This window comes from Nuphar pumila, chromosome 9 (assembly GCF_984573655.1).
Source record: "Nuphar pumila chromosome 9, dmNupPumi1.hap1.1, whole genome shotgun sequence".
Taxonomy (NCBI): Eukaryota; Viridiplantae; Streptophyta; class Magnoliopsida; order Nymphaeales; family Nymphaeaceae; genus Nuphar; species Nuphar pumila.
The window spans coordinates 10,258,801-10,330,889 of NC_143257.1; positions in this window are offsets into that span (position 1 = coordinate 10,258,801).

Genomic DNA, 72,089 nt, shown 5'->3' on the forward strand with positions numbered 1-72,089 from the left:
ACAACGTTTTTTTGTCGCCAAAACACTACAAAAAATGATAATTAGCGAGGGAATTTTTTTGTCCCTAATCCGTCGCTAATTAGCGACAGATTAGGGACGGAAAAATTCCCTCGCTAATTCCGTCGCTAATTTTCGATTTAAACCCGTCTCGCCTGAGGCGCGAAATTTTCCCTCCCCCCCCGTTCGAAAATTTTCTTCCCTTTGTTTTTCCCTCCTCCCGTTCGATTTAAACCATCCCCACCTTCCTCTGACGATGCGCAACGTCCTCTCACACAACAAAGGTTGACGTTCTCAGGCACCTCTCGCACCACGCGCAGCTTCTGCAGCTGCTCTGCAGCGATCCCTCCGTCCCCGTCTCATTATCCAGCCCGACGGCACCTCTCGCACCACGCGCAACTTCTGCAGCGATCCCTTTGTCCCCGACGGCACCTCCATCCTCCATTCTCAGGCACCTCTCGGTGGAGACTGCTCGGGCACCAATGGCACCTCCATCCTCCGCGTCGTCGTCCAGCCCGACGCCTCTTGCAATTTCTCCCCCGTGAACCCTGGCTCCGCCACCTGCCTTGACCGCTCCTCCCGGCGGTGCCCCGCGGCAGTCTCCACCGCCTGTTCCGCCTCTCCCTCGCCGGATCCCGTCTCCACTACGACCCTCGCCGGATCCCGTCTCCAGCAGTGACTGGCTCGCTGCGGAAGAGCATCCTGACGCCGGTTCTGTACAAAAAAAAATTGCTTCCTGCCGGAGAACGCGCTGGCAATGAGCAATTTTTTTTTTTTTTTTTTTTAAATTTAACGACGGATTAGCGATGGATATTATCCATCGCTAATTTAAAATAGCGAAGGACTAGCGATGGATCATATCCGTTGCTAATCCGTTGCAAATTAGCGACGGAATTAGCGGCGGATAAGTTGTGGCACTACTTAGTGTCGAAAAATTTGCGATAAAAGTTATCTGTCGCTAATCCGTCGCTAAACTGTTTAGCGATGGATTAGCGACGGATTTAGGTTGTCACTAATCCACAGGTTTCTTGTAGTGTTAAGTGATATTGCAAAGGAGTGCAGCTGAGAAGGAAGGTGTCATATACTAGATGGATGAAGTGACCGTGGCAGAAGTGGCCACTACTGTGCTGTGTACCAAGTTTAAGCATCCTGTGGAGTGTGGTAAGGGTTGAAGATTGTAACTAGAGATAGCAATGGATGCAGGTGATATAATGGTGCTGAGTGCTATGATGCAATTAACATGTGATATAAAGGTTGAAGATGAGGTGTGTCCAGTTAGTGAAGATATCACGTGTTGTAGCATGCTGAAAAGATAGAGTTAATGGTAATGTAAAAAAAAAAAAAAAGAAGATAGGAAACCATACCTGTAAATTGCCTTTCTACTGCCATAAACTGGCTTATAGTGGCCTTATTTTTGGCAATGCTTACCCATGAAGCCTGACATATTAACCAGATGATGTAATTCTTGACTAGCAAATCCCTCGCAATGTTAGTTTGTTTTTAATAAGAACCAGCTAGGCTGCCCCTAGTCGGCACATTGGTTTCCAACAACATAGCGAAAAATGGATTATCAAAGACAAATCCGTTCCTCAAACTGGTTGTACATCATATAGTGATTTGAGCATTCTGTTCTGATGAGATGCCAGCAACTCCGATCTTCTGGAACACTGAAGCATTGCCTCAGCTTGGGGGCTTTAACCATGACACTTTTACTTGACATTGTACATCGAAGGTCAGGAAATAATCGGACTGGAGGCAATTGCCAATGATATCAGCGCCTATGATCAGAGCTCAATGTAGCAGATTGAGCTCCGATGTTCAGTAACTCAGAGGGAACTCTCACTGACTGAAATTTTAGACATTTCGACAAACTGAAATCTACTGATCAGCCAACAGTAAGTTCGAAAGTCTGATCCTTAGATCAGCAGTTCATAAAACAGTTGACAGTACAACTTGTTTGCATTCAAATACCAACGAAAATAAGAAAAATGGTAAGGGTTAGATATAGACCTCTGACCACCGATTCGAGAACCAAATCATTGAAAAGAAAAAGACAAAAAGAAGAGAAAGAGCATGTCAATAATTTTAACATTCATATTAAATCTAAAGCTGCCACTTACCAGGTTCAAACAGAGCTTTCAACAGATTTTTCAATATCTCTATCATTCAAACAACGGCTAGGTTCTAAATAGTATTTCGATGACAACAGGTTTCGATAGAATTTTTGCTTAGCATAAACCATTACAGAATTCTGGCAAACCCTCTATGGGAAATTGTCACCAACCTGTAGTGAACCTCAAGCATTCAGTTCTAACACTGTCTCCAAGGGGCCAGGCGCTTCAGATTCTCACATTACAGGCATCCACAAGAGTTTCAGTCAACAGTAAAAAAAAAATGAGGATCGATCCAGATAGCCGATCAATTTTTGGATTCTGAATTAGGTCCAGCCGGAAAAATAGGTTTTCGCAACCATCGGATTTTTAACATTTCACTATTTATACGTTGTAATGCTAGAGAATAGTAATAAGAATAACCAGAAAGCATAATGAAATAAAATTTATGAACAAAGTTAGGCATTCGGGATATACAGAAACCACGAAGACTCAGGGATAAATTGCAAGCCCAAGAAAAAAAAAAGTGTAGGAATATAATTATTCCTGCTAATATTGCATTATGGTAGGCTGATCTACTATAAGTAGATCATCCTTACCACGATTGCTTCAATGGGACAAAAACAAGAGAATTTAGAAGGAAATCAGAGGAAAACAAAAAGGAGGTAAAATATATGCAAAAAAAAAATGAGAAGGGCCGATTACAACCATAGATACTCGAATATGTAAAGGAGTCAGATGAACTTTGATGTTGAAACAAGATGCAGAGGTAGATAAACAGGGAAGATGGTATTGATTACAGTACATAAAATGGTGTGAATGGAATAAGACGAATCACAGAAAGAGGAGAAAAGAAGAGAAAGAAAGAAAGAAAAAAAAAATTCGGAGTACAGAGTATTCCGTTGATGCCCCACAGATGTGGACCGATTTTGCCAAGAGCACATCAGTGTTACATAGATGTTTTAAAAATAAGAAAGGGAAAAGAAAATTAACCACGAAAACAAAAGGGGAGGAAGGCAAGGAAGGGTACTTACCTCTTATTCGATCGAGTGCTGGCGTTTTCCTTCTGAAATTTGAAAATGGGTCCAATTCTTTTATTACTGCCGCTGAAATTGAAACTCACCTTGATTCTTTACTACAGGATTAAGCGATCGTAGCCTTGTTGTAACAGTGGGAATTCCGAAGGAAGGATCTGCTGGATCTCGTAGATGGGGCTCTCTTCAGAAGGTTTGATCGATCGGGCGATGCTCCTTCCAGACTTGCTTGCTGAAGGGGCGGAAGTTTTCCTCAAACTGCCAAAGGAAGAAGAGAGGATGGGTTGAAGTGGTAAGAAGGGGAAGAAAGATGAGAAGCGTTGAGGAGGAACGTAAGTGGAGAGGTGAAGACGAGTCGTGAGAGAGAAGGATGGTGAGGTAGAAGACGATGGTCCTAGGGTTTCCTCATCGTGCCCCTTTTAAGGAGGGGGACGAAGGTTCGGGAAGAGGAGGTTAGAGATGAACAAAGGAGGAAAAAGGGAGGGCGATCGGTGGAAATGGAAGGTGGAGAAGGAGAAGGATCAAGCGTGATGGTGATCGGGCGGCTGGAGGTTTTTGAGAATGGAGGCCAAAAGGGAGAGGGGTTTGGCAGAAAGAGGAGGGCTTAGGGTTTCTGAGGGTGAGAGAGGGCTTTCTCTAAGCTTTTGTTTGTGATTTTTTTCCGTTTTTCCAAAAGAAGGCTTCCTTAACAAAAAATTTCATAAAAATGGTTTTAAAAATGATTTTTTTTTTAGCAAAATCGACTTTAAAAAGTTTAAACTCATTCATTTTTTTTTCGTAATTTTTCCAATTTTTTTTTTGGTTTTTTGAGTTAGCTTTCTGTTTTTTTGTATTTTAAAATAAAATCCTAAAGTTTTGCGAGAAATCAAAGGTTAAAACTATTTTTTTTGTGTTTTTGTAAAATATTTACAAAAGGGAGTTTTTCTGAGAATTAAAAGCTATTTTGAGAAAATTTCTTCAGAAAATACACGTGGATCCAGATTTTGAGGAAATACGGATTTAAAATGCTGGATTCGGATTTGGATTTAATTTTGAATACATCAGTATGGAATTTAATTCAGAAAATCTGAAGAATGATCAAAATTTAGCTTTGGTTTTCTCAAAAAATGAAACCAGAGGCAAAAAGGTCATTTTTATAAATTTTTGAAAAATTTGGGGTGTTCACAGCAAATTCAAGGAACAGTTCTGCAAGTTTCACCGAGCAGTGGGGCATGACACAGAGCACTGCTTCGTTCTAAAAAATATCATACAGGACTGCATCGATAAAAATCTTTTGATAGAGGATGAAGACGTAGAGCAGCCCGCTGTCCTGACCAAGCCCTTCCCGGACCACTCAAAGGACTGATAATGCCAAAATTTTCCTTGCTTTCCTCTTTTCCTTTACCAGTTATCTTGTAGGGGCAAGTCAGCCCCAGTCTTTTATGATCTTTTGCTTGTAAATACTCAAGTCTTGTTTTTCCAGTTTTTGCTTATCAATGAGAATGTTCATTTCCTTCTATATCTTTGTGCTCAATTCTTACTTCCTTCGCCATATTAGGGCACCTTTTATTTCATTTATACTTCAAAAATTTTCTTTTACCCTCAAATTCCTATTCTTTTTCAGGATGAGGGATAATCCCAACATCATCCATGAGAGAAATGATATTACCTATGAGGGTTTTTCAAAATCATAAAAATCTGAAAAAATTCTACTAAATCTTCGTCATGATCACCAAAAGTTCAAAAAAAAAAATTATCCAATCTTTTCCAAAATCAACCAGCGTATTGATCCTCCTTTTCAAAATTAGTTTCAAACCATTGTTTTCAAAGAATCAACCCTCATGTTGATCTCTCTTCAAAATCAACCCTCGTGTTGATTCTTCTTCAAAGATCAGTTCTCGTATGGATCAACGTCGTTGTTGATTCTCTTTCCAAAAATGATTTTTTCATGAACATTCTCATCCCACTTTAAAAATCTCACGTGCAGGCAGGATCAAACAAACTCTTTTCCTCAATTTTATCAATTTTCATTTGTCAATCTTTATCAGTCTTATCAATTTTATTCACCTTTATCAATTTTATTGATTTTTCATCAAATTTATTAATTTCTCTTGTCAATTCTTATGTCAATTACCCTTTCAGGTTAAGGGATAAATCTGATGCCTCTTTCTCATGAGGTATTCATTTTCTCTTTAAATTCCCGCTCAGGTTAAGGGATAAGCTTGAACCTCGTCCTGCGAGGTCCTTCTTCCTTCAGGATAAGGGATAATCCTGAAGTCTTTTCATCATTTTTTTAAGTGTTATCAATTTTCCGATAATTTTTACCAAATTTCATCAGATCTTTGTCAATTCTTTATCAAAATTTCATTCTTCATTAAATTTGTATCAATTTTATTAATTCTTTATTAAATTTTTATCAATTCTTTTGATTCCTCATCGACCTTTTATCAATTTTGTCAAGTTTGCCAATTTTATTCTTTTCTCTTTCAGGTTAAGGGATAAACCTGAATCATTTTCCATAATTTCCTCAATTCTTATCAATTCTATTCGATTTTTCTTTTTATCGTTTATTTTGGAGGTCTGAGTTTCAACTAAGATTTTTCCCTTTTTATCTTTCGTTTGAAGTTTTGAGTTTCGACTCAGACTTACTTTTTGGATCCAATGCTTGTGTTGGAACCAATCGTTGCTTCAAAAATTTGAGTTTTCAAACTTGGGTTTTTCTTTTATCTTTTATTTTGAAAATCCGAGTTCTGACTCGGGTTTTCCCCTTTTTATCTTTCGTTTGAAGTTCCGAGTCCCGACTCGGATTTCCTTTTGGATCCAATGCTCATGTTGGAACTAATCATTGCTTCAAAAAATTGAGTTTTCAAACTCGATCTTCTCTTTTATCATTTATTTTGAAGATTCGGGTTCCAATTCGAGTTTTCCCCTTTATAGGTTTCATCTTCCTTTTAAATATCCGAGTTCCGACTCACACTCTTCTCTCCTTTTAAAAACTCAACTCTCGGGTTGGTCCATCTTTTTAAATGTCCGAGCTCCGACTCGGACTCCTTTTTCAAAAATCCAAACTGCCAGGTTGGACCTTCTTCCAAAATCAAGACATCTAGTTGATCCCTTCCAAATTTCAAGCTTCAGGTTTATTCTCTTCAAAATTCTTTCTTTCCCCTTCAAATTAAGGGATAAACCTGAGTTTCCCATTCAGGATAAGGGGTTAATCTTGAAAATTGGACCACATACAGCTAATTATGATGGTCCATTCAGCCCACGAGTTGAACCCTCCCTTCTTAAATTGTGATCTTTAGGTTGAACCCCTATGAAATTAATAGTTTGTAGGTTGAACAATTGTCGAACCAATATGGCTCACTGGTTGAATCCCTTTGTGAACCAGAAGTCCTTCTCAACCTAGTGGCTCTTTAGGTTGAACTCCTACCGATCTGCAGTCCTTAGGTTGAACCCCTTTAGGACCCTTTCTTTCAGTCGATCTTTAAGTTGAACCCCTATTGATCCGCGATCTTTAGGTTGAACCCCTTTAGGACCATTCCTTCAGTCGATCTTTAGGTTGAACCCTTACTGATCCGCGATCTTTAGGTTGAACTCCTACTGATCCACAGTTCTTAGGTTGAACCCCTTTAAGATCCTTTCCTTTCATCGATCTTTAGGTTGAAGCCCTACTGATCAGTGATCTTTAGGTTGAACCCCTACAGATCCGCAGTCCTTAGGTTGAACCCCTTTAGGACCATTCCTTCAGTCGATCTTTAGGTTCAACCCCTACTGATCCGCGATCTTTAGGTTGAACTCCTACTAATCCGCAGTTCTTAGGTTGAACCCCTTTAGGACCCTTTTCTTCAGTCGATCTTTAGGTTGAACCCCTACTGATCAGCGATCTTTAGGTTGAACCCCTATGGATCCGCAGTCCTTTGGTTGAACTCCTTTAGGACTCTTTCCTTCAGTCGATCTTTAGGTTGAACTCCTACTGATTCGCAGTACTCATTTTAAACCCTTTTTAAGACAATTCCTTCCATCGATCTTTAGGTTGAACTCCTACTGATCCGCGATCTTTAGGTTGAACTCCTACTGATTCACAATACTCATTTTAAACCCCTTTTAGGACCATCCCAAATCGATCGTTAGGTTAAATTCCTATTGATCATCGCCCTTAGGTTGAACTCCTTTTGGACCAATTTTCCTTCAAAAAAAAATGATCTTTAAGTTGAATTTCTATTGATCAAATTCCTTAGGTTGAACTCTTTATGGACCAATTTTCCTTCAAAAAGTCTATCTTTAGGTTGAATTCCTACTAATCATGGCCCTTAGGTTGAACTCCTTTTGAACCAATTTTCTTTCGGTCAATCTTTAGGTTAAACTCTTTCTGTACCCATCTCATTTTTAAAAATTCCATCTGTAGGTTGAATTCCTACTGATCCATATTCTTTTGCAGTTCTTAGGTCAAATTCCTATTAAACCAAATTCATTATTCAAAAATTTTCGTCTGTAGGTTGAATTCCTACTGATCCATATTCTTTGACGATTTTTAGGTTGAATTCCTATTGAACCAAATCCATTTTTCAAAATCCAATCCGTAGGTTGAATTCCTACTAATCTACATTCTTTATGGTTCTTAGGTTGAATTCCTATCAAACCAAATTCATTTTTCAAAAAGTAAATCTGTAGGTTGAATTCCTACCAATCAAATATTCTTTTACGGTTCTCAGGTTGAATTCCTATTAAACCAAAATTCATTTTTTTCAAAATTTCAGTCTGTAGGTTGAATTCCTACCAATCAAATATTCTTTTGAGGTTTTTAGGTTGAATTCCTACTGAACTGAAATTCATTTTTCAAAATTCCAGTCTGTAGGTTGAATTCCTACCGATCCATATTCTTTGATGGTTCTTAGGTTGAATTCCTATTGAACCAAATCCATTTTTCAAAATCCAATCCGTAGGTTGAATTCCTACTAATCTACATTCTTTATGGTTCTTAGGTTGAATTCCTATCAAACCAAATTCATTTTTCAAAAAGTAAATCTGTAGGTTGAATTCCTACCAATCAAATATTCTTTTGCGGTTCCCAGGTTGACTTCCTATTGAACCAATTTCATTCTTCAAAAAAATCAAACTGTAGGTTGAATTCCTACTGATCTATATTCTTTTGAGGTTCTTAGGTTGAATTCCTATTAAACCAAAATTCATTTTTCAAAATTCCAGTCTGTAGGTTGAATTCCTACCAATCAAATATTCTTTTGCGGTTCTCAGGTTGAATTCCTATTTGAACCAACTTCATTTTTTCAAAAATTCTCTCTGTAGGTTGAATTCCTACCGATCCATCTGTCTTTTGCGGTTCTCAGGACGAATTCCTATTTGAATCAAATTCATTCTTCAAAAATCAATTTGTAGGTTGAATTTCTACTGACCTATATTCTTTTACAGTTTTTAGGTTGAATTCCTGTTGAACCAAATTCATTTTCAAAAATTCAGTCTGTAGGATAATTTCTTACTCGTCAAAAATTCTTTTGCAACTCTTAGGTTGAATTCCTATTAAACTGACTTCTTTTTTCAAAATTTCGGTCTGTAGGATGAATCCCTACGGATCCAATATTCTTTACGGCTCTTAGGTTGAGTTTCTGTTGAGCCAATGTTGTCTGATAAAACCAATGTTTTCATGTTATTTCTTCAAAAATTCAGCTAAAGGTCCTATCAAAATCTATATTGAGTGATTATTTTACAAAAGATTCTCAAAAATTTTGCCAATCTGCTAAAAATGTGTTAATTCCAAAATTTTACTGCACAAAAGAATCACCTTAGATTACCTCTAGTATTCTTTCCAAAAAGGGTGAAGCTTTTTGCGAAAAAGAGTAAAATTCAAATTTTCTCTCTGTTGATCAACCAAGAGCATGTAAGAAATGTCCTTGGTATGATTAGCGAAAGAAATATTCAATGATGTTGAAAAGCCGGGAGCTAATCGATATTGATAATAGCTATGACGCATGTTTAAAGATGACTTTCTGGCAATCAGGCCATGAAAATATCCAAAGCGATAAAAAGAATCCACTCAATCCATATCTCCTCATTCATTTCAGCTACAATCAAATATCTGCAAAGGGGATCTCTCAATTGTTGTCAAGTTGAAGGTGAATATGTGAGTTCGACCCTCGAGGCCAAAGAAGATTCAGATCATCTCCAAGATTAAGGAGTTTGTGACGGATCTTTCCAAGGAACGTTCAGATCACCGTCAAGATGAAGGCGACTGCGCTGAACCTCCCGAAAAAACCCTAAAAGATATTTGATTGTTGCTATCATCAAAAGATTTTTAAACCAATGAGCCCATATCACCAGCATAATTCCTAAGAAAAAGAAGAATCGGAGCATCTCCAAGATGAAGGAGTTTGTGACGTACACTTCCTCGAAGAAAAAGAAAAGAAAAGCCAGGACATCTCCAAAATAAAGGATGATGTAATAAACTTCTCCCAAACTCAAGAAAGCTCAATATCTCAAAAAGAGTGCCAGAAAGATCATTATGGGAAAAGCCTCAGGATATCAAATTGCCAAAATTGCCAGAAATCATCTTTTCTCATGCAAAATGATTTCATCAATATCTTTTCACTACTTGCTTTTATGAAATTGAGAGTATTTCTTCTCTATTCGTGTCAAGAAAATGGATAACTTCCTTGAAGAAACTCAACAGTTTTAAAATTTGAATCTGACTCTGGGATTCGGGGAGTTAACCTCGTTGGAGAAAATACTCTAGGTAAAAGAGAGAATATTTTTCGCACATGCGTGCACACTTTCAAGCATTTGAATCAATTACAATTTCATCTTATTGGCAAAATTTTCTGATTATCCAAAATGAAATAAATGCTCAATATCTATTTTGATGCAACCTAACATTGTTTATATTTTTCAAAGAGAGTTGCCTCATTCTGGTGAGGCTTTTTTCCCAGTCCCATCATGGTTTTTCCCCATCAAGGAATCCATGCTTTGTGTATCCACTCAGATAAGGCTTATACCTAAACCTTGCCTCACGAGGTATCTTTCAAAAATGTCCCATCGTGGTCTTTCAAAATATCTTCATCCCATCTAGGTTAAAGGGCTAAACCGGTGACTTTTCAAAAAAAAAAAATTCTTCGTCTCAACCTTGAGACTTCTTTTCTCTCCTTTTCTATTTCGGGATACTCATCCCAAAGTCCCATCTCGATTTCCTCATGTTCTTCTGTCCAAATTATTTTCATTCTCGAGGATTTCGTTTCTTCCCAAAAACCATTTAGGATTAAACCTGAGAATAATGTTTTCAAAACAATTCTTCCACACCCAGTTGAGACCTCCTGACTGGGGCATTTATAGAAGAAAATTTGGTGTGTTTTCTTTGTCGCTAAGCTCGACTTATAACCGGCTTAGCAGCAAAGAGGGGCATCTGTGAACACCCCAATTTTTTCAAAAAAATCTAAAAAGTTCCCTTTTTTCCCCGGACTTTCATTCTCTGAATAACCGGGTCAAATTTTAAACCAAAATTCCATACATTTTCTCGGATTTGCTGGAATTCAGACTTAATTTTCATTTCTGACCTAATTTCTGATCCAAATCAGACCCAGATCCATTCTGAAATCCCAATTTTCAAATTTAACCCGATATTATCCAAAAACCTCATTTTTCAGAAAATCTTACAATTTCAAAACAAAATTTTGTAAAATTGCTTCAAAAACCTCATTTAGGTCCCGCTTGTTAAAATCCTCACACTTCCCTTATATTTCCGGATCTTCCTTCCAAAAACTTAGAAAAAATAGTTCAACCACTTTATGAAATCCCCTTTTAGCTAAAACTTTTTTTTAAAATCCCCTTTTCTAAAAACCTTTTTCTGAAAATTCAGAAAAATGTGAGGGACTTCATTCAAAATGGGCCTAACGGCCTTCTGTTACGAAGAGAAGCCGCAGAGGCCTCTTTCCCTCTCTCTGCTTCATCTCCCACGATCGCCCATCGGCTATCAGTTGATCCCCCATCAGCATCAACCCTCGATCTCCAACTGCCCCATCTCTCTCGATCCTTCTCTCCCCCTTTATTTAAACAATTGCAAAGCTCCCTTTTCCTTCATCCGCTCTTCACCCCTGCACCCTTCTTCTCAATCGAGCCTCCTTTCCTTCAGTCCTTCTTTCTCCTCTCCTTCTTCTTCCTCTCATTTTCCTTTTACCAATTGAAGGAGCTTACATCTCAGAACACCAGCTACGTCTCTGCAACCTTATACAGAAGCATCGCATCTCTTCCCCAATCAAGACATCTGCCACTCTAAGGATCCATCTCTCATTCCCCTCCTTCCCTGTTTTATGAACTTCTAAGTTATTTTCATTAATTTACAAGCAAGCCTTCTTTGTAGTGTCGATCTACGCATGGTAGAATCGGCTTACAAATGGCAACATCAACCGGAATATCCTAATTCCAACATTCCCCTTTTGATTTTGTAATTTATTTATTTATTTATTTATTTTTAAGTGATCGTAACATTAGTTAGTTCAGTATATCCTTGTATTTAATGCCTATTCCATTTTCTTATTTAGATTATTGATTTCATGTTTTGATCCAATTTTCTATTTTATGATCATTTTCTGGTTTTGGGATGACATTCGATGGTCTTCTTATATCTCATTTTCCAATTACTCGGCATTCAACGTCTGTTTTCATTATCATTTCTTGTTTTATATTCCATTTCTAATATTCTATTACAGTCTTGTGTAATCTTCCTTTAAATGTTGATTCTGAGGTGCATTTGATACGATTCGACTTTGTCCATCATTATCTAAAGAATATGAAGGCGGCAGAAGTCCATCTTCTTCACAAGAAGAAACAATATTTGAGGATCTGAGGTCAGACGATAAAAATGGTTACGAGCTTTCTCTGATTCAGTCTTTGTTATTACAAGTGACTATCGTGTAAATCGCTCTGGCTTTGGCATATGCTATCTTGAAATTGTAGTGATTGTTGTTTATGACGATACATACCTACACAATGCCTATTCGTTATAATATTTGAAAGCAATCAAATGTGTGGGGCTGAGATGGGGACAAGGTGTTGGCCAAAAGCAATTTTCTGTGAAACCCAAAGTATCATGCAATTCATTTACTTAGTTCACTTGCCATTCACCCGATCTATTTGCCTGATTCACTTGCCTGGCTTATTGATGGTTGGTTTAGTCCATCGATCCATTTATTCAGTGATCTAATTTCTGTAACAGTTGAAATAGCAACAGGATGTCAGTTTGCGCGGTAAGACATCTATTGTAATTTGGGCTTACTGAAGTTAAGTTGTCGTCAGCTTATCTGTGTACTTCAAAAATTGATGAGTGTTTATATGCTAACCATTCACTATTCAATCTCCTGCATTATACCTCTTACTATGGTATAGATTTCCCAAACTCGATTTTACATTCGTTGAAGCCATTCATCTCATAGGGCCGAGCAAAAGCTTCCAGCAATAATATAAACTCTGTAGGTGACCTATCTTGCTTGAATTCTGGAGTGGGTATGCATTGACACTCTGTTTTAGTATGGAATAAAATGCCACAGGATTACAGACGATAATGCCCCATCATGGCTCCCATCATGAGATTCCTTCTTGGTGTTGTATTTACTGGCCTATCAGTAATAAAAGAAAATGATATTCGGCGATCTCTAGTGGCATGGACAGAGTTATCAAGTTCGAATCTACATCTACCTTGTATGACCCTCTTCATGCATTTGGGAAGGTTAGGGAAAGCTACAGTTTTATATTGGTTGAAAGTTCAGGTAAGCTTGATATTCCTGCTACAACTCAGCCCTGTTTGTTTGACAAAACCACTGTCTCGTGTTTGAGTAGCAGTTTAGTTCATGGTGCTGATATTTCTGAAGATGCTGCACCCAACTGTCTTCATGAAAAAACTGGCATCATTGTCTCAGTTTGAAGCGCTTCTCATCATCTGAAGAAATGGTTGATCTCTTGTTAGGAGTAATTGATTGTCAAGCTATTGAGCTATATCGAAATCTTCATTATCAATTGGTGAAGTAAACTTTCTTTCACTGCATAAATTATTGCTTGTACTCAACATGTATGTTATTCCTTTTATATATATATATATATATCCTTAGAACAAAGTCTTCTCCCCATCCCACTACTATCACCCATCTTCTACTTCATATTCTTCAGCACTTTCCTCCCTCTACCCTGTTATAACACCTTCACTGTCAACACCTGCACCTTTCATCATTTGCATATGCCACACTTTCAACACCACAGCATCCCCTTCATTGTTCTATCATCCCTTGTTATGCCTATTGATACACCTCATGCTAAACCCACTTCACTTTTATTGTTTTTGCAAAATGTGCCGCTCTTACCCTTCATATTTCCAGCTCTTGCATCCCTGTTATCACCTGTATATCCCACTGTAACATCCCAGTGCATCACGTTACCCTTTTAATATCGGTTGTATATGATGCTCATCCCCTGTGCATTCCATCATATATCTTTGATGAAATTCTTGTTTCCTTTACTTGCATAGTTGAATATTTTCTGCATAAAAATACATGTGCATTCGTTGCATAGATTCATTGATTCTCAGAATTTGCACTCCATTATTCACCTCAGTAGCACATTTATTTCCAGCATTCCATTACACAACTGCTACATCTTCCTCACTCAATATACATGACACCCACTTATGTTCCCATGACTTCCAGCTACCAACATAACATCCATTACTGGCCACTCTTATATCACCAACAGGCATATACCTGTTGCATTTCTGCAGCATACCCCTGCTGCCCACCCCTTCATATCCTACCACTGTGCATTATTGCCATAGGTGCAGCATGCTTGGCACAACTTACCTACCTAGTGACCATCACCTATAGTGGTACTTGGCTCTGCTGTAGCCTTTTATATGCTCACAGCAGTGCCAATGCGTTGTTGTGTTTCCTTCTCCTTTAAGCATCTGGAGCAATATCAAGCATTGTTGTAGGTTGTGGCATAGAAGCACACCTTATCCCATTCACTTCCACCATCCTACCACCTACATCATCCCCTCCCCTCACCTTCTTTACACAGTAGTACGCCCATTCCCTGCATATTCTCCCTACAGCAACCACCCATTCCTTTCATTCACATCTTGCCTTTACATATTATCCCATATGCATCTACATTAGGACATAGGCAGTTTTGAAATACAAGCATGTGTTCTGCGTCTATATATATATATATCCTTCATCTATATATACATATATTGCTTTTATGATTGCATGAAGGCTCTTGATGTTTCAGTTGTCCATTATATTTCGCATTTTATATTTTTCCATCGTGTGCTAACTTGGAATTTTGCATGAATTGTTGAACTCCCTTATAGATTTAGAATCTTATCAATGATGTAATAGCCAGATATCAAATTTTACAGTTCCAGCTTAGATTAGAATGTATGAGCATGCATATTTTCTAGAAATTCATGATTTCATATCATTTTTCTCTTTTATTGGCATAATTTCACAAATGAGAACACGAATGGCATGCGCACCATTTTGTAAAAGGTGATTAAATCCTAAGTTGATGATTTGCATCAATGGTCATAGTCAGGGTGCAAACAAAACTTATGATTTTCATCTTTTATGGAATAACACTGGATCCACACTTGGTCTTTTTCAAAATCATCATATTTTCAAATATTTTCTTCATTTATTAGAGTTTAATTCAAAATAACTCAAGATATATATATCAATGGCCATAGTCAGGATATATTGAGAGTTAATTTCATTTTAAACTCTATAAAAACGCAAAAATATGTTTTATTCTTCATCTGAATTCAAATATGATTATTATATAATACATTCAATGACCATAGTCAGGGATGTATTATATCTTCAATCTTATTTCAATTCATTTAAAGAATGAAATATGCTTTTCAAATCCAGTTTCAAATTCTTTAAATTCATTCATCATTTAGGATAAAATTGCATCATATTTTTAAAATTCTTTTTTTTTCAAAATCCAAGTGATCTTGATTATCTTTCTTCAAATTTCCATTTCAATTCATCAATTCTATCTCATTTCAAAAGTTCAGAATCCAATTTCAAAGTCCAATTTGATTTTGAAATTTCAAATTCACTTTATATTCAAAAACTCCCATTCAAATCAAATTTCAAAGTTCATATTGACTTTGAAATTCCAAATTCATCTTCAGAATTCAAATTCAAATTCAATTCAACATTTCAGATCAAAATTCAAAGTTAATTTAAACTTTGAAATTTTCAGATTCATCTCCTGATTTCAAAATTCAAGTTTGAAAATCAAAGTTTCAATCTCTATCCTCCTTCCCAAATTTTGGAAATTGATCTAGGATTTCTCAAGTTCAATTTCAAGTTCTATCTGGTTTCTCAAAACCAATCCTACCTTCAATATCCATGGGGATTTCTCAAATCCACTTCAGATTCAATATGGATTCTCAAAATTCAATTCCGGATTTCTCAAAATCTGATTTTCCACTTTTTTTTAACTTGGACATTTTAAAGATCCAAACCCAAACCCAATTTAGATCTTGAAATCCAAATACATGTTCGAAATCCATAATTCGGATCCAACTCCATTTAGGATTCCCGATTTAGGATTCAACTCCATCTTGGATTCTAGACTTCGGATCAAATCCCCTTTAGGATTCTAGATTCTAGATTCAACTCCATCTTGGATTCCAGACTTTAGATCCAACTCCATCTAGGACTCTAGATTTTTGATCCAATTCTACTTTTCAAATCCCATCTTGGATTCGAGATCCAATTCCATCTTAGATTCCAGATTTCGCATCCAATTTCATCATGGATTCCAGGTTTCACACCCAATTCTAAGTTCCAAATCCCATCTAGATTTCTTCCACCTTTTCAATCTGATTTCAAATTTAAAATTTAGAGTTCCACTCTATCTTCAAATTCCATCTTGACTCTCAATTCTAGATCCATTTTTGAAGTCTATATTCAAATTTCAATTCTTATTTCCTAAACTCCCTTCTTAAAATTCAGATTCATCTCAGCTTTGATTATTTCAAAACTCAAGATCTATTCTAAATCTTAAGGTTAGAAAAATTTAACTTTTCCAAGTCCATCTTCAACTTTCAAAAACCTTTTCTTCATCATATTTTTCATAACTTCAAAAATACTTGGATAAAATTTCCAAATTCTTCTCAAAAGAGCATACATCTTTTGCATTTACACAAGCTTTGAGCATCCTTAGACTTAAAATAAATTCTTAGATAATATTTAGGCAAAGCAACAAGGCATAAATTCGATCTTTGGTTCGATTACCCCAGGTAAATGCGCCAGGAACGGTCGAACCTCGTACCGACGAGCGAATCCCGTCTCCCAATTTCCTGCAAATATTTCAAAACGGAGGCGAGTAATCTTTAAAATCTTTTCAAAATTAAGGTCAAGTGAGACCTTCGTAAAAGAGTTTCCCTCTCTTTCTTTCTTTTCTTTTCTCTTCTCTCTTCTTTTTTGTCTTTTATTTTTCCCTTCAAAAAGGGAAATAGAGGCTAGAAAGGAAAACAGAGAGAAGGATACAAGAGAAATTTTTTTGCGATGATCACACCTTTTCAACATGAGATTCAAACACTTCAGCTTGTGTCTGTTCTGAGCTACTAGGGATCACGAAGTTTTCCATTCTCCTTTTCGAAATGGAATTCAAACGCTTCAACTTATATCTAAGGTCCCATATACTAAGGTTTGTGAAATTATCCAAACAACCAAACGCATGCACTTTTTACAATTTTGAGCTCATTTTTGCGCTTTTGTTCATTTGCTTAGTTTTTCGACAATACAACTGTGTATATTCATATTTGTGATTCAAAATAAACTCTAACATGTATTTATCATCATTTCTTCAAAATCCACATAAACAACCATTATTTCTAGATCCATGTAAGAAAATTTTTTTGTGGGGCTTAAAAAATCCTCTAGAAACATTAGATTTGAAATAAATATCATATAAGTTCAAACTCTTTCTTTAAAAACCTACTTTTCATGAAAGATATTTAAACATGTGCAAGAACATAGACAAAAATAACAGGGTATGCAAACTACACCCTAATACCCCCATGCTTATCTCTTGTCAATCCTCGAGCAAACTAGAAAAATGCAAAGAATACAACTATCACTAACTCACTTTTGTAGGAATCAAGGTTGCATTTAGCACATGCAACAAGCCCTTTCAACCCCTGGGTTACCCCAGTGGATGAGTAAGGTCTCGTGAGGGTTTGCAGTGATGCTACCCACAAACATCTTTGTCATGTATGCATAATATCGCATATCTTTACAAGTAGTAGGTAATTAAAAAATTTGTTTTCACAAATATTTGTTACAAAAAAAATCAAAACATAATTAGAGTCTTTTATATACCACCACAAAAAAAAATCTTTCACTTTTCTAAATATCACAATTATTTATGTTTTATTCTAGGAAAATCCAATAAAAACAAGTTATTATTTATTTATCCTCACTCATATGTTTTCTGCACAGGTTTTCTCAATCACACTTCTAAGCACTAAACTTTTTATTTTTTTAAGCTCTTTTCTTTTCTTGATTTTCAAATTTTCACGCCTTTTCTTTTTGCACACTTATTATTACTTTTTTTTTATGGCTTGTGTATGGTCTACTTTTATGCCCTGTGCAATGTCAATATCTTTTATACTTTTTCAATGTATACCAAAAGATATCGACTAAGACATAAAAGTGACTTCCTTCATTTACCTTTTCAACATGAGATTCAAACACTTCAGCTTGTGTATGTTTCCAGCTACTAGGGATCACATAGTTTTTTACTCTCCTTTTCGAAATGGAATTCAAACACTTCAACTTACATTTAAGTTCTATCTACTAAGGTTTGTGAAATTATCCAAACAACCTAACACATGCACTTTTTACACTTTTGAGCTCATTTTTGTGCTTTTGTTCATTTGCTTAGTTTTTCGAAAATACAACTGTGTATATTTATATTTGTGATTCAAAATAAACTTTAACATGTATTTATCATCATTTCTTCGAAATCCACATAAACAACCATAATTTCTAGATCCATGTTAGAAAAAAATTTCGTGAGGCTTAAAAAAGTCTCTAAAAATTTTAGATTTGAATTAACATTCATATAAGTTCAAACTCTTTCTTTAAAAACCTACTTTTCGTGAAAGATATATAAACATGTGCAAGGACATAGATAAAAATATCAGGGTGTGCAAACTACACTCTCCTCCATGCTTGAATGACATTGTCTTAGTGGCACTCCCCCATGCTTATATGAAACTAAGTGAATGCACATGAGACACAATAAATGAGGGAAAAGAGTAAAAACACCTGACATGAAATAGAAATGCATGTTCTATGACTATAATGAATGCAATACATAGATGACATAACTTGAAAACTCATGAATGAAAAAAAAAAAACTAAAAAAACTAAGAGAATCTACAAATCCTAAAGGTAAATCTAATACTATACAACATATGGGCTGCCTCCCATAAAGCGCTAAGTTTCACATCATCAGCCAGACGGATTCTTGAAAAACCCTTCATCATCCATGAGATCAATGGACATGAAGTCACGCTCAATCGGGCTCTCTATGAAAAAGAGTGTCATCTGTGACACTGCGCACTATGTTCACACCCACTCGACCCCTAAAAGTGATATCATGACTCTCGCTACAAGAAGAACGGAGGTTAATCTCATCTGGGAGACTACTCTTAAAAGGAGAGTCTAGGACCGATCGACTATCAATATATGAAACATCAAACAAATGGTGGCCATGATCCTGCTTGACTAGGTAAAGCATCTTTTGCATTTTCACCTCTTGCTTGCTAAAAGCAATCGGTTGTCGTAAGGCTTGGGAAATAGGGGCTCGGGGGATATATGATGATAATGCATGTTGCGGGCCTTGCCCCCTTCTCCTGAGGCCTAATAGAGGATATTGACTCTTTAGTGGTTATGACATTGAGCGCCTGAGTCAATTTCTGAATGGGGTGAAACGCCTTCCCATTCTGAAGGGATGTAATAGATTTGACCTATGCAGGGTGTGAATCCGTGGGGTGCAGGTCAAATGACAAGGAATTCGCTCCCTTGGGGATGACAACAGAATGACTAGATAAGCTTTCCTCACTTTGCCTGCTGAAGGCCTTGGCCAATTGTCCCATTTGAGTCTCTAGCTTCTCTATTGACTGCGTATAGGAATAAAGAGTGGCCTTAATATCAGAAAAGGCCTCTAACATATTCTCCTGAAATGATATGCTCGATGTGGGCTTGTGAGGAGAAGGTAGATTATATTGGGGGTGGACCTGTGGAACTATGGGGCGCGAGTAACCTTGTGAAAAGTTACTTTGTCTATGTTGTGTCTGGGAGGGCTGATGGGGTGGTTTCGTCAACCGGGTTATATGTGTTGGCATATGGATTGGGTGCGGGCCTAGCGAAATTCTGTGCCATCTGAGCTTGCTCTTGGACAAACTCAGGGTACTGCGGCTCGACTGAGCATTCAACTACATGGTGTGCAGGGCTAGCACACAATGCACACACCTGCATGGCAGGAGAGGGACTTAACAGAAACTGATCCAATTTCTGGGACAACTGATCAACCTTGTTACTCAATTCAAAGTGCATCCTTATCTCAAAAATACCTGCCTTCTTTGCACCATCCTGCACAGGTGTGGCCCTATCAAATCGTGAAGCATGGTGTATAGAACTTTTGCTCAAGGTCTTAAAGAGAGTCTGTGCTTCGTCTTCACTTTTCAGCATAAAAGTGCCCCCACAGACAACATCAACCATTTGATGATTATTCTCAATTAGACCATCATAAAAATATTGCACTAGTTGCCAGCGAGGCACCTGGTAGTGGGGACACTTGCGGAGAAGATCTTTCATCCTCTCCCAAGTCTCAAGGAATTATTCTCCCTTAATCTATGAAAAACTGATTATGGCTTTACGAAATTGATTTGTCTTACCAATTGGGAAATACTTTTTAAGAAACTCGCGCTGCATTCCTTCCTAAGTGCTAATCTGAACTATATCAAGAGCCTTTAGCCAGTGCTTGGCTTTATCTTTGAGGGAGAATGGAAACAACGTCAACCTTAATGCGTCATCTCCAAAGTTGTTGATCCGCACTGTCGATCTGATCTCCAGAAAATCATCTAGATGACTATATGAGTCTTCATTGCTAAGGCCACGAAAGGATGGTAGCATTTGAATGACACTAGCCTTTATTTTAAATTGATTTGCTCCTACATCAGGTCTCGTGATGCAGGAGGCGGGAGTGTATATGTAGGGCATGAAGTACTCCCTAAAGGTACGAAACAACGACTGATTTTCGGTCATGGTGATGGGATGAGGGATTCTCCTAATGAGAGACCCAGGATCCTTAATAGACTCAACTAGCTCAGGGTCTAGTGATCGTCGCCCGTGCATACACCTCGAAGTAGACCAGTGTAGCACACATCCTAACTTTTGGGTTTTTCTACCTAACTAACGCGCTAGCGGCCAAACCACGCAAACCACAAAGTGAGTAAACAAAAATAAATAGTAAAAATGAGAAATAAACAAGCACCACACAGTTGCACTCAGCAAGGAATTTGCGAAAATGAATTCTATGTGCATGGTACCAATCGTACACAGTCACTTCTAAGGGAATCCTAATGGGTGGCTGTGCAGAAAAAGTAAACTATTCTCTACATTGTGCAAACACGTGGTTCTAATCCTAAGTACGAAGAGCAAAGTAAACAATCCTAATTAAAGAACTGAATTAAACTAACAACCTAAAATACGAGAACAAACACAAGGCAATAAAGTGAATACTCGTATTTTGCCGTTCCCCGGCAACGACACCAAAAATTTGATGTCCTTTTGAAGAAATTATAGTTTTGAAAAGATTTTTAAGTAAAAGCAATGTGAAAACTAGACATCAAATAATAAAAACCGGTTCTCACTAGTGATAGAGACCGGGTCGAACTCAAGGAACGAGAATACTTTGTATTCAAACAAGCAACTAAACTACTCTTTATTGCCAAAATAAAAATTATGAGAAAAGTAAATCTAATTAACTATTACAACAAATGAATACCCTGCGCAGAGGGCTTAAAATGGTTTTATTATAACCCAAATTTAAATTCCTAAATTCAAAAAGAAAAGCAAAAAGTCTTCTTCGCTTATGCTTCTGTGTCACTTGTTCGCTTATGATCCACTCCGTGCTTATCCTGCATAAATCAAAAGAACACGAGCAGCACAAGATACTAATAGAGACTACACTATGCAAAATATACTAATTAAATGCTAAAACAATGAAAGATAATGTGAAAGAAATCTAAATGACAAGTAAAACTATATTAAATGCTAATTATTTCAAATCAATTAAGTAATCTAATTACAAAATACTAATGAAATCAAATACTACTAAACTAAATGCTAAACACTAATGTAAATGATTACAAAGAACTAATACTAAACACCTAAGTAAAAAAATACGATAACTATTTTAAATCAACTAAGTAAACCTACTTACAAATCACTAAGTAAATCTAATTACAAATTAACTAAGTAAATGTACTTTGTATTAATCAATTCAACTAATAGCATTATTCACTCAGATAATAGCTACAAACTAACAATTCAATTAACATCTAAGCTAAACAGATAATAGCTAACAGAATTCAGTGGATAGCAATCCGATCAGGCATTTAGTAAACAGTGATTTATCAGGCCGGAAAACTCAGACACTCGATTATAGATCAGTAACATCCAACAAAAATAGTGCTCATAAATTAGTGGATTGATCGATGTCGGAGATCAGATGCAGATCAATCTATGAATATGCCTGGTAAAATGTTGAGGATAGTGCATAATTGAGAATGAAGTGGAGATGCTATGCAGTGAAATGCACTACTGACTGAAAGACAAATGTTGATGGATTAACTAGATGAAGATGAATTAAAATGAATACAGGAAAATAATAACAGATAATGGAAATTGAATAATGCAACACAACAATTACACAATGAAAAACAGAAAATCAGAAAATGAAAAGCAAGAAATCGTAAGATGAAAAAAATAGGAAATCAGAGAATGAAGAAAAATAGGAAAATAGAAGATGAAAAAAAAATAGGAAATCAAAGAATGAAACAAGAAATCAAAGAATGAACAAGAATTGCGATGAATATGCAAAAAATCAAAGAATGAACAGGAAAATGCGCTGAATATGCAGGAAATTAAATAATGAATAGGAAATCAAAGACTGAAAAAAACAAGAAAATGCGATGAACGAATAACAGGAAAATGTGATGAATGAAAATGCAAAAAATCAAAGAATGGAAGAAAAAAAACAGGAACGATGCAGATGCTGAAATGTGTGGGATGCATAATGAAATTGATGTTGGAATGAGGTACGATAATGAAAAGGGGAAAATACAAGCAGATTACAGGATGTTGATGCAAACTAAACAACACACGATAGATGATGTGTGATGAACAGATGAGGATCATGCAAGATGGAAATGAATGCTGATAAAAAAAACGAATGCACAGTCGATGCTGAACATGATGTTGAAATGTTAAAATGTTAACATGCAGCAAACGAAAATCATAGAGTAAACAACATTCGATCTAATAAATCTTTTTTTTTTATTATTTTGATTTTTAAAATGTTGCAACTATCCTACACTACAGAATACAGAAGAGAAGAGGAACGAATTAGAGAAGAATGGGAAAGAAGGAAAGGGAGAAGAGGGAAGGAAGAAGAAAAGAAAAAAACTCACTATTTCAGCTTGGGTTGGAAAAAGAGGTTTGGCTTCCACCGTTTACACCATCGCCGGATTACACTCCACCGGAAAGAGGGAAGAGGAAATAGGAGGAAAAGATGGAGAAGGAGAAGAAGAGGTGGAGAGGAAGGGGTAGAAGAGAGGGGCTTTGCAAGGAAGAAGACGCCTCTTTCCTCCCCTTCGTGAGGTTTTTAAAAGGTTTGAGAGAAAAATTTTCCTAACTCCTAATATTTTTGAAATTTTCATTTTACTACTCTAAAAAATAAAATTGCTAAACACGTCAATTTCACTGCATTTTGCAAAAACTTATACTAACTCTATTCTAACTCTATTTTTTTCATTATTTAAGGAATTAAACCTACTACATTAATGACAATTACTAATATATACACTAAATTGCAAAATAAAACTAATTTTCAAGCATTTTCTATTTTTTTAGCATTTTAGCACATTTACTCAAAACTAACACAAACTTGGGTTTTTAATAAACTTTTCTATGAAATCATGCATAGTTTAATATGAATTAAACCCTAAAATGTATGAATGATCACCCATCTTTACCACAAATGTATTTGTGAATTTCAATAAGGCCAATATGAGGGCTCAACTCATGGCATGATTTAAGGGTTCAAAGAACTTGATAGCCTCCTCGTTCCAGTGGAAGGACCGCTTCTTTAGCAGCGTATTCAAGGGTTGGGCGATCTTCGCGTACCCTTATACAAACTTGTAGTAATACCTGATAAGGTCAAGGAAACCCTGTAGACCCTTGGGAGTCAAAGGCACTAGCCAACACTGCATGGCCTCAATCATTTCATGATCAACTTCCACCTCTTGGCCCAAGATGATGTGTCCTAAGTACTGGACATGTGTTTGCCTGATACTACACTTGGAGCATCAAGCATACAAGTGGTGCTCAGCGACGTACCCAGGGCAACATGCATGTGCTGCAAATGGTCTTCCCAAGTAGGACTATAGATCAAGATGTCATCAAAGAAGTGGTATATGAATCGTCAAAGGTAGGGTCGAAAGATGTCATACATGAGACCCTGAAACATGGAGGGGGCATTGGTAAGACCAATGGAAATCACCAAGACCTCATAGTATCCATTGTCGATCCAAAATGTCATCTTTTAGAGGCTCTCTAGGGCCATCAATATCTGATGATAGCCAAACCTGAGATTCAACTTTAAAAAATGGTGTGCCCCATGCAACTCATCAATCACAAGGATCAGATACTTATCCTTAACTATGATTTGGTTATGAGCCCTATAATCGATGCAAAACCGCCAAGATTCAACCTTCTTTTTCACCAACAGAACCATTGAAGAAGACATACTCTTGCTGGCTTGGATGATTTCATTGAGCATCTCCTTCACCAGATGCTCGATCTCCATCTTTTGGAGATGTGCATAACAATATAGCAGAATGTTTGCTAGTTTCTAGGTCTCTAACTAGTGATACTAATAGATGACCTCATCCTCTAGGTAAATTAAGGCAAAGGTGACATCATCTTCCTTAGGCATTTTAAAAATTTTGAAATATTGTTCGCCATAGAATATCCCGCTAGTGGGGTTATCACTAGTGAACTTTGAGAAGTGCAACTAGGGTTGACGGACAGAGTAGGGACCCAAGGTGGATCCCATGAATCTGGTCTTAGTGCGGGCTGTAAAAAAATCAGACTCACGCCTAACACACTACCAAAAAAAGATTGTTTGGTACCAAAATAGAAATCTCAATTGATGCCTAAGGACTAGACTCAGCAAGAATTATAAGAAAAGGGTTAGATCACACGTGGTCAAAATCATGAAGGGTGTGAGCTCTTATTGTTGAGAAAAAAAATCTAATCTATCTCCAAAAACACATATATGGTTGTTCATGATCCTGTGGAAAGTAGGGGTTGGCAACGGGTCAGGCAGCCCATGAGCCAACCCGAACCGACCCTCCATGGGCCGAGTTTGGGTTAAGGTTTTAAAATTGAGGCCCTTAGCCACCAGGCCAAAACGTGGCCCATTATATATGTGGGTCAAGTCTGAGTCGACCCACCCTCTATTGGGCCAGCCTGATGGGCCTGAGCTATTTATTAATTATTAATAATATAAAAATAAAAAAGTTAATTAATTGTATAGTAACTTGCTCACTTTTATTATTTGCCTAATTAATTTCATTAATTTTATAAAAACTAAAAAGATAATTAGTTGGGTATATGGAAACTTGTTAATTATTTATTATTTATCTAATTAGTTGCACTAATTAGTTGGGTATGGATAGGGTCAAGAAGGGCCAGGCTTGCTTCACATTGGCCCATTTGGCTAATGGGTTGGGTCATGGGCTGCTCTTCTAATCCGAGCCCATTAAGAACCGAGCCATCTTTGGGTGGGGCTGGGCTGAGCCAGCCTGATGACCACCCCTAGTAGAAAGCCTCGCTTTAATACCAATTGTCATAATCCAATTTCAAGAAAGAATGATTCTACATATCCATTGGAGGCCTTGCTTGGAGTGTGAATTCCAGAAGGGGGTGTGAATCCCAGAAGGGGAAGTTGCCAGGGAGGAGGAAGAAAATAGTTCCTTCCTAGGCTGGCATCATGCATTGGGAAAAGGTAAGGGTGTGTAGAGGGAGAAACTCATTCCCTTAGGGTTAAAAATCACAAACAGGAACAAAGATTAGAGATTAACTAAATAAACTTCATTAAAGAATAAATCAAGGACAAACACCTATATGTAGTCTACCTTAGAGTCCAAAAAAAATTAAGAGTCTAATAAAAATAAAGAGTCCAAAGAAGAGAGAATCTAAAAGAGGCAGGAATCTACAAAGGGAGGGGTGTCCTCCATTCCTCTGGTTGAGACTCTTGGGTGGATTTGGATTCGAACCTTAGAAATCAGGACCAACCTAGACAGATCAAGGGTGGTCCATTGATCATGCATATATTTTTGCATTTTATTCATACTATTTTATGCATGATCCGTTGAAAAATTGCATTGAAAACCCAGTCTTATCTTTGTTTTTTAGAAACCCTTTTAAAATAAAAAATATGGGAAAATCACACATTACATAACATGCCCTATGTTTTTCAGTGTTTTAGTTAGTTTAGAAATTTTTTAATTTGTAGCTTAATTAGAATAGGAGTGTATTTTCTAATTTTAATTAATTTAGAAAAACTTCTTTTGAAAAACATGTTTTTAAAGGAAGACTTGTTTTAAAATTTTTGAAAATTTTTTGGACATCCATAGAAAATTGTGTTTTGACCAAGGTATTAGTATAAATAATATTTTTAGAGGTGAAGCTCATGTTTTTTCCTTCTACAAAAATGTAGGCCTCTTCTCTACTATCCTCCTCTTTGTTCCCAACCGGTTCTCCCTCGATCTCTTCATTTCTCCCTTTGATTCATCTTGCTTCTAACATTTTTCTATCACCAGTTCTTCTTGCCTTGGTTGACGGAGGTATGTACAGCTCAAGGAAAAACTATCTTCTTCTTCTCAACCCCTCCATCGGAGGTAAATCGCACAGTTTGTTTCTTCTCCCCCGTTTCACCATAGTTTTGTAGTTTTAGTTTTCGCATAGCATACATCATATCATTGCATGTAGTTTTTATTTAATCATGGAATACTCATCACATCTAGTTTAGATTTATCATATTTTTCATCATCTGAAAATATAAAAGAAGAAAAAAATATGAAATAGTTTAGTTTAGTCGATTTTTTTGATTTGCACGTAGTATAATAATATTTTATTTAAATTTATAGATTTAATATAGCATTTTTTGATAATTTCTTGAGTTTTAATTTAGTTTGCATCAAATTTAGGTTAGATTTAGTCTAGACTAATTTTCTTAATATTCAATTTTTATTAGGTCAATTAATTAGATTTTCTTTAGTAGCCGATTAAGGTTTTTATAATCTTTTTTATTTTTTTTATTATCATAATTAGATCTAAGTATTTTCTGATTATTTTTCAGTATTAGGTTAGTTTATTCAATGCCTAATTCATGTTCATGATTTTTGTTAAGTGCTTTAGTTCATTTTATTTAAATAATAGCTTAAAGTAGAAATCGGTAAATAAGTAGATTAGCTATTTTAATTTTTATTATTTTAATCAAATAAAGAGTTTTATTTATTGTCTTTATTGGTTAGTTAAATTATTATTTACTTCTAGAAATTAATTTGTAGTACTTAGATTAGAAAATTGTGTTTTCGTTCAAATATTGTTTTTCGTTAAATAGATGAATTAGCCTATTTGGATAGTTTGGAGGTATTCTTGGTAATTAGTTATTTTAATTTCACATTTTATTTCTGGTTTCACGTTAAGTAGATCAGTAGCAATTAGTTTTAATTTCATTAGATTAAATTATTTAGTTGTTACAGAATTAGTTTAGTTAAATAATTAGCCAAAATTCTGTTTTTCTCAATTAGCATCTCTCTTGAAATAATTAGCTAGTTTAAATATTTTCATTTTGTTATTGATTCCAGAATTAATTAGTTAGCTTAGATTCTTTTCTTTGTTAGTTAGTTTAACTTTTAATTTCACGTGTAAACAGTTTAGATTAGATTAGAAATTAATAGTCGATTCTTGTTCTGTTCGTTAATTCATAAGAATATGTTAGTAGATAGATTGTTTACGTTAGTTTTTATTTTCCAGCTTTATTAATTAATTCTTAGAATCCGTACAACATGTGATTCATGTTAATTTAGTTTAGTTTGTTATAAACTTTTGGCTTTTAGTTAGATTTTTAGTAATTTGTTACAAATTAGTTCTTGTTAGTTTGTTTTGATATTTTGTCATTTAGTGTTTAGTTTGTTCATGTTAGTTCATAGTTGTTACATGTTAAGTTAGTTTGTTCTTAATAGTTATATTCTTGTTTTTGTGATTTTTCATCAAACTAACCTTGAATTTTTTGTCTAGTTTTTTGTTGTTTTGTGTTTGTGTTTTGCAGAAAAGTGATTGATTGTGCGGTGAACCCTCAAAAGTACCCTCAAAGAGCCCTCTGAGGTCCCCAAAAGGCCCCTTAAGCCCTTCAGAAAGCCCCTCAGAGACCTCAAGGAGTATATCTAATGAAAACCAATAATGAAGGAAATGACAAGAAGCTCAAGCATTGAAGACCCTTTTCTTTTATTCTTATCTTAGGATTTAATTGTTTTATTTAATTCAATTGGGTTTGTAATAAGGCAACTTAATTATTTTTATTTGTTTAAGCCCTTCGTAGAGGACCACACTCTCATTTATTTAATTAATTGTTTTTATTTTCAAGGCAATAAAGAGTAGTTTAGCTTTTGTGGAATACAAAGTACTTCATTCTGTTCCATGAGATCGACCCGAACTCCACCACTCGTGTGAGCTAGTTTTTAGTATTTGGTGTTTGGCTTGCATAAACAGTTTTCATAAAAAATATCTTTTAAAAATCTATTTCATAAAACTTACACCAAATCTTTGGCGCTGTTGCCGGGGAACGGCGATTGAAATACAAGTATTCACTTTGTTGCCTTTTGTGTGTTTTCATTTTACTTAAGATTGTTAGTTTCTTTCTGCATAATATTTAGGATTGCTAGTTTATTTTTCCTGTTTATTAACTAAGATTGCTAGTTTGCTTTTGTATTTAGGTTTTTTAGAACCACGTGCTTGTGAACCTAGAGACCATCTTACTTTTCCTATACGATCCACCTATTAGGCTACCCCTAGGAGGTGACTGCGCACGATTGGTAGCATGCTCATAGTTTGCTTTGTAAAAAAATATTTGTTGGTTGCAAGTGTGTGGTTTGCTATTTTGTGTTTTTCTGCTTTTTTATTTTATTTTTGCCTGCTTTCGTGGTATGGTTTGATCACGTTAGTGCGCTAGTTAGGTAAAAAACCAAGCATTAGGACAATTGCTACACCGAACTGGTTGAGCCATTTGAGGACCCTGAGTCTATTATCAGGAGAGCCTGTCAATCTGGCCCCATGGCTGAGGATCAACAATTGACCCATCCTTTGAGGGAGTATTTTATTTCAAATGAATATACTCTTGCCTCTTGCATCGCTAGAACCATTGTAGGAGCACCACAGTTCGATATCAAGGCCAGTATAATCCAAATGTTACCATCCTTTTATGGCCTTAGCAACGAAGACCCCTACCGTCATCTCGATGAGTTCCTCAAGATCTGCTCTACGGTGCAGATCAATAATTTTGGAGATAACGCATTGAGGTTGACGTTGTTCCCATTCTCCCTCAAGGACAAAGTCAAGCACTGACTGAAGGCTTTAGATATAGTTTAATTTACCACTTAGGAATGCATGCAATGAGAGTTTCTCAAGAAATACTTCCTGATTGGTAAGACAAACTAGTATCGAAAAGCCATCACCAGCTTTTCACAAATTGAGGGAGAACAATTTTTTAAGACTTGGGAGAGGATGAAAGATCTTCTCCAAAAGTGTCCTCACCACCAGGTGCCTTGTTGGCAACTAATGCAGTACTTTTACGATAGCCTGACCGAGAAGGATAGACAAATGGTTGATTCTTCGTGTGGGGGCACGTTCATGCTCAAGAGAGAGGATGAGGCATGGGCCCTGTTCAAAATGTTGAGTGAAAATGCTATGCACCATGCCCTGTCCTTGAAACTTGATAGGACCACATTTGTTCCTAGTGGTCCTAAAAAGGGAGGAATTTTTTAAGTTAGGTCCGAACATAAATTGCAAATCAAAGTGGACCAGTTGATCAATTACTAGCCAACTCAACTTCATTACATCACATAGGAAAAGTGTGTGATCTATGTGTTATCCCTGCACACTATGTTTCAGACTGTCTGGCAGTGCCACTCTATCATGAATTCGTTCAGAAGCAAATGAGTGGTACCCAAGGTTTCGTCAGACCGACGCACAATCCATATGCACCCACCTATAACTCGGAATAGCGAAATCCCCCCAACTTTGTGTGGAGTAATCCACAAGCCCCATCTCATATGCCTTCCTAGACACAGGTCAGACTGGGTAACTTCTTATAAGGTTACACACGTCCCACATTCTCTTAGGCCCCTCCCCAGCCTAGCTTGCCTTCTTCTCAAGAGCCCTCAACGAGTCAATCCTTTCAAAAGAAGCTTCTCGAGGCTTTCTCTGATATCAAGGTCAACCTCAGTTCTTATACACAGTCGATAGTGAAGCTAGAGACCCAAATGGGATAGTTGATTGAGGCCTTGAGAAGGCAAAGTGAGGGAAGCCTTCCTAGTTAGTCTGTTGTCAACCCGAGTGATAAGGAACCCATGCACTACAACTTGTATCTCATAGAGTCTCATCAAGAGAAGGCCAACTTTGTTATGACCCTTCGGAGTGATAAGGAAATTCACCCTATTTAGGAGAAGACTAAAGAGCCCAAAGATAGACCCATTAACCAGTCGATTTCTCTTACCAGGCTCAAGGAAAGTGGGCAGGGCCCAGAGCCTGTGCCTTCTCCTTCGTATATTCCTAGAGCCCCATTTCATCAGGCTTTAGTAAAACCGAATGATTTTGGCAAGCAAGGGGCTAGAATGCACGAAATGCTTGACATATTCAAGCATGTTCACATAAACCTCTCTCTACTAGATGTCATCCAACAAGTGTTCGCCTATGCAAAGTTTCTTAAGGAACTTTGCATGCAGAAAAGAAAGTCAAGATCGCTGCCCAAGAAGATCTTCTTGACTGAGCAGGTGAGCTCTACATTTTGACACCAAGCCCTACCTAAATTGAAGGATCTTGGGGCACCGATCATCTCTTGTGTTATAGGGAACATGACCATCGAGCATGCATTACTTGATCTTGGGGCAAGTGTGAATATATTGTCGGGTTCCCTATGTAACACTTTTGAGATTGAGGATTTAAAACCCACCACGACCATCTTATAGTTGGCCAGCAGGTCTACCAAGCTTCTTCAGGGAATCTTGAAAGATGTGTTAGTTAAGGTCAAGGACTTTTACTTCCCTGTTGATTCTCTCATTTTGAACATGGAGGGTACTAATGTAGCTCATCAGACCCCCATAATTCTTGGCAAACCATTCTTGGCAACTGCCAACGCTCGTGTTGATTGTCGTACTAGGGAGAAGGATGTTTCTTTTGGTAACAAGTGACTACGGATAAACATTTTTTATGTTGCCATGAGTGTGAGAGGAACTGATGAATGCTTCCATGTGACAGATATTAAATGGAAGCAATCCTATCTGCAATTGGATGATTGTATAGGTAGATATTCGGTTTATGGCTCACCAACTTATGAAAATAGACTTCACGTGGAGACTAAGCTTGTTAAAGAGCCATTGTAAGGTCTAGAGGGGTAGAATTGGAGGAAATATTGTGGGCAGGGTCATAGATGAAATCATTTTCCTCAGACCTTTCGATTGAGCATGACTTTGTGTCCATTGATGTCATGGACGATGAAGGGTCACCAGAGATCCGTCTGGCTGAAGACGTAAAATTTAGTGATCTATAAGAGGTAGCCCATATTAGTGTTGTGATATTAGTAGTTTTATTGTTTTTCTGTCATTTTCTTTATTCATGAGCATGAATGTTAGATCATGCATGTATTACATTTGATGCATTTTTATGAGTTGTAAACATTGAGACATGCAGAATCTCTGCAAAGCCAGTACAGGGCAGTATCAAGTAAGATTCTACAGTGCGGATCAAGTGACTTCTACTACTTTCCTTCTAATTTTTCTGTTTCTCATGTGCATTCATATAGTTTCACGCAAGCATGGGAGAGTGCCACTGAGGACAGTGTCATTTAAGCATGAGGGAGGATGTAGTTTGCACACCAAAATCTTTTTCTATCTTTGTACTTACACATTAATGAAAACTCATAAAAATTAGGCTTTTAAGGAATGAGTTTGACCTTATATGAATGCTTTACATAATCTAATATTTTTAGAGAATTTTTAAGCCCCCAAAAAAAAATTTCTGACACTAATCTAGAAAAATATGGTTATTTATGTGGATTTCAAAGAAATGGTTATATATGCATGTTAGAGTTTATTTTGAATCATAAATATGAATATGCACAGTTTTTATTTTTGAAAACTAAGCAAATAAACAAAATTGAAAAGACGAGCTCAAAAAGTAAAAAAGAGCATACATTTAATTATTTGACCACTTCGTATTCCCCAGTAGCTGGGTTCAGACACAAGTTAAAGTGTTTGACTCCCATGTCAAAAAGGATAATGAAGAAAGTTACTTCTTTGTCTAAGATAATAGTTGTGGCCTATTTGGTTCGAGCAAGTAGAGCCTAAGGGGTGTTTACACTTGGTGCTCTAAAGCCATCTGACTTGAGAGTCACTGGCTCGAAAGCCCGTTACATGGACTCTATAGAGAGCCTAATAGATGTCGACATTGCACATGACAAGAAGCAAGCTATACGTAAAACTATAAAAATAGAAGGTCTGGTGACTTGAGCAATTAAGTCTAAGGGATACTTTGTATCTGGTACCCTAAGGTCGTCTGACCTGAGAGTCACTGACCCAAAGCTCATTACACTGGTCACAAAAATTGGAAATTTGATATAGTGCTCAATAAAAAGAAAAAAAAAGTGCAGAAAAATTAAAAATATAGAAAAAAAAAGAAAATTAAGAGCAAGAAAGAAAAAGTTCACTACTTAGGAATACTTTTTGAGCAAACCTGTGCAGAAAATATATGAGTGGGGATAAGTAAATAATGACATGTATATATTTGATTTTCTGAGAATAAAACATAAATGATTATGATATTTAGAAAAATAAAAGAAAAAGTTTTACGTTGTGGTAGCCTATAAAAGACTTTAATTATGTTTTGATAATATAATGGCATGAAATATTTGTGAAAACAAACTCCTTAACTCCCTAATGCTTCTTGAATTTTAATCTTATACATAAATGACATAGATGTTTGTGGGTAGCATCACTGCAAACCCTCACGAGACTTTACTCGTCCATTGGGGTAACCCAGGGGTTTAAAGGGTTTGTTGCATATGGTAAATACAATAGTGATTCCTACGAAAGTTAGTTAGGTTTTTACTTTGTTTGTCTTTTGCTTTTTGTTAAGGGTCAGTTTGCTCGAGTACAAGCAAACAATAAGCATGTGGGAATTTGATCATGCATATATTTTTTGCATTTTATTTATACTATTTTATGCATGATCCGTTGAAAAATCATATTAAAAACCTAGTCTTATCTTTGTTTTTGAGAAATCATTTTAAAATAAAAAACATGGAAAAATTGCACATTTCAGAACCTGCCCTGCGTTTTTCAGTGTTTTAGTTAGTTTAGAAATTTTCTAATTCGTAGCCTAATTAGATTAGGAGTGTATTTTCTAATTTTAAATAGTTTAGAAAAACTTTTTTTAAAAAACATATTTTTAGAGGAAGACCTGTTTTGGAATTTCTAAAAAAAAATTAGACTTCCATAAAAATCGTGTTTTGACCTAGGAATTAGTATAAATAATATTTTTAGAGCTGCAGCCCACGTTTTTGCTTTATAAGAAAATGCAGGTCTCTTCTCTTCTCTTCCTCCTCTTCGTTCTCAATCGGTTCTCCCTCGATCTCTTCCTTTCTCTCTTTGATTCATCTTGCTTCTAACATTTTTCTATCGTCAGTTCTTCTTGCCTTGGTCGATGGAGGTACGTGCAGCTCAAGAAAAAATCATCTTCTTCTTCTCAACCCCTCAATCGGAGCTAAATCGCATGGTTTGCTTCTCCACAGTTTCATCATAGTTTTGTAGTTTTAGTTTCGCATAGCATATATCATATCATTGCATGTAGTTTTTGTTTATTCATGGCATATTCATCACATCTAGTTTAGATTCATCATATTTTTCATTATCTGAAAATATAAAAGAAGAAAAATAAAAAATAGTTTAGTTTAGCCAATTTTCTTGTTTTGCGCATAGTATAATAATATTTTATTCAAATCGGTAGATTTAGTATAGCATTTTTTGATATTTTCTTGAGTTTTAATTCAGTTTGTGTCAAATTTAGGTTAGATTTAGTCTAGACTAATTTTCTTAATATTCAGCTTTTGTAAGGTCAATTAATTAGATTTTCTTTAGTAGCCGATTAGGGTTTTTATAATCTTTTTAAAAAAAATTTATTGACATAATTAGATCTAAGTATTTTTTGATTATTTTTCAATATTAAGTTAGTTTATTCAATGCCTAATTCATGTTCATGATTTTTGTTAAGTGCTTAGTTCATTTTATTTAATTAACAGCTTAAAGTAGAAATCAATAAATAAATAGATTAGTTATTTTAATTTTTATTATTTCAATCGAATAAATAGTTTTATTTACTATCTTTGTTGGTTAGTTAAATTATTATTTACTTATAGAAATTAACTTGTTGTACTTAGATTAGAAAATTGTGTTTTAGTTCAAATATCGTTTTTCATTAAATAGATTAATTAGTCGATTTAGATAGTTTGGAGTTATTCTTGGTAATTAGTTATTTTAATTTCATATTTTATTTCTGGTTACACGTTAAGTAGATCAGTAGCAATTAGTTTTAATTTCATTAGATTAAATTATTTAGTTGTTAGAGAATTAGTTTAGTTAAATAATTAGCCAAAATTCTGTTTTTCTCAATTAGCGTCTCTCTTGAAATAATTCGCTAGTTTAAATATTTTTGTTTTGTTATTGATTCCAGAATTAATTAGTTAGCTTACATTATTTTCATTGTTAGTTAGTTTAACTTTTAATTTCATGTGTAAACGGTTTAGATTAGATTAGAAATCAATAGCTGACTCTTGTTCTGTGCGTTAATTCATAAGAATGCATTAGTAGATAGATTGTTTAGGTTAGTTTTTATTTTCTAGCTTTATTAATTAATTCTTAGAACCCGTACAACATATAACTCATGTTAATTTAGTTTAGTTTGTTATAAACTTTTGGCTTTTAGTTAGATTTTTAGTCATTTGTTACAAATTAGTTCTCGTTAGTTAGTTTGTTTTGATATTTTGTCATTTAGTGTTTAGTTTGTTCATGTTCGTTCATAGTTGTTACATGTTAAGTTAGTTTGTTCTTAATAGTTATATTCTTATTTTTGTGATTTTTCATCAAACTAACCTTTAATTTTTTCTCTAGTTTTTTGTTGTTTTGTGTTTGTGTTTTGCAGAAAAGCGATTGATTGTGCGGTGAGCCCTCAAAAGTACACTCAAAGAGCCCTCTGAGGTCCCCAAAGGGTCCCCTTAAGCCCTTCAGAAAGCCCCTCAAAGACCTCATGGAGTATATCTAATGAAAACCAATAATGAAGGAAAGGACAAGAAGTTGAGGCACTGAAGACTCTTTTCTTTTATTTGTAGCTTAGGATTTATTTGTTTTATTTAATTTAATTGGGTTTGTAATAATGCCACTTAATTATTTTTATTTGTTTAAGCCCTCCACATAGGGCTGCACTCGCATTTATTTAATTAATTATTTTTATGTTCAAGGCAATAAAGAGTAGTTTAGCTTTTGTGGAATACAAAGTATTTCCTCCCGTTCCCTGAGATCGACCCGGACTCCACCACTCGTGCAAGCCGATTTTTAGTATTTGGTGTCTGGCTTGCATAAACAATTTTCATGAAAAATATCCTTTAAAAATTTATTTCATAAAACTTACACCAAGTTCATACACTATAAGGACAATTGTTTTTAATGTCATAAAAAAAGTCACCGTTAAAAACAAGGCAATAAAGACAATGTTGCATGTCGCCATTATGTAGTTACTCTATAACGACGACTTTGAATGTCACTGTTATATAGTTACTCTATCACAATGACTCTTCATGTCACTATTGCAGCTGCATGCTATATAACAGCAACATTCAAAGTCGTCGTTATAAAGTAACTATACAACAGTGTCTTTTTTAACTGTGACTCTTTAACCACAACAAAAAAAAGAGGAAAGTTCATGAAGAATTGAAATTCAAAATGAAAAAGTGACTCCCCCCCTCCCCCCCCCCCCTCGCAAATGGACAATACCCTAACCCCACCACCTCAGGGGTCAAGAAAGAAAGTTGGGAGTGTGCAGAATCAATGGTGAGGAATGGAGCACCAAGCATCTCTCTGGGGAGCTTAAGGCATTTGCCTCCTCCCCATATAAGCCACATAAAAGGATGATTTAGGCTGCCCTCACTTGCGACTCATCTGGCCCCGTTCAATGCTCCTTCTCATTCATCACTCCAACCTTTGTCGTCTTTCAGGCAATCATTCACCAGCTGCATTTGGATCTCATCAACTTTGTTTGTTAGTCTTCTTATTCTGTTGTTAATTGAGAAACATGATAGGTGGTTGATTGTTCTCTAATTTGTTCCCTCTATAATGTTTTTTTTTTACCTTTTTTGAACTTGTAATTAGTATCTTATTCCTTATTTTTTATGTGGTTAGTCTTTATTTATATCTATTGTTTTGACTTGGGTTAGTTGATCTTGTGCAATTGGGTGGTGATTATTGCCTATGAAATTGTGGGTTTTCTGTTTTTCTGTTTATAGGGTCAAATTTTTTGGGTTTTTTGTTGATTTTTAATTTTTGTTTACAAAATGACTTCCTCTTATCTACTACCTTACCGGTTGGGCTATTGCTTTTGCAGTAGATTCAACTAAGCACCTTTCTTTTTCTTGCCTGGACCATGTGAGTCTTATGTTAGCGTTGCATAACATCACAACATTAATGCACAAGTTTGTTACTTGCTCAAGGTCTATATTTCTATGGAAGGCTATAGACACCAAAAATTTCACGATGCCTAAACATTGACATCTTTTGAAGATAAGTGTTTGCAGGTATCAAATTGGACCCCCTCTTAGTAGATAGCAAGACAGAACTGGCCTCCATTACTAGACGGCAGAACCAAAAACATCGTTCGTTGCTGGACGACATAATAGGCAGTGACGTCCGCTAGGAGACAACACGATCATAATATAGCCCGATATACCGAATGCGTGGATAAGCTTTGAGGCTTATTCCTATCTAATTTCAATTGTCTTGCAAGTCTTCCATGATGGAAGGACTCTTCTTGGGATGAGTTTTTGTACAAGAAAAGTCCTTCGGATGAGTGTTTTGAACTTTATAAATAGGAACTCAATCATATACCTTGAGGAATCTAGAAATTATCTGAAAATTATCTAGAAATATTATATCTGGAAATCGCAAATCTAGAACTTGTCCAAAAATCATTTAGAAATCTCATACCAACGTGCTGGCCCTACAAGATCAATTCTATTTTACCCATGTCGATACACTATCTAGACATCATTGAAGAACATGCATACCTGCACGAACATGCTAATAGACAGAAGAATGAGCTTGAATGATAAAACAAACTCCCAACTTCGAAAAAGGTATTTTCCCAGATCCCTAATCTGCTTATTTTTATTTTATTTATTCTTTAGATTAGGTACTTATATATGTTTCTTATTTGCATATTGGAATTTGCGATGGTACAATTCTAGCTATGGAGATTAAGAAAACATGTTTTGTCTTTACCTTCATGTCAGGTGAAGGACGATCGAAGCTTGTAATGGCATCCCTGCGATTTCAAAGAGGATTTTGCGAATCCAAGTAAGTCTCATCTTCCCAACACTTAAAAATATTCAACAGTTTTTTGGTGACCATGATGGGATGTTGTACTTTTTCTTAATTTTTGTACATAGAATTGCATTACCAAAAAAAAATTAAAAACTTTGTTTTTTAATTTTTTTTGTCTTTGTCCCGACGTAAATTTTGGTTTTGTCATCCGCTAACTACTAACCACCACGTTTGGTCGTTTGCTGACTACTATCCACTAACCTTTAGCCATCTAGATTTTGTCCTTAGGCAATGTCTGCTGACAAGTCCTACCAAATAGTGCCATCTAGAATCCTTTGGTTATTAGTTGACTGTTGACTGCCATGTTTAGCTGTCAGTTGACTGTCAATCACCACATTTAGTCATCCCCTCACTGCTGATTGCCATGTTTGGCCATCCACTCACTGTCGTCCACCGGCCTTTAGTCATCCAAATTTTATCGTTCGACAATGTTTGCCGACAAGTTCTGATAGACTGCACCAAAAAACATAACCTTCAATAAGTTAGGGCTTTGTGTGGGACACTATTTGATTCTATTGTTTGTTCCTGATTTTTATCTTCTTCTCTCTTATGAAAAGAGCCTTTTTATTTATTATGAATTTTGAAAATCTCTTGTATAATCATTTGGATTCTCAGATCCCCCTATTAACCTTTCAATTGTTAGTTGGAGTATATCGATGGCGATACCATTGGAGCTGGATTCTCCACACTAGTATCTTTTAGTTGTTAGTTGGGGTATATCAGTGTGGACTTGGAAGGGAGCCCTAAAACCTTAAAACCCAAAGAGACCAAGGATCAGTGAATAAAGCTTTCTAGAGTACCTAATTGTTTTGAAAATATCTTAATTATTTGTTTAGGCCTGTTTGAATCAATTATTTAGGGTATAATATATACTTGATCTAAAGTTCATAAATCCAAGTTTCAGTCTATCCCAAAATAACTACCTCTAGAGAATCCTACGTACGGGATGTCATCCCATATGATGCAAAATATCATATTCGATGAGGATCTTAAATAGAGGACCCATACAAACATTCTTGATGAGTCTATGGACGACCAAAAAATGAGAAAGGCTTCAATGCTCCTTGAGTCCAGCTCATGTTGATACCGTCAGCAGTTTCATAAAGTCCCCCACGCAGGTTATAAGATGGATAGTTCTGGCACGGATGAGTCTACCAAAAGATGAGTCCCCAAGACCTCATATTTCAAAAATTAGTCTGAAGAACGACAACCTTATCAGTCTCGTAAAATCCCTCACACGGGTTACAAGACGAACAACTATAGTTGTAACACTCCAATTTTTATAACCCAAAAATGGTGGATTTTTTTTAAATACCTTTAAATATTTTAACATATAATAGTATAAAAACTCATCAGGTCTAAAAGTTGGCATGCTACTTTTTGTATTCATACATAACCATACGATTGTGAGAACTTAAAAGAAATAGATCTCGTCTTGCATAAAATGAATCAAGGTCCACAATCATTCAAAATATTAATTACTTTTGTCCATTGACATAATCAAATAATAAATCAGTCTAGAAAATCTTATAAATGCAAAGGAAATATAGGCTCAGTCCCCATCGCAACCTTCCGCCTTCGCATGTAAGTTACTCCTCATTACCTGAAAAATATTAAACCATATAGGGTCAGACAAAACATGTCTCAGTAGAGTGAGATATACTAAAATTTTAAGACAAAAATACAAAGTAGGAATTTCAGAAGAAATTTCATAGTTTAGCAATTGGAATTAACTAAAACAATCACACTAGTCATGCTTATTCAATCAACCAAATTAAACAAGAGAGCATCAATTCATACATTTCAAGAAGTTAAAATGCATGAGCAGTTAATATGCATGACTTACCATATGTTGAAGCCCTTCAATGCGTGCATAAATTCTTATCATTAATTAAATTTTCTTTCTTAAATGATGCATGTGATGCCTAACTAATGCACATATATCTTAAGTTATCACTTCTCAGCCTTGCTGATATGACACAGGCTTAGATTTTTAGATCATAACCATGGCTCCGGCAGTATTTTACATACAGAGGTGGCTTTAGCTTGGTCAGGCCCATTCATGAGGACGGGGTGAGGGATGTTAATACGAGAGAGATTTCTAACACCTTTCAATCTGATGCATCAGTTTTCCTCATATGTACCTTACCCTCTACGCAACAGTCTAATGTAGAGGTTTTCCGATAAAATTATGGGAGGGGATAAGCAACCTTCAGTGCTTGAAACATACTTACTCCACAAAGTTTTGTACAACCTGCCACTCTCCCAACAAGTACCTTGAGTTTTAATGTCATACAATTACTTGATTATATACATATTTTTTATGCAACATCAAAACTTGGCACACTTTATGGGCAATGGATGCATTCTTATAAAGCATTGGAATATTCACTTAATCATACTTGTAACATAAACTTGAGCATATGCGTAGATAAAAATCTTATTTATTTTCATACTTTAGTTAGCACATATTCATGTACGTGGCCAATGCAATAAATAACATGAATTTGAGCATCTATATCATTCAAATATTTGTATTATCATCATCATAATATGAGAATACATGCAACCAACACAATATTCAAAATGTAAATATAAACTTGCATTCATTGGACCCTTTGATCATTCATCTTAATGTGTAGGCTTTATTAGGCATCATGACTAACCATTTATAAGCAATTCATGTCTTAGGCATACTTATGCATAACATCAAACCTACATACATATCCACATAATACATGATGTTTGAAACAAAGAAATTTGGATGAAAAACATAAGAATAATGCATATGTTGACCATCGGTACAAAGACCGGTCTTGATTAGCAAAATCTTTAACTCTATTCGACTGTTATAAAGTTTACAGAAAAATTATTCATTCAGTAAATAGGGTTCATATTTTCACAATATGTAGAAAATTTCTTCAGCTTTCCATAGCTGCAAACCATTCATGAAAATTTCTCCATATGAGAGAGTTATGAACATTTTACTATAGACATGCCATATTTTGTTTCCACTGTCACAAGGTCATACTCATTGCATGAACAAAGCCCAAAAATTCATAGTAGATGTGAAATTTTGTTAGCTTTTCAATGCAATAAACCGTTTATCAAAATTCCTTTGAACAAGGGAGATACAAATGTTTTACTAGTCAAAAGTTTGGGCAAAAAACTGTAATTTCGGGTCTAAGTATTCAGGTCGAGTCACCCGAATTCGTACATCTGTGATTTTTCTTGCATATTTTAAAATAAAAACCATAAAAAATACATAGGTAGATCTGACATATTCTATCTGAGATAAATTATATTTTTTCTCAGCCTTTTGGCTAGAAAAAGATGCCCATCTTGCATATGCTTTATTTTCTCAACAATAATTTCAGCAAAATACACAAAAAGTTAACTAAAACATGTAATATACATGAAATAAAAATTAAGAAAAGTCTATAAAAAAAATTATAGAATATCTACCTAATCATAATCTATCAAAAACTATCAAATATTATATGAATCTAACCATGAAATCCACATTCTTTCTAAATTTACTGATTTCTTTTCTGAAAAAACTGATATTGCTAAAATCACAATATCTCAAGATTTTAACTATAGAAATTCACAAAAATTTTATAGAAGGTATACAACAATATATCATACCAATACAAATCAATACTTGCAAGAAAATCATAGCATAATTCAAGTATTTACAAATTTTACAGATTTCTTTTCTAAGAAATTAGTTTTTATGAAAAACCCGATTTCAAAGAGGGTTTTCTTTTAAAAAAAATATTCTTTTTCCATGGATCTTTAGATCTGAGTCAAACCCACGGTTAGGAGGGTATGATCATGGTATAAACTCATGAAAATTCATTAAAATCCATGCCAAGAACTTCGTTCTTGCAAGAAAAACATAAATCACCTACCTGTTATCGCAAAAATATTTTTCGTAGGATCCGACGGTTCTTTTTGCATGATCTGACCGATCTGTACCTTCTACCAGCTAGAGAAGAGCCTTAGATACCCTTTGAAATCACGTAAAGGCCTTTCTTGAACCCAAGAAAGAAGAAGTAAAACCCTAAGGGGCATGGGAAAGAGAGGAGAGAAAAAAAAACTAACCTTGTTAATCCTTCTCATGAGGGCCTCTATTTATAGATGGGCTTAGACATGAGTCTCATCTCTAATATAAGAGGTTAGTATTTATTAATTTTTTTATTAATAAAATAAAAAATAAATTATAAGACCTAATTAATTAAATTTTAAAATTACTTAAGCTATAAAAGAAAAGTAGGGACTTTTTACCTTGGCTTGGGCTCAAGTAACATGGTAACCTTTAGGGAGGCCTACAGACCCAAAGACTCAACTGGATTGGACATTTAAATAGTCGATTTGATATCTCTTGAAATGTAAATCATCATGATGGTATTAGATTTAATCATACATATACGGATTGACAAAAAAGTTTAGTCGATATCAAAAAATGTTAATTTTTGACTTATAATTAGGCACGAATTTCGGTCGATGATAAAACTCTCAAATCAACACCAATTTGGGCATGTAGATAGTGAATTTCAATGCCCTCAAAATGATAAATATCAAGATTGAATCTGATTTAATAGATAAGTCATGGATCAGCCAAAAAAATTATCAAAATAATAATGACGTCTAATACTATTGGTCTCATCCAATGAGATTAGATCCAAATCCAAAGTTCATAATCTAAAAATTTATAAATAATTTACTTTCTTTTACAATCTACATATTTTTGCTTTTTTAATTATTTTTGAAATAATCTTCATAACTTGAGACAAAGAATCATAATTAATCGAAATCAAGAAAATCAAGAATTCATAATTATAGTCATAAATACACCAAAAAATCATCATTTATTCACTTTAATTATTAAAGAAAAATCTTGGGTTTTACATCCTACCCTCCTTAAAAAAAATTGTCCTCAAAATTTGATATAAGCATAAAATGAAAGAACTACCCAAATATAATTCATCATGCTTTCACTGCGCACTCTGATTAAATAATTTAACTTCAAAAAATAAAATTTGTATGAGTTCCAAGAGCTTACAGTCAAGACTATTGTATGATGTACCTAGCTTTTTATTAGTAAGTTCCCAATTCTCACAATATAGTTCAATTATTTTTAAGTTCGGCATAAATCAAAAACTCTTGTTCATATGACCCTATAACATCTATGTTCTAATTTTGCAATCATCAACAAAGAAAATAGTTTTTAAGTATAAGATATCATCAAACTAAACTAAAATGGAACATACTTACAGTTATGGTGGTCGATTGGATGAGCTTTGAGCCATTATTTCCTTAAGCTCTAATACCAAGTTGTAACACCCCAATTTTTATAACCCAAAAATAGTGAAAGTTTTTTTTTTAAATACCTATAAATATTTTAACATATAACTCTAGAAAAACTCATCGGGTCTAAAAGTTGGCATGCTACTTTTTGTATTCATGCATAATCATACGATTGTGAGAACTTAAAAGGAATAGATCTCATCTTATATAAAATGAATCAAGGTCCATAATCATTCAAAATATTAATTACTTTTTTTCATTGACATAATAATCAAACAATAAATCAGAGTCAAGAAAATCTTGTAAATGCAAAGGAAAGGTAGGCTCAGTCCCTGTCATAACCTCCTACTTTCGCATGTAAGCTACTCCTCTTTACCTGAAAAATATTAAACCATATAGGGTTAGACAAAACATGTCTCAATAGAGTGAGATATACTTAACTTTTAAGACAGAAATACAAAGCATGAATTTCAGTAAAAATTTCATAGTTTAGCATTTGGAATTAACTGAAACAATTATACAACTAGTCATGCTTATTCAATCAACCAAATTAAACAAGAGAGCATCAATTCATACATTTCAAGAAGTTAAAATGCATGACTTACCATATGTTGAAGTCCTTCAATGCATGCATAAATTCTTATCTTTAATTAAATTTTATTTCTTAAATGATGCAAGCGATGCCTGACTAATGCACATACATCTTAAGTCATCACTTCTTAGCTCTGTTGATACGACACATGCTTAGATTCTCATATCAAGACCTTGGCTGAGGCAGTACTTTATGTACAGGGGTGGTTTTAGCCTGGCGAAGCCCATTCACGAGGATGGGGTAGGAGACGTGAATACAAGAGAGATTCCCAACACCTTTAAATCCGATACACCAATTTTTCTCATGAGTACCTTACCATCTATGTTGCAGTCTAATGCAAAGGTTTTTCTATAAAATCATGGGAGGCAAGGAGCAACCTTCCATGCTTGAAACATACTTATCCCACGAAGTTTTATACCACCTGTCACTCTCCCAGCAAGTATATTGAGTTTTAATGTCACGTGATTACTTGATTACATACATATTTTTTATGCAACATCAAAACTTGATCCACTTTAGGGGCAATGGATGCATTCTTATAAAGCATTGAAATATTCACTTAATCATACTTATAACATAAACTTGAGCATATGCGTAGATGAAAAGCATATATGTTTATACAAGGTCAATGCAATAAATAACATGAATTTGAGCATCTACATCATTGAAACATTCGTATCATCATCATCATAACATGAGAATACATGCAACCAAGACAATAATCAAAATGTAAACATAAACTTGCGTTCATTGAATCCTTTGATCATTTATCTTAATGTGTAGGCTTTATTAGGCATCATGCTTAACCATTTATAAGCAATTCATGTCTTAGGCATACTTCTGCATAACATCAGACCTACATACATAACCACATAATACATTATGTTCGAAATAAAGAAATTTGCATAAAAAACATAAGAACAATGCATATGTCAACCCTCGGTACAAAGACCGGTCTTGATTAACAAAATCTTTAACTCTATTTGACTGTTACAAAGTTCATAGAAATTTTTTTGATATTTTCACAATTTGTAGAAAATTTCTTCAGCTTTCCGTATCTGCAGACTGTTCATGAAAATTCTTTCATACGAAGGAGTTATGAATATTTTACTACAGACCTGCCATATTCTGTTTCGACTGTCACAGAGTCATACTCATTACATGAACAGAGCTCAAAATTTCACAGTGGATGCAAAAATTTGTTAGCTTTCCAATGCGATAAACCGCTCATCAAAACTTTTTTGAACTAGGTATATACGAACGTTTTACTGGTCAAAGGTCTGGCAAAAAAACTGTAATTCTGGGTCTATTTATTCGGGTCGGGCCACCTAAATTCGTACACCCATTATTTTTCTTGCATATTTTAAAATAAAATACACAAGTAAATCCGACATATTCTATCTAAGATAAATTATATTTTTTCTCGGCCTTTTGGCCAAAAAAATATGCCCATTTCACATATGCTTTATTTTCTCAAGAATAATTTCGGCAAAATACATAATAAATTAACTAAAACATGTAATATACATGAAATAAAAATTCATAAAATTCTACAAAAAGCACAGAATATCTACCTAATCATCATCTATCAAAAACCATCAAATATTATATTAATCTAACCACAAAATCTATATTCATTCTAAATTTACTGATTTCTTTTTTTAAAAACATAATATTTCTAAAATGGCAAAAACTCAAGATTTTTAACATAGAAATTCACAAAATTTTTACAAAGGGTGTACAACAATATATCCTACCAATACAAATCGATACTTATAAGAAAATCATAGCATACTTTAAGTATTTATAAATTTTATAGATTTTATTTCTAAGAAATCGATTTTTATGAAAAACCTGATTTCAAAGAGGGTTTTCTTTTGGGAAAAACATTTTTTTTTCTATGGATCTTTAGATCTGAGTCAAACCCATGGTTATGAGGGTCTGATCATAGTCTAAACTCATGAAAAATCATTAAAATCTATGCCAAAAATTTTGTTCTTGCAAGAAAAGCATAAATCACCTACCTCTTATCGCAAAAATATTTTTCGTAAGATTCGACGGTTTCTCTACCAGCTAGAGAAGGGCCTTAGACACCATCTGAAATCATGTGAAGGCCTTTCTTGAACCCAAGAAAGAAGAATAAAAGTCCTAAGGAGCGTGGAAAAGGGAGGAGAGAAAAAGAGAAGTAACCTTGCCTCTATTTATAGATGGGCTTAGACATGAGTCTCATCTCTAATATAAGAAGTTGATATTTATTAATTTTTTTATTAATAAAATAAAAAAATAAATTATAAGACTAATAAATTAAATTTTGAAATTACTTAAGCTATAAAAGAAAAGTAGAGACTTTTTACCTTGGCTTGGGCTCTAGTGACATGGTAACATTTAGGGAGGCCTATAGACCCAAAGACTCATTAGAATTGGATGTTTAAATAGTCGATTTGATACCTCACAAAACGTAAATCATCATGATGGTCTTAGATTTAATCATACGCATACAGATTAATAAAAAAAATTAGTTGATATCAAAAAATATTAATTTTTGACTTATAATTAGACACAATTTTTAGTCGATAATAAAACACTCAAATCAATGCCAATTTGAGCGTGTAAATAGTTGATTTCAGTGCCCTCAAAATGAAGAACATCAAGATTGAATTCGATTTAATAGATGCGTCACTGATCAGCCAAAAAATTTGTCAAAACAATAATGACGTCTGATACTATTGGTCCCATCCAATGGGATTATATCCAAATCCAAAATTCATAATCTAAAAGTTTTAAAATAATTTATTTTCTTGTTTAATCTACATATTTTAACTTTTTCAATTATTTTTGAAATAATCTTCATAACTTGAGACAAAGGTTTATAATTAATCGAAATCATGAAAATCAAGAATTCATAATTATAGTCATAAATACACCAATAAATCATTTTAATTATTAAGAAAAAATCTTGGGTTCTACATCCTACCCCCCTTAAAAAAAATCATCATTGAAATTCGATATAAGCATAAAATGAAAGAACTACCCAAATATAGTTCATCATGCTTTCACTGCACACTCTGATTAAATAATTTAACTTCAAAAAATAAATTTCGTATGAGTTCCAAGAGCTTACAGTCAAGACTATTATGTGATGTACCTAGCTTTTTATTTGTAGGTTCTCAATTCTCATAATATAATTCAATTATTTTTAAGTTTGGCATGAATCAAAAATTCTTGTTCATATAACCCTATAAGATCTATGTTCTAATTTTGCAACCATCAACAAAGAAAATAACTTTTAAGCATAATATATCATCAAACTAAACTAAAATAAAGCACACTTACAGCGATGGTGGTCCGTTGGACGAGCTTCGAGCCATTCTTTCCTTAAGCTCTAATTACAAGTTGTAACACCTCAATTTTTATAACCCAAAAATGGTAGAATTTTTTTTTAAATACCTTTAAATATTTTAACATATAACAGTGAAAAAACTCATTGGGTCTAAAAGTTGGTGTGCTACTTTTTGTATTCATGTATAACCATACAATTGTGGGAACTTTAAAAAAATAGATCTCGTCTTGCATAAAATGAATCAAGATCCATAATCATTCAAAATATTAATTACTTTTTTCCATTGACATAATAATCAAACAATAAATTAGAGTCTAGAAAATCTTGTAAATGCAAAGTAAAGGTAGGCTCAGTCCCCGTCGCAACCTCCCGCCTTTGTATGTAAGATACTCTTCTTTACCTGAAAAATATTAAACCATATAGGGTTAGACAAAACATGTCTCAGTAGAGTGAGATATACTTAACTCTTAAGACAGAAATACAAAGCAAGAATTTTAGTAGAAATTCCATAGTTTAGCATTTAGAATTAACTGAAATAATTATACAACTAGTCATGCTTATTCAATCCACCAAATTAAACAAGAGAGCATCAATTCATCCATTTCAAGAAGTTAAAATGCATGAGCAGTTAATATGCATAACTTACTATATGATGAAGCCCTTCAATGCATGCATAAATTCTTATCTTTAATTAATTTTTCTTTCCTAAATGATGCATGTGATGCCTGACTAATGCACATACATCTTAAGTTATCACTTCTTAGCCCTACTGATATGGCACAGGCTTAGATTCTCAGATCAAGACCATGGCTCAGGCAGTTTTTTACATGCAGAGGTGGTTTTAGCCTGGCTAGGCCCATTCACCAGGATGGGGTGAGGGACGTTAATACGAGAGAGATTCTTAACACCTTTCAACCCGATGCACAAGTTTTTCTCATGGGTACCTTACCATCTACGTTGCAGTCTAATGCAGAGGTTTCCCCATAAAATTGTGGGAGGAGAGGAGCAACCTTTTGTGTTCGAAACATACTTGCCCCATGAAGTTTTGTACCACCTGTCACTCTCCTAGCAAGTATCTTGAGTTTTAATGTCACATAACTACTTGATTATATACATATTTTTCATGTAATATCAAAACTTGAGTCACTTTATGGGCAATTGATGCATTTTTATAAAGCATTGGAATATTCACTTAATCATATTTGTAACATAAACTTAAGCATATGCGTAAATGAAAATCTTATTCATTTTCATGCTTCAGTTAGTACATATGCATGCACATGGATAATGCAATAAAGAACACAAATTTGAACATCCACATCATTGAAATATTCATATCATCATCATCATAACATGAGCATACATGTAACCAACACAATTTTCAAAATGTAAACATAAACTTGCATTCATTGGACCCTTTGATCCTTCATCTTAATGTGTAGGCTTTATTAGGCATCATGCCTAAACATTTATTAGCAATTTATGTCTTAGGCATACTTCTATATAACATCAAACCTAGATGCATATCCACATAATACATAATATTCAAAATAAAATAATTTGCCTAAAAATTTAAGAACAATGCATATGTCGACCCTCGGTACAAAGACCGATCTTGATTAGCAAAATCTTTAACTCTATCTAATTGTTATAGAGTTCATATAAAAGTTGTCGTTTAGTAAATAGAACTGATATTTTCACAGTATGTATAAAATTTCTTCAGCTTTCCATAGTCGTAAACCATTCATGAAAATTTCTTCATATGAGGGAGTTATGAACGTTTTACTATAGATATGCCATATTTTGTTCTGACTGTCACAAGGCCGCACTCAGTCTATGAACAGAGCCTCAAATTTCACAGTAGATGTAAAATTTTGTTAGCTTTTCAACGCAATAAATCGTTCATCAAAACTTCTACAGATAAGGGAGATACAAATATTTTACTGGTCAGAGGTCTGGCTAGAAAACTGTAATTTCGAGTCTATGCATTCGGGTTGGGCCAAATCGGGCCACCCGAATCCGTACACCTGTGATTTTTCTAGAAAAAATTAAAATAAAAACCATAATAAAATACACATGTAGATCTGACATATTATATCTGAGATAAATTATATTTTTTCTCAACCTTTTGGCCAGAAAAATATTTTCATCTCGCATATGCTTTATTTTCTTAAGAATAATTTTGGCAAAATACATAATAAATTAACTAAAATATGTAATATACATGAAATAAAAATTTTAAAAAGTCTACAAAAATCGCAGAATATTTACCTAATTATAATCTATCAAAAACCATCAAATATTGCATGAATCTAACCACGAAATCCACATTCTTTCTAAATTTACAGATTTCTTTTCTAAAAAAACTGATACTGCCAAAATCGCAATATCTCAAGATTTTGATCATAGAAATTTACAAAATTTTTACAGAAGGTCTACAACAATATATCCTAGCAATACAAATCAATACTTACAAGAAAATCATAGCATAATTCAAGTATTTACAAATTTTATAGATTTCTTTTCTAAGAAACCAATTTTTATGAAAAACCTGATTTCAAAGAGGGTTTTCTTTTGGGGGAAATGTTCTTTTTCCATGGATCTTTATATTTGAGTCAAACCTATGGTTAGGAGAGGGAGGGTCTGATCATGGTATAAATTCATGAAAAATCATTAAAATCCATGCCAATAACTCCATTCTTACAAAAAATGCATAAATTACCTACCTCTTGTCACAAAAACTTATTTCGTAGGATCCGACGGTTCTTTTTGCACGATCTGACCAATCCACACCTTCTACGAGCTAAAGAATGGCCTTAGACACCCTCTAGAATCACGTGAAGGTCTTTCTTGAACCCAAGAAAGAAGAAAAAAAGGTCTAATGGGCGTGGGAAAGAGAGGAGAGAAAAAAAAGAACTAACCTTGTTAATCCTTCTCATGAGGGCCGCTATTTATAGATGGGCTTAGATATGAGTCCCGTCTCTAATATAAAAAGTTAATATTTATTTATTTCTTTTATTAATAAAATAAAAAAATAAATTATAAGACCTAATTAATTAAATTTCAAAATTACTTAAGCTATAAAAAAAAAGTAGGAACTTTTTACCTTGGCTTGAGCTATAGTGACATGGTAACCTTCTGTGAGGCCTACAGACCCAAAGACTCATCAGAATTAAACGTTTAAACAGTCAATTTGATAGCTTTCAAAACGTAAATCATCATGATGGTCTTAGATTTCATTATTCACATACGAATTGACAAGAAAATTTAGTCAATATCGAAAAACATTAATTTTTAACTTATAATTAGGCATGAATTTCGGTCGATGATAAAACACTCAAATCAACACCAATTTGGGCATGTAGATAGTTGATTTCGATGCCCTCAAAATGAGAAACATCAAGATTGAGTCTAATTTAATAGATGAGTCATTGATCAGCCAAAAATTTTATGAAAACAATAATGATGTCTGATACTATTGGTCTCATACAATGGGATTAGATCTAAATACAAAATTCATAATCTAAAAATTTATAAATAATTTGTTTTCTTGTTTAATCTACATAATTTGGCTTTTTCAATTATTTTTGAAATAATCTTCATAACTTGAGATAAAGGTTCATAATTAATCGAAATTAAGAAAATCAAGAAAATCAAGAGAATCAAGAAAATTAAAAATTCATAATTATAGTCATAAATACACCAATAATTCATCATTTATTCACTTTAATTATTAAGGAAAAATCTTGGGTTTTACACTAGCACACGTGAGTCCACTAATAGATGAACCCCTAGGACCTCTCATTTCAAAGCTTGATCTGAGGAAGAGTATATGCAATCACAGGCCAGACAGACTATGAAAAGGATGGAGGATAAGATGAAAGAAATTCAATAATAGTTGGGATGAGAATAGGCAAGAGCTGAAAGAAGAGCCCAAAGAGCTTAAGAATCAAAATATGAGAAAGCACAAACCGATATAGAGAATAACTAGACAAACTTAGAGCCACAAGAAGAGTATAGTCAGTTGGGAGAGTTCCAAGTATCCGATCTGGAGAGGAGAATCCATAAATCCCGACTGACCTTACCAGTCCATACCATGTCATCAAAAGCAGACAGAAGGATCAAATCAAGAGCTTAACATCAAAAATAAGATATATGGACATGGGCCAGAGAGAATATTTTATTGATGACTTCTTTCCTGAGGGATATGACAACAATGATGATACACCCCCCAAGTTCTTGAAATTAGTGAAAAGGGAGACCCAATGACTCACTTGTCCTTGTTCATGAGAAGTATGGCAAAATATCGAAACTATGATACGAGGCTAATTAATTGGTTTTCCAAAAGCCTGAAGGGTGAGGCATTAGAATGGTTTGTCATCCTAAACATCCAAAATATAAGATAATTCAAGCATATCATAAATTTGTTCATGGAGCGGTTCAGGTTTAATATTGAAGCCCTTCCTACCATAAGCCAGTTGTACAAGCTCAAGCAGAAGAAAGAGGAAGGTGCCCATGAGTTCATAAATTGATGGTGGTCTATGGCAATAGGTTAAACGAGTTGATCTCAGACTCCCATACATTGGTTATCCTGATGGACAACTTCTCTCAACCTCTACGGAGCTTCATCAATATGGCTTAGGTCGAAACCTATGCCAAACTCATCAAGAAGACTATAATATTCAAGGTAGGCATCAAGATAAGGGTGTACAATAGGTTCCTGAAGAACAACAAAGAACATATTTATAGGAAGTTAGACTCATCTGAGGGCCAAGTAAACGTAGTGAGAACCTCGGGACGAAACTCTAGAAAGAACAACGATAAGGGACAGAAGATAGACAATCAAAATGGCTCCCCAAAGAGAAAAAATGAGAATGGATATGGGAGAAATCCTAAGTGAACCAGAGGTCAAACATTCGCCAAGTTTGAGAAGCCTTTATCATAGGTCATGGATTTGCTATTACAGGACGTCCTACTCGGGCTACCTAAAGTGTCTAACCCACAACAAATGATGGAAAATGATCTGGCTAAGTACTATCGATATCATAGAGTTGTGGGGCATGACACCAAAGAATGTTTTATCTTGAGGCACATTATTCGAGAACACAAACAATGCAGAACTGCTTTTGAATGAAGAACTGCCAGAACCGAGCAACAATGACTATATCACAAAAAAGCAGTTTGGGCTTGTGAAGCAAGAGAGAACTAGTTCTTGGGGACTAGTATGGAAAAAGGGTCCTCTGTCAACATAATGTTCTACATTCCATGAGCCATCATCTATAATAACTATTTATGTTTGATGCCTCTGTTACCCCAAATTTGTTATTAAGGAGGGCAAAGGGTACAAAGAAGAGGAATTCCATGAAAGAATCAGGAAGCGAGTCGGATAAACGTGATGTCTCTTGACCCACCTGACAAGAATTACACAAGGGTTCCTTTCCTAATGTCCATCCCAAAAAAGGATGACCTCCCTATACAGTCTCTATTATCCAAACCCGATGGCCAAATTGACATGACAACACTTTGGTCAAAAGAAGAAATGACCCTGTCAGCAAGCTTAGTTGTAAGTGGGGCATTATCCAATTTAGGCCAAGTGTTTGTCAAAAACCTTTCCAAAAAGCCCAGGTCATAAGAAAATCTCTTTTAGTTGCACTAAGAAGGAGAACCCAAGGTCTTGGACACAAAAGACTCAAACAAAAAGGGGCAAATGAGAAAAGCCCATGTGGGTTCCGAAGGAGTATTGCAGAAAGGGGTCAACCAATGCCAGCTCAATAGAGAGGCCCATCACAGGAGACAACAAAGGACTGACTCTTCCTCTATAAAAACTCATCTTCGGATAGAAAAAGCTTCAAGGCAGCCTGAACTCTATTGTCTCCCCTTCAATAAAAGGAAGACACCCTTCTGAGAACAAGGTTACCATACGTTAGGGCAGAACCACCATGGTATAGAGAAAAAAGGATATCTCGCATGAGTCACCATCCCACGACCCTAGGTAGTCCTCTAAGACCTGGACTTTCTAAATAACTTTTCGAAAAACCAAAAAAAGTAAAAAAAATGAAAAATCTCAAAAAATTAAAAAATAAAAAAAAATCAAAAATCAAAAAATCAAAAAGACTTTTTTTATGGTCCAAGTTATCCCCTTCATTATAGAAGCATGTTATTTTTGTTGACGAAACCAAGAAAGCTTTTGTTAGGTTTTCAAATCATTCTCAATTATGCCTATATGTTCAAAATCATATGGGGGCATATCCAAGGAGTCTGAACCTATCTAGAACCTAGGGATAGGGCATTCGTTCAAAGTTTAAATCGTTTAGACATGAAGAAACCTTTAGCAACCAAGCATACATCCCAAATAGGTTCGACCTCGGTCGACGATATCCAAATGGTCTTAGACTCTTAGTTTACCTCTGGACACGGGCTCAACCTCATTTGGTTAGACTACATAGTGGTGTCAACATCTCAGTTATCTCAGACATTGGCCTGACCTCATTACGGTCTTGATGTTATAGTCATCCTTGAACTGATCTGACCTTATTTGGCATTGACTCTCATAGTCATAGAAAAATGATAAAACTTTAGCATGATGTAAAGCATAGCATTGACAAATCATTAAAGGTCAAAGATCTTATCCTAGAATGGATCCAAGTCTTTTCAAAATAGTATTTTTTTCAAGTAGGTCCTTGCACCCAAGAGTCTACCACATAAGACATCCAGGTTTTAGGGAAAGATAAGGCAGCCATACAATGAGGTTAAGGGATTTTAATCTAATAATTCTATCCCATGAGTTTATAAGGATAAATTATAGGGCCACAAGATTATTATCGATGCATAAATGTAGATCTGATGGAAACCCATCTACGCAACTAACTCTTTAAACAAAGCGGTTGAGTATTGAATACCTTCAATGCTAATCAGCATCATATGTCGGTCGCTTGAGGAGTCTTTTCTTTTATCTTAAGAAAAAATATTGAAAGAAAAACAAAACCAATACTCACCTCTGGATCTATGGTGTGGTGGCAGGCTCCAGTCATACAATTTCTTTAGGGGCAAAGGTTGGAATAAAAAAAAATGAGAGCTAAGAGAAAGCTAATACTTACCTCTAGACCTATGGCAAGGTGGCAGACTGCAGTCATACGACCTTTAGAGGCAGATGTTGGATAGATAATGATATCTCTTCTGGACTGGGAAGTCGTGAGACTCATGGTTACCATGCCTCAGGTCAAAGGATGGCAAAATTGAGAAATAAAGACTCCAGAAAACTTACCTAAGGGAAAAAGGTGTACTTGAATGCATTTTTATCAAGTGCTAGTCATTTAGAGTTCAGGTCTTAGCGGGGACCATTAGACCCAACAGGAATGCCTTGAGACTTAATCTCAGGTCTCTATAACTAGTCAATTGAAATCAAGGCATAATTAGAGGAGAAAAATACAAGTGAAGCCAAGTGTCTCTATCTTAGACCAACCTGAGAAAATGAAAGTCTAAAGTATAGGAATCAACTTGTTAGAAATATTCTAATTTTGAAGAAAGAACAAAAATCTGCAACTTTATATAATCAATCATTTATAGTTGTCATAGGCTATCCATTCTATTATAAATGCATGAGTCCAATTGCATATCATAAAAGATTATTGCATGTATCAAAGAGTCTAGCCATAGGGATCTTGAGTCTAAAAAGTACACAAAAAGATCTGCCTTCTATTCGGTGCTACTTAATCAAGGTATGCCTAACTCTCCTCACTAGGGTAAAAAATCTTATGTCTAAATTGATCATCTTAAGAAAGGTATCTCTACCCTAAGACCTTACTGGGGCAACTCTACTCTATCCATGAACCGACAAGAGATGTAAGATTCCTGATGTTTGTCTCAACAAATTTTCAAAAAGAAAAATCAATCAAAAGACACCTAAAATCAAAATAGACCTAAAAGGCATGAAAAGAAACAATATTTCTCTTGTGCTATCCCTCCCTTACGCCCAATATTTTTTCTCTCTAAACAAAGTTTTTCTCAAACTAACCCAGCTTCATTTGGCAAGACCATAAACGGTCTCAAAAGTCTGATTCACTTTCTGACACTGACAACAACCTCACTCGGCAAGATCACCAAATGGTCTTAGCAATCCAATTGTTCTTGGACTAATCCGATCTCACTCGATGAGATCCATAATGGTCTCAACAGTCCAATTCCTCCTTCTAGATGTTGGCATCGACCTCGTTCTACGAGAGCAATCATGATCTTGGCAATTCAGTTCTCCTTCAGACACTAACCCAACCTCGTTTGGCAGGATTAAATTCAGTCTCGATGACCTAGTGTTCCAAGATTTGAGTGTCTATTTCTTTGTCATAAACTGAATCACATCGATTAATGATAAAGAGGGGCATCTGTAGATACAAAAAATTTCACAATGCCTAAATACAAACATCTTTTAAAGATAAGTGTTTGCAGGTACTAAATTAGTCCCCCTCTCACCGAACGATAGAACAGGACTGTCGTCTATTACTTGATAGCAGAACCAGAAACGTTGTCTGTTGTTGGATGACAGAACAGGTTGTGTCATCCATTAGGAGATGACATGATCAAAATATCGTTTGTTGTACCGAACATGTAGATAAGCTTTGAGGCTTATTCCTATCTTATTCCAATCATCCTGCACATCTTTCAGGATGGGAGAACTCTTCATGGGACGAGTTTTTGTATGAGACAACACTTTCGGATGAGTGTGCTGAACTCTATAAATAAGGACTCACCCTATACCTTGAGGAATCTAGAATTGGCCGCTATACCGAACATGTGGATAAGCTTCAGGGCTTATTCCTATCTGATTCCAACTGTCCTGCATGTCTTTTTAGATGGAAAGACGCTTCTTGGGATGAGTTTTCGTACAAGAAAACTCTTTCGAATGAGTGTGTTGAACTCGATAAAGAGGGACTCACCCCTATACCTTCAAGAATCTAGCAATTATCTAGAAATTATCTAAAAATCTCATATCTAAAAATCTCAAATCTATAAATTATTTGGGAATCCCATACCAATGTGCTAGCCCTATAAGATCAAGCTTATTCCAGCCCTGTCCGTACATTGTCTAGACGTCATTGAAGAACACGCATACCTACACGAAGGTGTTAACGGACAAAAGAATGAGCTTGAACAATAAAACGAACCCCCAAGTTCAAAAAAGGTATTTTTTCAAATCTCTAATATGCTTATTTTTATTTCACTTATTCTTTGGATTAAGTACTTATACATGTTTCACATTTGCATATTGGAATCTGTGATGATGCAATTTGAGCATCAAAAATTGAGAAAACATGTTTTGTCTTTCCCTTCTTGTCAGGTGAAGGACGATCGAAGCTTATAACGATGTCCCTACGATTTCAAAGGAGATTTTGCGAATCCAAGTCCCAAACTCTCAACACTTAAAAATATTCATCAACAAAGGTTGACTCAAGCGATATTTGGGACAAAGAAAGTGTTGGTTGGAGCTCCTAAAATATTGGATACAATTAATTCTTAGACCATATTTTACTGGATATAACTAAGCATAATCATGCCTTTGAGTCTAGAATCATGGAGCATATAGCCAATCTTTGGACAAACCAAAATCTATAATGAGACAAATTCTTGTATAAACATGATTGACATGATGCCTAGATCGTAACAAAATTCAAAGAATATAACAGTACAATTTTAGCCCCAAACCTCTATGATTAGTAGGATAAAAGAATCAATCAATCTATTATAATTTGAATTATTTTGGCTACTTTTAACCATATTGAGATTGAGTGACTAGATCATGTGATCTGTCAAATCGCTTTAAGAAAATGACACTTTAAGAAAATGATTTGACATCTTCACTGTCCATTGCTTTTGTTCACAAGGATCTCATGGTATGTAGATTGTGAATGGTGAAGATGCCAAAATCACTTTTAGAAAAGTGATTTGGTAGATCACTTGATAAGAACTGGAAGTTGTTCTTTCCATTCTAGATTCCTACTTCTTTTCTTTGGAATCTTTATTTTCTTTAGACTCTTAATTTTTTTTGGACTTTAAGATAGACTACGTACCGGTGTTTATCCTTGATTTAATCTTTAATGAAATTTATTGAGTGAATCTCTAGTCTTCATTTTTTTTTTTTTTGATATTCAATCCTGAGAAAATAGGTTTTCCTGTCCACAAATTTTTTTTTTGTGATATTGAGTGAATCTCTAGCCTCAGAAGAGAACGATTTTCATCCTCCTCCTTGAGGAAGCTCCCTTGTGGGATTCATGCCCCAGGCAAGACCCTCGAGCGGATCGACAAATGCTTTATGTGTGAACTTTAACTATGACACCTTTCTCTGGTGCCAAAACACTATGGATTCCGCATGGTTCGCTGTAAGGCATGCATGTAGCTTTCTTGAATGCAATTGGAATATGTAATTTCATGGGGACAAGCTGTCATACATTAAAAACCTAACTGTCCCATGTTAATGGACGTTCATGACGAGCATTTTACTTGGTGCAATACAAATACAAGACAAGGACAACTTGCATCAGCGACTGCTTGTGACATCGCCATTAGGGAAGCGTTAGGTATTGGTGTTCTGAAATTCAGTGCATCTTGCATCAGGAAAGCGTTAGGTATTGGTGTTATTTGCGTCTCATGATTGACTCAGTGAGTAGTGAAAATTGTCAACATGGATAGACACTTTTATAATTGCACAATAAATGCTGCTATGGTAAGTCACTTTACCGAGAGGCGTCAGTAATCTTCTTATGTTTTTTACACCTTAACATATCGCATTCTTGCCTTATCAAGAGCAAGGCTAAGTAGTCCAAAAGAAAGGATCTACCACGCAGCCGGTTTTCCGTAACTCCTATCTTTAAGTCTCAGAAGTCACGTCTCTGTCATCTTCTAAAGTCTCACTGTCAGTATCGGTATCGGCCCTGAATTATTTGGACAACGATTCAGGTGAATCTGTCTGCGAGGTAGGTAGGGATAGCAATGGACCAGGGGACATCGGCCCCGCCTCGCCCCATTTGGACCGGGGATGAAAGATACAAAACGGGAATGAAGGCGAGGATGAAGGTTAAAATCTATCCCCGTGCGGGGATGGACTTACGCTTTCTTCCGCTCCACCCCATCCCCAGTCACAATCCCCACCTTGTCCGGCCCCACCCCCTCCCCTCCCCTCCCCTCCCCTCCCCTCAAGGAATAACTATAGATCGAGGGGAAACGGGGCATCACCCTGCCTCGGCCCCGTTTGGACTGGGGATAGAGGACATGAAACGGGGATGGAGGTTAAAATCCATCCCCATGCAGGGATGGAGGTGGGGATGGAGGTTCAGATTTTGAGATTGGGCGGGGGTGGAGACCTTGTCCCCCGCCTCCGCCCACTGCCATCCCTAGAGGTAGGAGATTACAGTGGATCATAGTGACAAACGTTTTCATCGGCAATTTCTTGTTTTTCAAAAACTCGTGAGAAATTGAAAAAATTTCATAAATCTCGCATTTTTTTGGCAAAATCTCGGCAATAAAAAAATAAAAAATAAAAATATTTTTTATAAGAAAATATTAATAAAAATTATTTAAAAATAAAAATACATGATTTTTTTGTGATAAATAGTCATTTAAAATGTAAATATCACATTTAAATCATGGTATTTATGTTTTTTTCATAAATCTCGCGATATTTTGAAAATCTCGCAAGAAATTGCCTTTTTAAACTTTCAGGCAATTTCTCAAGATTTTCATAAATCTCGCAATATTTGTCACTATGTAGTGGATTAGGTTGGTCATGTTTTCTTTACAAAACTACTAAAAATTGAGCTTTGGATCATAGTTTTTCGATATAAATACATATATTTTTTAAGGTTTAAAAATTTAGTGATTTTTTTAACCCTAATATATATAAGAAAAACATGAACCAAAGGCCATTTTCCACTATACTTAATTTGTAGATCACATCTGAAAGAATCAGAACTGCAGAAAAAAAAATTATATTTTTCACTAAAGGGTTCCTTACCCACACGAGCGTAGAAAACATTATCCTTATTTTAGACGTCTTATATAATAAAAACCTTGTTAATATCGTGAAACTAATATAGGTCTATGCCACAAAGATACGGGTTTGTATATGTATGTGACTCGTAAACATGACACTGATTCGGCAAAATTGTAAAAAGTACGACACGTCAACATGCATATATATAATAATTAACATAAAGTGTTTTCTATTAGTATAAAATATTTTGCACTGTTTTTTTTAATTTTAATAATACTTTTTGCATAATATTAACTATAAAAATATTTGTGTATTAATATAATACATTAAATGAAATATCTTCAATTTCCTCATTATAAGGGTATTTTTATAATATTTTAAGTGAATGTAAGTCATCCGTCTCTCTCTCCCTTCTGACCTGTCAAAAACTTTTATAACAAAAAAAATTTAAAAGATTAGTTTGTTTTTAAAGACTTCACTCAAACAGGGTGGACAGAATCGGACACGTTTCCGAATCTGTCCACTGACAATAAAAAAAATGATTGTCCAAATGTTATAATGATTTTTTTAATTTGATTTAGTAATGATTTAATAATTGATTTTGATTTTATATATCCACATTCAGAAAAGAGGAAAGGTGGGGGAAAGGGTGGTTGTCTGAAATCATGGTTAATTACCCATGTGGTCAGCAGGGTCTTGTGTAAAGTTGAAGGCCCATGATCGAATCCTGCTGGTGCAGGATGCCGTTGTTTTATTATGGTAGAGGCATTTGGTCGTAATGTCCTCGACTCGGAGTTTTACCTCCTAAAGTGACCTGGTTCTCGCTGAGGGTTCCTTTCATCATAATATATATATAATTTTGTTGACTTATTTTATGCCTAATGCATGCTATTAAGAAAAAATACAAGAAGTACAATATCAAAAATCTTATTTTCAATATGGAAATATACGGGATAACTATCACCATTACTATCCCTAACCCAAAAACTGTCCAGAGATGAGACTCCAAGACACCGTCCAAGCCACACACTCTTGTTTGCATAGATCTAGCCTTCAAATGATAAATCTAACCTTGCAGATATTATGATTTATTTATTATGTGAAAAGGTTTTATCAAGTTTAATTCACCATAATAATCTATTTTTAAGACGGTGAAAATGAATGGTTCACAATTGATGAAAGTGGTATAAAACATCATATTTGGGTTAGTTTTTGCTTTTGGAGTCTAGATCTATGTAAATAAAGTGTGTGGTGATATAGTAACACCATAGAAGCACCATTTAATTTAATTGGGTCATAGAAGATCCTATAGGAGCATGTGTTCCAAAACCTAACGACTGTTCTTGCTGAAGTGGGAGGACTAAGGATGCATGGCCATAAGGTCAGCTTAGGGCAAGCATATTGATATTTGACTCAACCTGGATTGAGCTTTAGGCCTGAGCTGCTGAAAGTCCTGACTGAGCTTGATCTGCACATGGCTTATCATTGGGCCAACCACATTCAAATTTACTTAGATTGGTACTGAGCCAAAGATCAAACCAGTCCATGTTAAGAAACGGTGGCCATAATGATACAATTTGAGGGAGGCCACCCCTTCAATGGTTCTCTCTCCCATAAAAATGGGGATGTGTGGCAGTTATTTATGAAGCATGTAATAACTAAATTAATTAAGATAATATTGAAAACAATTCAAGTCTGACGTTGGATCAGACCTGATCAGTTGGGCTTAGCCTACATTCATGGTTCTCTCTCTCTCTCTCTCTCTCTCTCTCTCTCTCTCTCAACGAATTTTTATGATATTAACGTTGCATATCCCTACATGTCGCAAGAATGCAAATAGACATAAAGTTTGGATAGTTGGAGAATCCCTTTCACCCTTTTTTGTCAGATATGATACTGAACAACATCCAACTACCTGCAGTATTGCATATATCCAAAATGGGCTCCATAATCTTTTTTGGAAAAATGTTCATGTTCTAAAGGAATAGCATTTAGATCACATGAGATGGACGGCAGGGAGCAAAGCAACCAATCCAGTCATTGTGGTTGGAGACCATTATTGCACTGATGAATTGCATCTGAACACTGCAGCTGGTTCACAAATGGTTCGCAGCAAAGGCATGCATGTGGCTTACTATAATGCAATTACAACATGTCATTTTTGGGGTTAAGATATCATACCTTAAGAACCAAAGTGTCCCATGTTTGTTCATGTTGAAAAAGTACAAGTGCCTTTAACTGGTGGGGCTAGGGTTTCGGTGACCCAACCAAGGTTTACCTTGCAGGAAGGTGACCTCATTAAGTGACTCATTTCTCGGCAAGGGTTCTTCCTCATCAAGAAATTGGTGCAAGCCAAAAGACAAAGATTTCAACCACATCTGCTTTTGACCTCGCCATTAGGCTGCTAACACGTATCATCTTGTAATTCATGAACCATGTGGCCAACATCTTCACCGAAGATGCAACCTAAATCCAACTTCAAAACTTTAAAGATCCAAATTGGTTGGCATATTTCACACTCGGATACTATAATGGGTGTGCTAAAATTCAGTGCATCTTGCATCATGGGAATGTTAAACCGTGGGGGCTGGGGTCCTAGCCTCGGAGTTTTATGCTGCCGGTACAACGACCATAGGTATGGCAGGCTGAGCTAGGCGACTTCGAACGAACAGATGGGGGATAGGTCGTTGGTGGGGAACCGAGCACGAAAGGGATGAAAAGGTCGAATGCTTTAATCAATCTTCGGATTCGGGGCACGGATAATCAATCGACCGTGCACCCACAACTAAGTCCTGAGTCTATTCCAACAATGTTTTTCTTTCTATCCGGCTCGTATATTTGTCCTATCCAAAAAAGCCCACTCTCCCCCTTGAACCTCTCCCGGCACTAACGAAAGCACTAAGACGGGGTACGAAGTCTTTCTTTTCCGTCGGTGCTCCATGTGAAGGGGAGTGCACCCCAAGACGTCGTGCCATAAATGGAATCGAATCTTCTCCACCCGTAAGGGCCGTTCCCTTAAACGAGTTAAGCGATAGCACTCCTTGGAGCTTCTTCCATGGCACTTTCTACAAAAGTCTTCGCACGGGCCTAGACCTTTTTCATGGGAAAACCTGACGCAACGGCCAAGCTCCGCTTCCAGTCCGTGTCTTTTTCAGCAAAGCGGAAGGTCTTTGTGTCAAGTGCAGTTTCTTAGAGTTATAAATTTATAAAAAAAGAGAAGCGTTAGGAGTTGGTGGTTTTGCATCTCCTTGCATCAGTGACACTGCGGTCAACGTAGATGGCACTGTTGTATCATTGCAAAATAAATGCTGCCATGGCAAGTGTGATTCCGGGTCGTTAATTTTCTTGCACCTAAAAAATAATACCTTTGACTAGGGATGGCAATGGACCTGGGCGGGGGACAAGGTCTCCACCCCTGCCCTGTCTCAAGATCCGAACCTCCATCCCTGCACGGGGATGGATTTTAACCTCTACCCCCCACCTCCATCCCTGTTTCATGTCCTTCATCCCGGCTCCAAATGGGGGCGAGGCGGAGCCCCATTTCCCCTCGGTCTATTGACATCCCTTAGAAGGATTGGGGATGGGGCGGGGCAGGGCGGGGATCGGGATGGGGACAGGGTGGGGCAGGGGAAAGCGTAAGTCCATCCCCACCTCCATCCCCGCACGAGGATGGATTAACCTTCATCCCCACCTCCATCCCCGTTCCATGCTCTTCACCCCGTCTTTGACCTACAGTGAATGCGAGAAATAACTCTCAGACGGATTAAAAGTAAATGAGCAGCTGACCACAAGACATTAAATCTGGGAAGTATCCATTAGTAGGTTCAAAGGCTTGCAATCGCGGTCAAGTCTTTATTATCACATGGCCTCTTGTACGAGTAGTGATAAATGGATGAGGATGGCCAGCACGTAGGGACCTGTATGGGGTTGAGCGTTTGAGGCACATCCCATTTCCAAAAAGTCTTTTGACACTGTTTACGTGGACTGCAGGACTCCATTGAGAAAGGATCAGGTGCAATGCGATTGCACACTTTTGCTGTGCGGCTGCACTTGATCACCTACCATCTTTGCTATGCAGCTTGTCAGTTGTGGAGCCCAGCAGCATATGGTGGGTGTTCATGTGCAGCAGCAGACCAAAACCAAGCACTGCACCGACTCCAGTTAATTTGCAATAACTAAGCGGCTGAAAATTTTATGGGCTGAGGTTGACTTGACCAGTTGCTGGAGCCCATGAGCTATTTGACTGTTTCACGCAATATTTATTGAAGGTACAAACATAGAGTCAGCTATGTGTTGATTAATTTCCCTCTGACCTGTTAAAATTAATAGGTTTAAGCTTGGCTGGGGCATGCACTAGGCGTTGTACATGTACATAGCTGTAGCTAGCCACAGTTGTAATGACTGATCCATTCACCTAAGCATCAAGTAAATTTGCCAGTACATGTCTAGGCCATGTCGTGCACCAACAGCAAGATTTTGAAGTGGGAACTTGAGTAGAATTTTGGGTTGATGCATGAATTGAGATGGTGGATGATACACAAGATTAAAGAAATTTTTTTGAGACAAATAAAATATAATTAAAGGAAAAACCTAGAAGCAAGAGGATGCAGCCCAAAAAGGCTAACATCCCACGAGCGTAAAGCAATACGGAAAATACAATCAACATGTAGCAACTTGAGAGTGAAAAAAAAATAGAGGGGCTCTCACTCACATACAAAGAAAGACTTAAAGGGACAAGTACTCAAAAACATTAATTTTTTGGATAATAATCTTCACTCATACATAAAATACGTATACATAGACTACAAGTATATATAAAGTTGGAGGCCCTTTCTACACATGTTTTATGCATAAATGATAACTTTTGGCCTCCCTTGTATGAGTCGCATCTTTAACGATCAATTTTTATCTTAATGACATGCACCACTATGACCACTACTTGCATGCCTTAACACACATAATTCATCACTCATATATCCTTTTGCTTGACTCTTCATACTTGACATATGTTCCACTACATGACCCGCTACATGCACACTATAAAAGCATTAAAAAACTCCATTTAACCTACTAAGGCATGGGTAACCTACATAATAACCTCGCATTAACATTTTTATGCCCATATTACATTATAAGAATGCCAACTTTGCCTATAAAATCTCTACAGACCACACATTGACAAAACTACCTACAACTTTTAATTAGATAACAAATTTAATACTTGACTTTGACTCACAACCCAAAATGGGTTTACACTTCCAACAACCGCCCCCCTTAACCCATTTTGGGAGCTTTTCATTCCAAGAAGCATTCGTAAATGGAAAAAGATCTCATCTTCAATGGCTTTGTGAAAATATATGATACTTTCTCTTTCAAATTGCAATGCACTAACTCAATTTTTTTGTTCTTCACACTCACAAATAGAATGAAACTAAATATCAATATATTTGCTCTTTCTATAAAATATTGGGTTCTTTGCTAATGCAATTGTTCTTCACACTTACGAATAGAATGAAACTAAATATCAATATATTTGCTCTTCCTATAAAATATTGGGTTCTTTGCTAATGCAATTGTTGACTTATTATCCATGATGATTGTAGTAGGGTCTTCTAAGAGAATCTGTAAATTCTTCAAAATATTGTGCAACCAAATAGTATGACAAACACATAAAAATGCTAACACATATTCAGCTTCACGAGTAGACAATGCCACGATAGGTTGCTTCTTTGAATGCCATGTAAATGTCATAGAACCAACATAAAATGCATAACCAATAGTATTTTTTTGATCTTTGACATCTCCACCCCAATCACTATCATAATATCCAATGAGTTTAAATTCACCGCATAATGAATAAAATAGTCAATAATCAAGTGTTCCCTTTAAGTATCAAAAAAATCTTTTGACAGCCTTTAAATGAGTTTGATTTGGATTTTCTATAGATCTACTTATCAAGTCAATACCATATAAAATGTCATGCCATGTGCAAATGAGATAACATAAGCTTCCTACTATGCTTTTAAAGTAAGATCATCATAAGATTCATCATATTTATAACTCATCTTACACTCAACTGGTTTGCAAATTGCTTTACTTTGATTTGCACTTCTCAATTTAAAAGTTTTTGAGAATTTTCTTATCATATCTACTTTAATAAATAAAAATTTCATTATCAAGTTATTTTACTTCAATATCAAGACAATGGTTCATGAGCCCAACATCCATCATTTCAAACTCATTAGTCTTGGACTTCTTGAATTCATCTATCATAGTGAGATTATTACCGAAAAATATCAAGTCATATGCATAAAAGCATGCTAAGAAGATATCACTATCATAGTTCATTTTCAAGTATAATACATGATCATATAGACATTTTGAGAACCTATTGTTATGAATATACTTATCAATTCTAGCATACCAAGCTCTAGGGGCTTGCTTTAAGCTATAGAGTACTTCATGGTCTTCATACTTCATTATAATATAACTTGTTGGTTGTTCAACACATATTTCTTCTTTAAGATAACCACTTAAAAATGCTGACTTAACATCTATTTAAAATATTTTTCATTTTCTTTGAGCAGTTATAACAATAATTAGTTAAATGGTATCCAATCTAACAACAAGAGCAAATACCTCATGACAGTCGATTTTGGTCCTTTGCTTGTAACATTTTGCGACATTCTTACTTTGTATTTTTTCACCTCACCTCTTTCATTCTTCTTTGCTTTGCACACCCATTTCACACCAATTGTTTTGTGACCTTTTATCCAATCTAACAACAAGAGCAAATACCTCATGACAGTCAATTTTGTCCCTTTGCTTATAACATTTTGCGACATTCTTACTTTGTATTTCTTCACCTCACCTCTTTCATTCTTCTTTGCTTTGCACACCCATTTCACACCAATTGTTTTGTGACCTTTTGAAAGAGTTGCCAACTCTGATGTGTTGTTCTTCTCAATAACTTTGATTTCTTCATTTACCATTTTCTATCTTTTATCTTGGATGACATCTTTATAACCTAAAGGTTCACAATAAAAAGCAATCAAAACAAAGTATGTTTATTGTTAGTATTTTTGGTTTGAGAATAAATTTCATTCAAGCTCATTGTTTTTGGTGATCTTTCATCACTATGAATGGGATTTGGAGGTACTCTTGGACTTTGTTGAGGTGAAGTTGGTGAAACATTAGTTTTTTGCTTTTTGTTTTTTCCTCTTGCCTTCTTCAAGTTCAACCATAACATCATTTTTTTGTCATCATTTCCTTAATTCTACAAAGCATTTTCATCAAACTCAGCATTTTTACTTATGACTAAGTGCTTATTTTTTGGGTCATAAAGCTAATATGCTTCTGAGCTTTCATGGTAGCATATAAAAAATACTTTTAGCTTTTATCATCTAACTTAAATTGCTTTTGATTCAGAATGTGAGCATACTCTATGCAATAAAAAACTCACAATTGACTAACACTTGGTTTGTAACCACTTCATGCTTCTTGTGGAGTCATAAAACTAACTTTCTTAATAGGACAACTACTTAAGAGATATACTATATATGCAACCGCATCAACCCAAAATTCACTTGGCAAATTTTTACACTTTAACATGCTTCTTACCATGTCAAGAATTATTTGGATTTTTCTTTCTGCTATCCCATTTTTTTGGAGAGTGTAAGGCGCCATGAATTGATGCAAAATACCATGCTCCATGCAAAAGTTATTAACATTCTTTGAGTTGTATTCACCACCCTTGTTTGATCTCCAAAACTTTTATAAAATGCTCACTTTATTTTTTAACCAAGGGTTGGAATTGCTTAAAAAATTTAAAAACCTCCAACTTCTTCTTTATGAAAAAAATTCAAAATTTTCTAATAAAGTCATCAATAAATATGAGAAAATATTTGACCGTATTAAGAGGATTGCATAAATTTGTGTAAACTATCTCAAGAGGCCTCTTTGCTCTTTTTGTAATATCACATAGAAAACTATCATGATGGTGCTTTCTAAGGGCACATCCCTCACCATGTTTAACTTATGTAGTACTTTTAAAGCATTAAAATTGATGTGATCAAACCTCAAATGTCATAACCAAGGCTTCTTATCTACACAAGAACTCAAGCATTTTAGCACATTGATATATACATTAAGTACAGATATCTAATTATTTGACATGTCAACTTTAGCAATCAAATTATTTTGATCTTTGGTAGTGGGGGCCAAATCCTTTAATTGAATATTATACCCTTTTTCTAATAGTTAGTTTAAGCTCAAAATATTGTTCTTCATGTTTAGAAAATAATAAACATTGAATATAAAGTCATGCTTACCATTATTCAACCAATTTAAAATGTTACATTTTTCTTTTACCAAAAGTTGAAAAGCATCATTAATGATTACTTTGCCATTGACTAATCTATCAAGCTCCACGAGCATCTCCTTTTTTCTGCACATGTGATTACTAGCCCCAATATCAAGATACCAAGAGTTGTTTTTATCAAAATCTCCTTCTTTACATACCAACAAAAGTCTTAAAGTCGCCTCATCATCCTTCTTTTTTGTAAGACTTACTAGTTGCTCTTTGTTCTTATTAGTCCTTAAATTTGCAAGAATTAAATTATGCAATTCTTACAATTCAAATATCTAATATTAGAGTGATCATAGCTTTATTGATTACCTATTCTACCACCATGACCTTTTGCTTGTGCTTGTCCTCTTCTAACTCTATTATTGGTGTTGTCAAAACTATATCCACCACTATTTGATTGACCATGACCTCTTTGTCTCCTTCCTCTAGGGCGACCTCTTGATTTTCTTAATAACATATTGCTTTGTAAAACTTGTTCTAATAAAACATTAGTCTTTTTTGCAAAAAAAAAATCATAAGTGAAACAAAACTCATGAGTTGATCTATGGTCATAGATTCTAGATCTTTAGAATCTTCTATATCTTTAACAATGAAATTAAATTTTGTATCTAAAGATTACATAATGATTCAGACATTACTAAAATTCTTGTCATTTCCTTTTTAATTGATTAAAAACTACTATAACTCTTAAAGATAGTCAGATATAAATTTACCTTGCTTTATTTGAACTGCTTAGAACTCGAATCTTAAAGTTTGAAGTTGAACCCTTTTTACATTTTTTGGCTCCCTTCTAATAATTTTATAGAATCTTTTATGCTTGCTTTGAATTGGTTGTCAGTGCAATAATCTTGAAAGTAGATTCATCTACAACTTGGTAGATAAGGAATATAGCCTTCTTGTCTCTCTTTTTATTCACCTTAAGAGCCTCTTTATCATTCTTCAGGAGGGTAGTCTTCGCTTAAGCATTTGTTGGTTCGCTATACCCATTATTGACTACCTTTCAATACTCTTAAGAGCGCAAGAAAATCTTCATTTGAATGCACCAATTATTGTAGTTGTTTTTGGATAAATGAGAAACTTGAGTTTGAAGTATGTTATTAGATGTTATAGTGGCTCTGATACTATGTTGAAAGAAAAATTAGAGAGACTCACTTTCACACAAAAAGAAAGGATACGAAGAGATAAGCACTCAAAAACAACAATTTATTAGATAATACAATTTCTTCATATACAAAATACATAGCTCATAGGTATATATAGAATTCATTTTAAATAAAATTTAAAAAAAAAATATTATGATAAAGATAGAAAACTTTAGATCAGATAGGAAGTGATGAGGTATCACTACTATTTAAAAATAAGACATAAGACAACAAGAAAAGTTAAGGATTCCCCAGTCTAATGGATCCCATCAAAGAAATATCCAAGGTGGGTCTCTTAAGCCTAATTTGTTTCTTTAATTTAACGTGAACTCTCATGAGGACCACCTCTAAGAGGTACATTTCATCTCTGAATATCTTGTTGGTCCTCTATAACCATGCCAAAAGTAGCCAACATCTCCAAAAAAATGTTCATTTCTTATCCTAAGTTTGAATTGGTCTAGCCAAGAGTTGTTCTTGTAAGAAGTATATATCCTCCTAAAAATATTTGAAGTTGTCTCATTTTTTCATCAACATCCCTTGGAAGAAAGCACAAGATTGGGGGGGTCTTTCTACACATTTCCTATACATAAATGACAACTTTTTGCCTCCTATTCATGAGCCACATCTCTAACTATGAATTTGCATCTTAATAGCTCATTAATGACTGCTAATGATATGTATCACTGTGACCACTACTTACATGTCTTAACACACATAAGTCATAACTCATATAACCTCCCTCTTGACTCTTCACATGTCGTCTCAATGGCTTTACACTTGATATATATCCCATTACATGCATGCTATAAAACTATTAAAATACTCTATTTAACCCACTAAGTGCATGGGTAACCTACATATTAATCTCATATTAATACTTTTGTATGCTCATTTTGCCCATATTACATTATGAGAATTCTAACTTTTCTCATGAAATCTCTTCCTATCAGACATTGACAAATCTTCCACAACTCCTAATTATACAACAAATTCAATACTTAACTTTGACTCACAACCCAAAATGGTTTTATACTTTCAACGGAGTGAAGATTAAAAAAAATTAAAGTCGGCAACATACTGATGCATGCCTTGGCTGCAAATGGTTTGGATCAAGAACAACTAAATACATGAAGATTTGGATCAAAAATAGATCTAAAACTAAAAAATGCAAAACTCTCATCCTAGATCCGACCAATTTGCATTCGTACTTGGCCATGCTTGAGTCATAAATATCTCACTAACAAGTAACACTAATATAACACACACACATTAAATGTTGGCTATTGTACTTGAAATAGCATGGAATTTTTATGAAGGATGACCTAAGCAGCCTTATGTAGCTACCTCGATTATGCGACTGCCATAAACTCATTAGTCACTTCTTTGATCCTTGATTTTTGTGTCAGTTTCAAAATCTATGATTTAAAAGGGCCCACCAGACAGAGACAAATGTTAGTAAGTTTGGTGATTGGTGTTTGATCTTGATTGCTACGGATAACCATTTTGGATGATGGGGCCAAGGCTGGGAGTTAGTTCATCTAGCGGTTGGGATTCTAATACTGAAAGCAATGATATTACGTTCATTTTTGATAGAAAATCTGCAGGCAAGGCTCTTCCTAACTTCTAGGCCATCATGAACGTTCCCAACACTCCTGCACTTTGGCTCTGGAATTTTTTTGGGGTTTGCTTTCCCCATTGTTTTTTTGGTCCAAAATATGCGTCAGTTCTGAAAAAGATGGACAACAGAAAAGGTGTCAACACAACTTTTTTTAATCAATATAACATAAACATAAAAGTAAATGAAGTCATAAAGCACAAGAATCTGCCTCAAGACCATCACTTTTTTGTTATGGGGAAATTGCTTACAATTGGATAATATTTTTTCTTGGGTATCCATGATTCGATTCAAAGATATCTTGGATCTTGTATAATGAGAGTTTTCAATAAGGTTTGTGTTGATTGTCGAGGTTTTGGGCCTATGGTATGGACTTGTTTAGCTTATGTAATTTTTTCTTTTATACTGGGCAGGGTATTGTGTCTTTCATCATATATATTATCACCTTTTTTCCCATATCCAAGTTAATGTGATACTATTGACTTAGACAAATAAGTTGAAATTATTGGTTTAATTGAAATTAGTCTAAGATTTGATGAAAACAGTCGAAGAAGATTATGCATGACTGTCATGATACCCTCCTTCTAGATTGGTTCTTTATCGTATTGTTGAGAGGGCACATGCCTCTGGGATAAATATAAGAGGATTTTTCCATGGCCTTAGCATTTATGACTCATCTCCTTTTAACCTATGTTTATTAGAGGTGATCTTTTCAGTGCAAGTAAGATGGGGTTCTTTAAAAGCTCTACTGGAATTCAAACACAAATTAGTGAATTCTTTCATTCACTGGGCTATAACCATTGATCTTAGGCATACTTTTGGGGAGCTTCTGAATTTCTTGATTGACAAAGGATTTGCAATAGTTGATGCTTGATATATGAGAAAAACATTTCTATAAGGTGTTGAGGACATGATTATTTTCATCATCTTTCTCAGTGTATCGCCCCTCTATCACAAGCAATATACAATCTAGTAGATAATATAAGAAACATACCTAAAAGCATATAAAAAATGTGGAGCACCTTTATAGCTCACCTGTCTTTTTTTGAAAAAAATGATAATTTAATATATTAAAAATATTAGTAGAGGAACAGGGGGATGAGGATTCACCATAGTTCACTTCCAAAATAATAATACAAAGCAGATCAATAGAAAAACAAGTACATTCAAACAAAGAAATAGTGAGCATCATTAGAGATTGAACTAGCCTTGCCAATACAGTGTTATCCTACCCAATGTAACAGTAGCAGCCTACAAATAGCCTACCACATCGAGAGGAAGGTAGGAGACTAGGTGTGGTTGAAGCGCAAGTCTAGAGGACAAAAAATTCTCTTGGGCCAAGACTACCATATGCTCCTGCCCAAGTACTACGAACCGTACCAACTTTAGGAGTGAATAAAAAGATTGGCCTACTGTTTGACACTCCCTGAAGAAGTGAAGATTCATCCCATCTTTTATATATCTCACCTCAAACTATTCTATGGTGAGCCTCCAATGGTTGAGGATGTACCCTATGATGAAGATTGTGTCCCAACCCACTACCATCTTGAAGATTAAGAGACTATAGAAGTACGATTAGATAATATAAAAATATATTATCGAGTGAGACCATAGCGGAAGGGATTCAACAACATAGGAATGAGAATTCAACTTGAAGAAGAAGTATCCCAAATTTCAGACCTTGGGCACAAGGTGATATTCATAGCATGGTAGATCTGTTATGATCTTAGATCCAACAAACTCACCAGGATCTAAATGCCACCTCAACAAGAAAATATGGCTTCACAGGCTAAAGTGTGACCCAGAAGGGTTATATGGTAGGCTCACATAAGGGTGTCTACTTAGAGGAACAGGGTGGGACATCCCCCGTCTCTAGAGGTTTCTTAAGTTAATTAGGAAGAAGTCTAATTAACTTTTTTTTAATTGATAAGGACTTTTAATTAAAGTAGGAGTCCTAACAGAAGTAAGACTCTAGAATCACTTCTCTAGTTCAATTTTTGTTTCACACTAGAATTCTTTATATTATATAGATTAGTTGATTAAGTAAGAACTCTATCACAAACCTTTCATCTATAAATAGAGGTTTGTGGACCCCCTTTTCTACATTAAATTATATTAAAGTTTTTTTCTCTCTCCTTCTCTGAATGACCTTGGTTCACATCAAGTTTACACCCCAAGGGTTGGCCGTCCAACCCCCCTTCAGGCGCCCAAGCTCCTCCAACATCTCAAACAATGCATTTTTCTTTTTTTGTTGATTTAAGTGGCATCTCCTCATTGCAGATCATGCATTCGAGTTTCAAAATGTGAGAAAATTTATCTTAGCTAAA